At 44.5% G+C, this 72,089-nt stretch overlaps 3 protein-coding genes across 3 annotated transcripts in view; all 3 read right to left on the reverse strand.

Moving 5' to 3' along the window:
- Window positions 1-5,452: 5,452 nt before the first annotated feature.
- On the reverse strand, window positions 5,453-19,554 carry LOC311004111 (protein NLRC3-like; the record flags this gene model as incomplete). The annotated part of the gene is made up of 8 exons (XM_083996058.1): window positions 5,453-5,982; window positions 8,610-8,656; window positions 11,985-12,158; window positions 12,250-12,510; window positions 13,771-15,592; window positions 15,744-15,972; window positions 16,133-16,211; window positions 19,544-19,554. 8 exons carry the CDS (start codon window positions 19,552-19,554, stop codon window positions 5,453-5,455), a joined length of 3,153 nt encoding a protein of 1,050 aa, XP_083852184.1.
- A 1,941-nt stretch (window positions 19,555-21,495) lies between these two features.
- On the reverse strand, window positions 21,496-36,547 carry LOC311004112 (protein NLRC3-like; the record flags this gene model as incomplete). Its single annotated transcript, XM_083996059.1, has 6 exons — window positions 21,496-21,562; window positions 29,636-29,809; window positions 30,073-30,223; window positions 30,799-32,130; window positions 32,281-32,421; window positions 36,517-36,547. The coding sequence occupies 6 exons, from the start codon at window positions 36,545-36,547 to the stop codon at window positions 21,496-21,498; spliced, it is 1,896 nt and encodes a 631-aa protein (XP_083852185.1).
- A 26,662-nt stretch (window positions 36,548-63,209) lies between these two features.
- The window catches only part of LOC311004857 (uncharacterized protein), a 340,983-nt gene continuing 332,103 nt past the window's right edge, over window positions 63,210-72,089 (reverse strand). The window contains exons 9-12 of the mRNA XM_083997040.1: window positions 71,887-72,060; window positions 70,135-70,308; window positions 67,082-67,128; window positions 63,210-63,794 (exon numbers count right to left, since the gene is read on the reverse strand). Coding sequence (XP_083853166.1) covers window positions 63,220-63,794; window positions 67,082-67,128; window positions 70,135-70,308; window positions 71,887-72,060 — 970 coding nt within the window. The 3' untranslated portion in view covers window positions 63,210-63,219. The remainder of the gene's footprint in view (window positions 63,795-67,081; window positions 67,129-70,134; window positions 70,309-71,886; window positions 72,061-72,089) is intronic.

The following is a 72,089-nucleotide window of genomic DNA, read 5'->3' on the forward strand; positions in this document are numbered from 1 at the left end:
TCACCCACTCGTTACACAATTCTAACTCTCCATTCTTACCTGCAAAGAGCAAAAATATGTATTTTATCATCACAGTTCGCCACACACACATACGGAAACTTCAGACTCAAGTGTGTGTTCTCATTCACTGAACATATTCACGCGCGACTTCCTTGTTCCTGAACACACCGTGTAGCGAACGCGCCCTCTGCTGGTCGGAGTTAGACACTGCATACTGCTAGATAACATTACATTTTTCAAACAATAAACCACTCTTTTCTCACCATAAACACACAGACAATTATAACCACATTATTAGATTAATTATGTTCATTTTGTCTTCTCAAATATATTAGTTATATTTTTCTTGTGTTCAGACAATTGAAATCAAGAGTGATGTTACCTGCTTGACAGTTTCGACTGTGACTCCAGTCTTCCTCAGAAGCGTCATCCGACGTGTTACTGACGTGTCATTTATCAGCTGGTCGGTACACACGGACACAAAAAGAAAAAGCAGAACAGGAAAACCTAAAATCAGCAATCACAGACCACTGCAGAAGAAATAATCACATCATGGAATGGGACAAAGGCAAAATCATCACATCAGAAACAAACAAATTCAAACGCTGTAAAAAAGAGGCCATAGAGATCAGGAAGCGGGCGAGGGACACCATCAACCGGGACGAGGGGGCGTACACTCTCTCGCACACCTGGGATTCCGTGCTCCAGAGACCACCCAGGGCGGAGGGGGCGCGGTCGGTACGGCGGACTCTGACAGGTCCGCCGTACCGACCAGCTGATAAATGACACGTCAGTAACACGTCGGATGACGCTTCTGAGGAAGACTGGAGTCACAGTCGAAACTGTCAAGCAGGTAACATCACTCTTGATTTCAATTGTCTGAACACAAGAAAAATATAACTAAATTATAACCACACTCTAAACATGAGATGTACTGAATGTAAATCATATTAAACATGTAAATAATACTAATAATGTAGGTATATTAACCCACTGATGGCTCTGTATGCCACAGAGACAGTCACATCCACCAACACTGATACAGTATTCATCTATTAGTATTAAGTTTATTAAGTTACCAAGATGGTCGGCTACACAGCTGATGGGTTTCTAAGACTGAAATGGTCTGGGTATCATCAGATAATTCATATTTGTTATTTTTATAAAGGAAAAAACCTGTAAATCTGCTGTTTCAAAATGAAAATGGAAAAAACCTTTTGGCATCAGAATAGAAAAAACTAAAACTTTCAAATGGTCCATCTTTGGTGTTTGACAGTTTCTTTTATTTCGATTTTTCCACTCTTGATGTCCTCTACCTGTGTGTGCACTGAGCTACTGTCTCAGTCAAATGAGAATGCAAATGAGACACCATATCTTAATGAGAGTACCTGAATAAATAAAGGTTCAATAAAAAATGAAATGAAATGAAAGGAATAATTATAAAGATTCTTTTTTTTTTTCTTCTTCTTCTTTTTTTGGATTTTCTTTATTTCTGTTAAGAAACAAAAACCAAATTGACCAAATGATTTTGTTTCTAGTCTTTGGTTTAGAATTAAAAATCAGATACACCCATATGAATATCGTTTCTGGTTTCATAATAAATAATTATAAAAAGATTTTAAAAGAAAAACAAAACAAAGAGGCCGCATTTGCAATTGAATTTCATTGCTTGATTGTGGCATCAAAAATATCTTATTCTCTTTTGGTTTGAAAGTAAATCACAGACTTATGTTTATTAGAGATACATTTTTCATTTAGTCAAGAAACAAAAAACAAATTGATACATGATTTCATTTCTAGTCTTTGGTTTATAATTATGTTTTTAAATGATAATAAATGATGGAATTTGTGATGAGACTCAGTCTCAGAAACAGTGAACATTTAACACTCACCTGTTCATATTATTATCAATGTAATGCAGTGCCACCTAACAACCACAAGGGGTCAGGGCATGAACATGAATGAACACTCGTATGAAAGTGGTGTGTTCAGGTAGAAGGTCACATGACCAGGCTGGACTGCAGGCTCACTTCACTGTGTTTCAGAGTTCAGTGGTTTCTGGCTCTAGTCTGAGCAACGTGACTGGGAACACAGTCAGTCCACTGTTGAAGAACCATAATAACTGTAACCTACAGACTACATGAGTATAGTAGTTACAGGAGAAGCTTATGGGTTAAGATAGGAGCCAGCCAATCATCTTCAATCAAACACTATGACTAGTATCATATATTGCCGTGACGACAGGACGTTTGATCTGCCGAGCCGCACGGCTGCAACAAAGGATGTAAGGAGCCAATAGAGCAGCAGAGAGAGGTGAGTTCACTATTCACTACTATTAATGATGCACAGTAGAGTCTGTTGCAGAGCAGCGTCCATGTCAGAGATTAGAAGAGTTTTTATTATAACAACTATCAGAGCTGCTCGCCTGTCACATTCACTGAAAAAGCTTCTGACTTTCGGGGTGACCTCCGTGTTATGTGGCCCACTGAATATGGCAGTAGTGGAACTCCCATCATGCCTCTGGGCTGAGCCAACGGCGTTCTGGATTTGATGCTGCGTGTTCATGAATGCTATGCTAGTGGATTAAATGGATGAGTAATTAGACTTTTACAGGAACCACATGGGGCTTTGAACCATGAATTTACATCAGTGACAACACTGTCAAACAACAAAGATAATGTTCAGTAAAGTCAGACGTGTTAAACCTACAGTCACTGATGTTGTGCTTCATTTGTTTTAATCATAATCAGGAATCAGTGTTTAGTTGAAAGTGTTTCCATTTTTACTAACAGGTGAATATTGTATAACGGACTACAACTCGTCAGATGAAATTAGTACGAGAGCCACGTTCTGACGTCTTTATGTTGACATGTATAAATTCACACAGTTGGTCTGCTAACAGTTCTATCATTGATCATTGTGTAGACTTCAGTCTGTTTTTCACTGTTCTCCGCAGTTATATGCTACTGTCTGGATTAGAGGTAAGTATTATAAACTTTTTTATCTTAGTCTTTCCTTTATTGTCCACAGTGTGGAAATGTGTCTTTGGCTTCACCACATAAAACCACATAAAATCACTAAACCTCCAGTTCGTTATCGTAATGAGTGAATACATTGCATAGTTCAGATAAAGATGTAATGTTGAGTTCTGAGAAATATTGTTTTCAACATACAATTTACAAGTTGAATAACTCCCATGTTATTTGAAGTAAAAAAAAAAAGTTTCATGATTGTGGAGCTAAGTAAAGAAAAAGAAAAAAAGAGCATATCTTATGTTGTAAAATATATTTTGTGTTTATTGACAACATATAGTAGTGGGGAGGAAATGTTATCTATGAGACTATGTTTGCGCTATGTGAATAGTCGCCTGTAGGTGGCGCTTGCGCTATGTAACTGGTTGAGTTGTGTGTAAAAAAAGAAAGACCAGAAGAAGTGGTTAAAACAGCAATAAGTGTGTCAGTGTTGCTCTGTGTTAGCATTATGTAAAAGTGTTTGCATAGACAATTAGCAGGGACATATCAAACGTCACAGTCCAAAAACGGTTCTCTTTGACATCTTCTCTAGTGAACTTGATGTTTTGTCCACTGAGTTGATGTGTTCAGTGAAAGGCTGTACATCTTGGGTTTTGATCTTCACCCATGTGTCATCCACATACCTGAACCAATGGCTTGGAGGCGTTCCTTTGTAAGAGTTTAGGGCCTTGTGTTCTACCATTTCCGTGTATAGAGTGGCCACAATGGGGGATTGGGGGATTCTTATCGATCCAACATGTGATCTGTTTGTTGATGTTTTGATGGAGACACTTCCAACAGAGGTTCTGTCACATGACTGCATTTCAAATGTAGCCACTAGCGACGTTTGACTCCGTTTAAAGGACAGTTCTGGGCAAATTCAACTTGTGGCTGTATTTTCCTAGCATTTTAGGTCTAAAAGAAGGAATGTGAAAATTTTCAGGTTAATTGCTCCTGTTTTGGGGCGGTGCATGGCGCAGTGGTTAAAGCGGCTGCCCCATGTCGAGGCTACAGTCCTCAACGCAGGCGTCCCCGGTTCGAATCCCGCGTTGGGCAGACCTTTCCTGCATGTCATTCCCCCTCTCTCTGCCTCCCCCTTTCCTGTCTATCTATACTGTGTGCTATCAAATAAAGGCAAAAACGCCAAAAAAATATACTTAAAAAAAAAAAATTGCTCCTGTTTTGCGGTAGTTGTGTCTGTCCCCGCATCGCCACGGCAGCGATGAATGGGAGCAGATTGAAATTCTGCTGCTTAGGCTGTTTACATCCCTCAAAGCCACAGACGGCGTCAGATGGCTATAAAACATGCACCCAGAAGTTTATTTACTTCAAGCAAGTCAAGAGGTGATATTCCTGTGTTTATGACACAAATAGGAGCTTCCGACTGCACGTTGTCACATGACCAGTGTAACCATGGTGGGTCAACTCGGCACAAGGAGAAGGACAAGGATTTACAGCTTTATTTTACTCCAACCTGCGGTCGACAGTTCATACACAAAATGTCGTCATCCGTCTTTTTGGCTCTCGCCCTCAGCCATTGTAATCATTTCTGTCTGTTACACATTTTTCTCTAATACTTTCAAAGGAAATTACAAAAACATAAACTGTCTGTAAAACATGGGGTGTGTATTGAATGAATGGGGAGCGCCATCCTGTGGCAAAACAAAGACACACAGCATTTGCTACATTTAAAACTGTAAAAAAATAAAAATAAAACCACAAACCTGCGGGCGACAATTCATACACAAAATGTTGTCATCCTTTTTGGCTCACGCCAAACATACAGAATGACACTCGTTAGTCTCTGTAACGCCGACATCTGCAACACAAAGTAGCCGGCAGAACTTGCTCCGAACTTAAAAACTAGAGAAAAACAACTGATAAACATATTTACATTCTCTGTGCACATTTTTCTTCACACATTCAGTGACTTAAAACCACATTTACATGGAAAACAACAAGAATATGAACTCACCCGTCCCTCAGGCATAGTAAACATTTCTGTGAGGGGAAGAAGGGAGGGGCTACAGAAACCTGGAGGACTGCGGGGGCTCAGGAGGGACAAAAAGAAAGCAAAATGTCCTCTCACAGGTAAAAGGAAAATAAAACTATAAGATAAATGTATATGTTTGTTTATTAATTCATTTATTTACTGATTCTTTTTTAAATCACGTTTTTGTTTATTTCACATCAGATTAACATTCATGGATTAAATCAGTTGATTTTTTAAACTCTTCTCAGTGATTCTCGTAAACTTCTTCTTGTTTTTCAGGTCCCAATGATTTTTCTGTTACCATGACGCTGATGAGTTCATTATTAAACTGTATTAATCTCTGTCCTGTGAAAACGACGTGGATGAGAGACAGAGACAGACGTGTAGAGACTGAACTGTCTGTTCAACAAAGAGAAGGTTTCTGTGACAGGAGGAGACTCTGGTTCACTCAACACAGACTCACTGAGGAATCAGAACTGAGGAAAAACCCAGGATACAGAGGTTGAGTGAAGGTGGTGTTGAAGGTGTAGAGGCAGATCAGTGAGTCAGAGGAGACTCTGTAGAAGGACAGAGAGCCAGCAGGACAGTCCACATACACTGCTACTTTGTTAGAGACAGAGGAGGAGGAGGAGGTGATAGGTGTGTCTCTGTTATTGTGCCTGACGTAGTAACGACCATCACTCAAGCAGATCAGACTCCAGGACTGATCGTTCATTCCAAACACACAGTCATCACTGTTTCCTTTCCTGCTGATTCCTCTGTAACTCACTGATATATCAACGGTTCCTCTCCACTCGACCTCCCAGTAGCAGCGACCAGTCAGACCAGTTGAACACAGCAGCTGAGGAAACGGGTCAAATCTGTCTGGATGATCAGGATATGACTGATCCTCCTCCACCCATGTCGCCTTCCTGTTGTCGTCAGACAGTTTGATCAGTGTGTTCACTGTGTTTGTGTCGATTGTGAGTCGACAGGAATCTGATGGAGAGAACAAGACACAGCTGCAGTTATTGATCATGTGATCAGTTATTGACAGTTTGATGAAGACTCATGAGGTCAGTGATGTGACAGTGTGAAGATGGTTGAATGTGCTGCTTTGTTTCCAGTAGGGATGCACATTTTGAAAAAAATTTCTGACCGATAACCGACGCTCGTTAACCGATTATGTAAGGGATAATGTATAGTTCGGAGGTTGTGAGAAATATAGTTGTGAGGTTGTGAGTTGTGAGGTTGTGAGAAATAAACCCCTTCAGGTTGTATGAAACCCCTCCGCTTCGCGTCGGGGTTCCATACAACCTGTCGGGGTTTATTTCTCCATAACAACCGACCAACATTATCCCGCTTAGAACACGGCCTACAACTAAATCATTCAATAATGTAACACAAAATAATGATAAAAAGAGATGTTATTCATGTAAAATTAGACCGTTGCTCGGGACGCCGCTCTGACCAGCGCAGCACAGAAAAGAGAAAGTATGCAGGATATTTACTTTATGTTTCATTTTTACCGTCATTAAACAGCTTCGGACTAATTGTGATGTTAGATAAACGACTTGTAACCTGTTACAGGAAGAGTGGAGGCTCCTTATTTCCACATCGTGGCTGAAAAGTAAACCTGCATCAGAACCTCTGACCCGGTGTCACAGCTCCTCTCCTCTCTGTAGCTCCGCGACACAAACGCACCCCATAATCTCTTGTTTATGACAGATACGACTACACAAAACACATCGTAACGTGTATGGTAATCCATCGATCCACTGATTGATTATCAAAGGCTTCAAATGCACGAACGGGAGGAGGCTCAGCAAAACAGCGGCCGTGACCGGACATGCAGAGTCGGCCGTTGCTATGGAGTCCCTAGCAACGGTCCGCACAGCGGTGGTCTATCGAGAAATAAACACCGCAGAATATTGGTGACTGACCAATCAGAATCGAGTATTCAAGAGAGCCGTGTTCTAATAACCGTTAACCGATAAGATTACGACGCTCCAATTTTTTTTTTAGCCATTAAATACACACGTGCGCTGTGACAGCTGATCAGTGCCACATCCACTCTGCTCTGTCTCAGCTGATCGCTCATATGGAGGTTAGATCGTCCAATGTAGAACTGTTTTAGTTACAAAGTGCAGCCAAACACCAGACTGAAGGAGCAGCAGAGCTCCTCTGTGGAGCTGCAGGAGAGCTGCATCAGCGTCCTCTTTTATTTCTTTTTTTTCTTTTTTTTTCAGCGCCGTTGTTACAGGTGATGCACATCTATGTCTGTGTAGCTGCATTTATGGTCTGACCTTCCTTCATGGGGGCTGCTGCACATACTGTCAGTCCTCCTGTGGAACTTTTTACCGCAAGATATGACTGAAGGCATGTGGAAATCTGCACGTGTTGACACGCCCCCATGAGTTGACGACAAGGAGCTAATAAAAAAAAAAAAGATAGTATTAATCGGTCAAAGTTCTTGTTATCCGTTAACGGTTATACAACAAGTAGTTCCGACCAAGCAATCTGATTGGTCAATAAGACATTTAGAACGTGCTCAAATCAGCATTACAGCACGGCTGACTCATCACTGAAAATATTACTTCGCCATGTCATGTTGTTTACACATCTCCATGGCAACATGGATTTTTCCCCCTTTTATTTTAAAAAACGTCATTTATTACTCGTGAAAATAAATCACAAACTACATTGACCTCCTGTAGGTTGTTCCTGTCAGCTGCCAAAGTCACATTTATAGAACAATTATGTTATTTTATTTTTTGTATATAAAATATATTGTTATATTGTAAACTTCCCCGTTACAGCCAAGAGGATTGTCTCAGTCCCATGTTACAAAGTCGGAGAGACACGAGTTGTGATTGGATAAAACGGAGGTGATTACCTGTATGTTTCTCTCTCTCCCTCTCTCTCGCTTGCGCCTTTTGGGCTTTTAAATAATCTGGAGTAATCGTTTGGCTTTCTCTATCAGCTGTGTCGGCGACACGGTGCTATAACTTCATTTACATGCAGAGTTTGCGGTTGTAGAAGCTACATCTGTGAAAGGAAAAAAACGGCATCTTTGTTATAACTTGGGTGAGTTTGTGCAGTGTTGATTTAGTTCGGGAAAGTCCGAGACCGCGTTAAAACATGAACGTCAGCTCAGAGTTCACTCATCTGGGACTAGAAAATCATTTCTGTTGCTAGGTCGTTACTAAGGTTCGGACTATTTGCTGTAGAGGTGAACTAGGTTCCACTACACATAGGAGTCTACTGACGTGACTGATTGTGTTTCAGTTATTAGTCAGACCCCATTTATTTCCATGGAAACGGGAAGCACACTCGCAAAAAACTTTAACTTTTGAGAGCAAAACGTCCATCAACATGAATATTTATTTAATTATACGCTTTATTTTGTTGGTAATTGTTGTATAATCGCAATATTACCCTCGAGTGTGTGCTTAAACGTGATTTGAGCACTTCAGTGATGCTTGCGGACCTCGGCGCAAGCGCCTTGGTCCTGACCACATCACCGTCGTGCTCAAATGACGTTAAAGCACACCCTCTCGGGTAATATTGCTTAATTAAACATGTGCATCCCTCGTTTCCATGAATCAAAGTAAAAACAGACTTACACTTCCTCAGACCTGGTGTCAACCATGGGACTCCAGCAGGCTCCACCCTGAAAGGAGGAGGGGGGTCAGAGCAGCACCTTCTCTGTCAGCATGCACACATGGACATTACATGGCTCTCACACACACACTGTTTTATCACTGTGTTCACATGGAGGCTGGTATGTATGGATGAACACTGAGCACAGAGAAGAAGGAGCTGGAGTCTTTATCTAGTGATGATACAGAGCAGGAGGAGACGAGGAGGAAACACTTCATCATGTCTTTTCTCCATGTGATGTCACTGCAGTGTGAGACACACACTTTCACTCTCTGACTCTCAAGCTGCACAAACACACATCACAGCAAAGAAGATGAAGACACAACAGGTGGAGCTGACCAGCCCAGATATCCCACAATGCACCAGGAAAGACGAGTGCAGCTGTGAACAGTGGATGGTTTCAGTGTTTGATGAGGAAGGAAACACACTCAACACGTTTGTTAGAGCTCAGTGAAACACACAGAGGGCCCTAGTTTCCTAGACCGGGCGAAGTCTAAGTTCAGCGCAGCTTCGCCACGCCAACGGGGTGTGTCCAGGTCCATTTCGCAAGTTTGCTGGGCCGCGCAGTCCGACTTACGCCAGCGCAAACCCTCCCCTCGTCCCTCCTACCGCCGCAAACGGCAAAGGGGGAGGAGACAGGGCGGGAGGGAGACAGGAGGAGGAGAAGTGGGATTAACACAGCCGATTCGGATCTTCACCAATCAAATGAGCTCCTCTCCTCACCTTTAACTGCGCCGCGGGCGATGCGCGCTGCAAGTTTGTCATTTTATACTTTGACATGGACGGAGGAGACAGCGACGCCAGAGGCCGAACCTCTCCCAGGAGGAAACAGCTGTTTTGGTCCGGAGGTCCGAGCTCAGAGTGACCAATAATGAGTTTACTAATATCCTTAATCAGGTTTGATCTGATACACTGAGAACAGCTGCCCTGCTAAAAAACAACAACTAATAAACTAATAAAGAAACTCACATTTATTCAAACCCTGTGTGAGAAAGATGAGAGGTGTACACTAATCACAACATAAACAAACACCATGCGGGATGAAATCAGCGTAAAGGACTCTCTCTCTCTCTCTCTCTCTCTCTGTCCGTCCCTTTTTTTTTCTTTTTTCTCTGTGATAGAGATGCTGAGTATACTGTAGTAGGCTATATACTGACTATCTGATACCCAGGCTGTTGTGGTGGGCTAAGAGAGATGATGATTTGTGTTTTGTTTTTCATTACGGCTGCGTGACGACGTGGTCGCTTGCGCTAATGAATTAATAAGTAAATAAATAAATAAAGGGGATCAGGGCACAGTGCGTATCTCAACACGGCAGCGACATGCAGTCATCCACCGTCACAGTCCTGCTTGGGACATCCGCAGCTGCTTTTCAGTGCCAGTTCGTCCCTGCTGTGTTAATTCAGGTGGAGTTTCCATTGCGTGCCGACAGCCTTTGATCTCTGCTTTGATCTGACGTCAGATGTGACGGGACAATCTATATAGATATAAATTCATGTGTTGATTCCATTAGTTGCATTAAATAGTGGTTATTGTGGATATTTATTGCATTGAAATGTGCCTGGAACTGTGGAAATCTGCCTGTGAGGTCTTGGTGACGTGTGTGCACTGCACGTCAGTCAGCCAAACTTCCACTGCACCTGCTGCGCTCCGCCCTGCGCTGAGAGTAGACCTGGTTGGAGGTGGCGAGCTTTCAGCGCAACCTCGGCGGGACATTTTCGCACGAAACTTCCACTGCACCAGGCTGAATCTGTGACGCCTCCCCCTGCTGCGCGGCCACGCTTATCTCAGCGCAGTGCGATCTACCAATCTGCCAATCTGACTTTGCGCTAGGCTGCGCTGGTCGAAACTTGCATTAGACCGGCTGCGTTACCTTGCGCCACCTGCGCTGCGCCAGCAAACTAGGGCCCAGAGAGTTTAGTGAGAAACACTGAGTGTGAACACAACTTGTGTTTGTTTGAAGAAAACTCCACAGGAAGCTGAAGAATGAGGCTGTGAGCAGGTTTCCACAGGAGCCACAGCAGCAGTGAGTGGATGAAGGAGCTCTAATAGAAACCATCTGATCACAGTGACAGGTCGGATCAGGATCTCATGATCAATGACTCTGTTCTTCTCTGCTCTTCACACAGATCAGCTGCAACACACTGACTCACTGAGATCAGTCACATCATGTGGAACAAAGCAGCCGTCCTCAGGAGCAGTCCTGAGCTCCATCAAACCTGTCCACACATTTTGACTGGACTTGAAGTCAGAGTCCAGAGGAAGCAGAGAAACTGTAGAGCAGAGAGAAGCAGGCTCAGCTCAGAGCACATGGACTCAGACAGGAAGTGAAGCTCCAGCTGCTGGAGACTTTCATTAAGGAGCCACTTTGTGGCTTCATCTGATCTGGAGTCAGCACACACACAGTCTGAAAACAGTTGTTTGATCACACACACATTCAGCCACAAACACTGATTATTACACTGTTCACTACACTCACTCTCTTCTGATTGACAGCTCCAGGCCTCTGGACAGTGAGGACACCTGGATGTCACACTGTGATTGACTGTCTCCTCAACACAACAACATCAGTCTCATCTCATCAGGACAAGACCAGGATCTCAGAGAGACTGAGCTGATTATTGATCATCAATATCTGACCAGACAGAGACCTGATGGTGCCGCCTGGTTTCTGTCTCTTATTTCCTCCTTGGTTGGAGACGCTGGGAGACGAATGTCTCTGAGCAGTGGACATGCTTTGATTCTTGTTGCTGTGTTGTTGTTAGTGTGTCCACACTCAACAGGTGTCTAGAGTCTCTGGGACTGTTCAGGTCAGACACTCTGTTGGTTCAGGAGCAGTTCAACCAGCTGCAGCTGAAATGTTTCTTGATACACTCTGAAATAAAGTCTGGTCAAAACATCTGGAGAGACTCAGAGCACAGCTGCCAACAGCTGCTTTCATCACTGACATCTCTTCTCCTGAATATGACACAGTGAGTCATGATGAGACACTGAAGTCATCATGAGGAGAAACTCCTGATCCCAGTAGTTCATCACTGTGACTGATGAAAGCTGCACAGCTCATGTTTGAAACACTCTGAGACTTTGGCTGCAGTATAAACTGTGTTGGGACGAGTCAGACTGTGACAGAGGACGTCAGTGGAGTGGGCGGAGCTTCACTGTGGCCTACACCACCTCTGGATATGGTCTGAGTGATGGGATCTGATGTCATAAATGCATGGATTACCTGAGACAGACGTTAATACCAGGTGTGACCAGGTGTGAACGGGGCCATAAAAATGTTCCAGCTCCTCCTCCTCTATCAGACAGTGTGTGTGGCTGCAGCAGCCTCTCCATACCTGAGAGAGTCCAGTCTCCAGTCTGGATCCTCCCGTCCAGCAGACAGCAGCTTCACTCCTGAGGCTCCTGGATGGTTGTAGCTCAGGTCCAGCTCTCTCAGATGGGAGGGGTTGGAGGTCAGAGCTGAGGCCAGCGAAGCACAGCCTTCCTCTGTGATCAGACATCCTGATAGACTGAACACACACAACAACACACAGGAACCCTCTGTCAACACCTGCTGCTGTGTTCAAGTAGCATCAGATAAACAGCTGGATGGATCCTCACCTGAGAGTCTCCAGTCTACAGTGTGAACTCTCCAGTCCACCAGACAGCAGCTTCACTCCTGAGTCCTGCAGGTCGTTGTTACTCAGGTCCAGAGTCTCCAGTCTACAGTGTGGACTCTCCAGTCCACCAGACAGCAGCTTCACTCCTGAGTCCTGCAGGTTGTTGTTACTCAGGTCCAGGTGTCTCAGACTAGAGGACTGGGAGCTGAGGACTGAGGACAGAGCTTCACAGCTTCTCTCTGAGAGGTTACAGCTGCTCAGTCTGAAGAGATGATAATGAGGAATTAAAGAAGAAAGGGGTTTATTATCTGTTCTGTTGAAAGACCGAAGTGTTTGTATGTATGGATGTCCCGATCCGATATTGATTTATGTCCGATATCAGCCAAAAAAACTAATATCGGATTATATCGGACTGCATCTAAAATCTCCGATATAAACGCTCCGATAAAAGCAGTCCATTATTCCGCTCCAGCACTTCTGTCCCATATGAATAGGTGACTCTCGTTCACACTCCAACACAGTAGGTGGCGGTAATGCACCTTAATGCGCCGCCTGCCAGAGAAGAAGAGCGCCCGGCTCCAGCATGCAGAGATCACATGATCACAACAACAACAGCGTGTGTGCGATTCATCCATCTTAATATAATACATCCATGTGCGATTGTAGCAAGGAGAAGTGATGTCGGCTGTGTGGCACGTAGACTACACACACACACACAGACACGGGTGCATGGACAGGTCGGGCTTGCCCGCTAATAAACGGTAAATGCGCTATATTGCTCTAAATGTACAGTTCAAATTAACTACAGACGGGGTCGGTGGTCAGATTCTTCTGGAGGAAGACCAGCTGGTCCACATGTTGAGCCGTGTTAACAGTGCTAAAGCCAGAATTAAATTAACAATGCTAATTTCTGTTAGCCCGTCTATGGCATTTTACATTATACGTTAGCATTAAGCTAGCGGGCTTTATGCTTAGTTGTGACACTGGCTGTGTGTTTTGAACGTTGTTTCAAACTATGTGGGTTTGATTAAACATCTTTGATGCTTAAATATTGCTGCTTAATATATTGCTTTACTCCTCTTTTTATTTTATGTATGCCATTTTTACTGTAGGGCAGGCTATAATCTTCAATTTGGAGTGACAAATAAAACCTTGAAGCAAGAAGATTTTGCCTTTTGTTTGACATTGATGTACATACAATAATTCAATAACAGTTGTAAATAAGGTTTATTTTTTTTATATTTTACAGTTCAAAAGTAAGCTCAGTACTGTCTGTCCTATAGAAGAACATGACAGCGGCAGCCTGTCAGTCAGCAACAGGAGGACTCTCCTTTGTATTAAAATTTGAAAAATATAAATAATCGTTTTGTTCACCACCCCTAATATCGGATCAATATCGGTATCGGGCCGATATTGAAGGCTGCAATATCGGTATCGTATCGGAAGTGAAAAAGTGGTATCGGGACATCCCTATTTGTATGTAATGATGAATAAATCCAACTATCTCTACACTTACACTTACATAACTTTGTTGGAGGCTTTGCCTTTGACCACTGGCAGCAACCTCAGAAGAGCCTCCTCTGAAGCAGAGTATTTCCTCAGGTCAAACTCATCCAGATCTTCTCCTGATGACAGTAAGATGAAGACCAGAGCCGACCATTGACCAGGAGACAGTTCATCTGTGGAGAGATGTCCTGACCTCAGGGACTGTTGGATCTCCTCCACTAGAGAACGATCATTCAGTTCATTCAGACAGTGGAACAGGTTGATGCTTTTCTCTGCAGAGGGAATCTCTTCAATCTTCTTCTTGATGTACTGGACTGTTTCCTGATTGGACCGTGAATCACTTCCTGTCTGTTTCATCAGACCTCGTAGGAGATTCTGATTGGTCTTTAGTGAAAGACCCAGGAGGAAGCGGAGGAACAAGTCCAGGTGTCCATTTGGACTCTGTAAGGCCTCGTCCACAGCGCTCTGGTAGAAGATTGTCTCTGCAGAATTGACTCCTGTTGTTTCAGTCTTCTTCTTCTTCTTCTTGGAGGTTGTTTGTTGTTGTGACATCAGGTTGAGTCCAGAGTTGATGAAGGTCAGATGGACATGAAGAGCAGCCAGAAACTCCTGAACACTCAGATGGACGAAACAGAACACCTTGTCCTGGTACAGGCCGCTCTCCTCTTTAAAGATCTGTGTGAACACTCCTGAGTACACTGAGGCTGCTCTGATATCGATGCCACACTCTGTCAGGTCTGATTCATAGAAGATCAGGTTGCCTTTCTGCAGCTGCTCAAAAGCCAGTTTTCCCAGAGACTCAATCATCTTCCTGCTCTCTGGACTCCAGTGTGGATCTGTCTCAGCTCCTCCATCATACTTGACCTTCTTCTGTTTGGACTGAACCACCAGGAAGTGGATGTACATCTCAGTCAGGGTCTTGGGCAGCTCTCCTCCCTCTCTAGTCTTCAACAGCTCCTCCAGAACTGTAGCAGTGATCCAGCAGAAGACTGGGATGTGGCACATGATGTGGAGGCTTCGTGATGTCTTGATGTGGGAGATGATCTCTCTGGCCTGCTGCTCATCTCTGAACCTCTTCCTGAAGTACTCCTCCTTCTGGGGGTCAGTGAACCCTCTGACCTCTGTCACCATGTCAACACACTGAGGAGGGATCTGATTGGCTGCTGCAGGTCGTGTGGTTATCCAGAGGCGAGCAGAGGGAAGCAGGTTCCCCCTGATGAGGTTGGTCAGCAGCACGTTGACTGAGGTGGACTCTGTCACATCAGTCAGGATCTCAGTGTTGTGGAAGTCCAGAGGAAGTCGACACTCGTCCAGACCGTCAAAGATGAAGACGACCTGGAACAGATCAAACCTGCAGATTCCTGCTTCTTTGGTTTCAAAGAAGAAGTGATGAACAAGTTCCACCAAGCTGAACTTTTTCTCCTTCAGCCCATTCAGCTCTCTGAAGGTGAAGGGAAATGTGAAGTGTATGACCTGGTTGGATTTGTCTTCAGCCCAGTCCAGAGTGAACTTCTGTGTTAAGACTGTTTTCCCAATGCCAGCCACTCCCTTTGTCATCACTCTTCTGATTGGTCGGTCTCTTCCAGGTGGAGCTTTAAAGATGTCTTCTTGTCTGATGGTTGTTTCTGGTCTGTCTGGTTTCCTGGACGCTGTTTCAATCTGTCTGACCTCATGTTCATCATTGACCCCTCCAGCCCCTCCCTCTGTGATGTAGAGCTCTGTGTAGATCTGGTTCAGAAGGGTTGGGTGTCCTGCTTTAGAGATCCCCTCAAACACACACTCAAACTTCTTCTTCAGGGAAGATTTGAGTCTACGTCCACAAACTGGAGCAAAATATTCTGAATGAAAACACAAGATATAAGATCAATAAGAAAATATAACATTTTAATTCCTCTAAATAACAACTATGAACATGTTTCCCTCCATGTGTTCATGTCAGTGAACATCTCATTTGTCCATCATGTTGAATCTTTAGAGAAATCCTCTTACTGCTCTGCAGACGCTCAGCCAGCTCCTCCTGCTTCATCCTCCTCAGGAAGTTCACTGTGATCTTCACTAATGCCTCTCTGCTGCTCCTCTTCTGCTCTTTATTCTCACCGTCCAACACCTCCTCATCCTCCGTCCGACTCCCTGAGCATTCTGGGTAATCTGGACTCAGAGCCTTGAGGATCTTCTTCAGCTCGTTCTTGACAAAAGTGACCATGTTCTCCTCCAGCAGCTGGAACAGAAACTCTATGAGTGACAGCATCAAACTAAAACCATGGAGCCAAACATCAGATCCATGTTGGACAGACGGACAATCCACTGGTGTCAAAGTGCAGCATGGAGATGATGGTGAACACAACAGATGTAACAGCAGCTGTTGGACATGTCCTCACCATAAATATGGAGTCCAGGTGTGTTTGATGCTGCTGGGCAGACTGACCACTGGGAACCTCTGAGCTCTCCTGGTCCACTCTGTGGAGGAATCAGTGTCAAGTCAACATCAGGACAGAGAGATAATACAAGATGGACTTTATATGTCCCCTGAGGACGTTCACAACAGACAGAGACACTTTGGTTTCAGACCTGGTCCAACAACACGTCGTACAAACTGGTTCTTTTCTACAATAACCTGAGTCTGACTGTCAGTTACAGCTTACATCTGATCAGCTGATCCACGTCCTCCTTTAAAGTTAACGACAATGCCCTTTGAGTGGTCGCTCTTTAAAGACAGACAGCTGGGTACAGGAGAGTCTGGTCTCTGCTGCTGGATCCTGAAACAACAACACAACTCATGTTTAACAGTTTTAGGTTTTCAAAAGAATTCTCTGCCAAGTTATTTCAAGGGTTACAAATGTGAGTGACTTCCTTTTTCTACATTTTGTAACAATGGGCCTCATTCACCAATATCTCTTTAAATTCATTCATCTTCTATCCAGCTCATCCTCACTAGGGTGGAGGGTGAGCTGGAGCCTTTCTCAGCTGACTTTGGGCAGGAGGCGGGGTTCACCCTGGACAGGTCACCAGTCTATCACAGGGCCAACATATACACACACACATTCACACCTATGGGTGATTTAGAGTCACCAGTTCACCTGCATGTCTTTGGTCTGTGGGAGGAAGCTGGAGAGAACCCACACATGCACGGGGAGAACATGCAAACTCTACGTCAGATTCATGAACGTGTTGTTAAATCAAGAATGTCAGAGAAGGTGAGTTGAGAAGGAAAGTTAAAATGTCCAAACAAAAATCTAAAGGGAGCGTCTGACTTCAAACATTAAAAGAACTTTAATGCTGAAGTGGAGCGACTGCTGCAGGAAGTGAACAAAAAGCAGCTGTTATATTTAGTAGCGTCAGCAGTGGATGCAATAACAGAAAATAAGATGCATGGGATGCTGTCAGTCATTCACTGAACGTGTGTCTGAGTTATAACTTAGTTTTTATGGAGAATCATTGAAATGTGACTCCACAGGAAGAACGTTCAACAGAAACTCAAAACCTTTGAAATGTAGTTTTGTCTTACATCTGATCAGCTGATCCTCGTCCTACTTTAAAGTTAACGACAATGTCCTTTGAGTCGTTGCTCTTTAAAGACAGACAGCTGGGTTCAGGAGAGTCTGGTCTCTGCTGCTGGATCCTGAAACAACAACACAACTGATAAATGTGCATGTTGGAGAAAAACCGATGTGAAATATCTTCAATCTTTTAATAAACACAACAACTGACTTTTAGAGAGAAAAGTCTTTCTGACTGTTTTAAACTCTGACCTTTGACCTGTGGTCTGGCTTTTGGTTTTAGAGGGAGGGGCTCCCTCCTCTCTGTCCTCACACTGATCCATGCTGCTGAGCTCACATCCACATCAGCTCACACACACTTTGTAGCTTCACCTGCAGAGGAAACACACATCATTCATCTGCACAGCAGCTCACATGTCCATCATGTCTCCAGCTGCTCCTCCACTGATTGGCTCTTCTCCTCTGCTTCATATCATTGTCAGCTGAATGCAGTCACACAGCAGTGAGGAAGACGAAGCTGCCATCAGCTGCTCTACTTCTACTATCAGTCCACTAGATGGCGTCATGAAGCTGCAGTGAAGTGAAGAGCAGCCCAGCAACATGATCCATGGACCACTGTTTCCATCCACTGACACACACAAGGACTGAGATCCACTGAGTTGATGTGACACAGTCTCTGTGTGGACAGCATCCCTGTAGAAAACCACTGGATCAAACAAGCTACACACACAACAACTGGGCCACGATTTATTTCACCCCACAGCTCCACTATCACAACAACTTCCATCAGGAGTTTTTTAAAAACCCTTTCTTCTTTTTTATGGCAGCAAATAGTAACATCTATTGTCTTCTGGGGTCAAAATGACCTCAACTGGTTTGACTGCTAAAAAGCACAAAACATAACATTATCACACATATTTGTGTTATAAAACATATCAACATTCATTTCCAAACATTTAACAGCATACATTCAATCTTTCTAACTAACTTTTCAGAAGGAATCTTCATTCAGAAACAGTCTCTCTTTCTGTGGCAGCTGCCCCTCACCCAGCTGCCCCTTGCCCAGATCCTGGCCCATCACTCTAAAGCACGGGTTTTCAAAGTGTGAGAGATGTGTGCCACCCCCTCCCCACCCCCCCCAAAAAAAGAGAATTAAACATATAGCGTATTTATCATCAGTTACTATGACCAAAACTATATTTGATTCATTAAACATAAATTGGTCTTTCCTGTAGGATTTGTTTGATTTACAGTCTTGTTTCTCAGCATTTCATGACAACATAAAGCACTGACAAATAAACCTAAACATTGATATAGAACTCTGTAACACACTCATCACACAAGCAGCTTCATGCTCTCCCTGTGTGTCATCTGGGAAGCAGACAGTCTGAGGTTGAAGTTTATATCAATGCACCGATGAGTCTGTGACAGTTCTCCACTGTACGTCTTGACCACATGTCAGCTGTTCAGCTGTAGTAGAGGAGAACCTTTTTTTGTGTTCTGTTCTTTTTTAGGAGCTCTGGTAGATTGCAGCTTTATGCGGGAGGACACGTGGTGCTACTGCTGATCCAATGTATTTGTCTGAGCTTGGTCACTGTGAGAGGCACCGGGTCGCTTTGAGCTGCGTTCATATGAAGTTATAGCTGACGCAGATTATTTTTCTAACCGGAATAGTTCCACATACGTAGTGCTACATTCAGCCGAGCCTGAGGCCGGCTGAGCTCCGCTCTCCCTGACACATCAGTCGAGCATAATCGCAGCCTGTGTGTTACAAGATCGTGTTTTATCATATCGCAGTATAATTGCAAATTATAGGCTACTGCAAAAACATTAATCATTTAGCCCTATGTGCAAGTGACATGTAACTCATCTATTGTTTGAATATTTACAGTTTTTCTTTTTCTCAGGTTGCGCCCCCCCTCAAACTCAAACTCTCTGGCGCGCCCTACAGTTTGAAAACCCCTGCTCTAAAGGGTTAGTGCGCATTCTGCCCTCCACAAATCCATCCACTAACTCTGCTTCTGCTCTTATTCCAGCGCTTCTACCGACAACATCCACACAACATGGCGGACACGGTTCTGTCGGTCCAGACTTTACAGTTACAGCTCTGACTCAGCTACAGTAACATTATAATAACACAACAACAACACAACGACAAGTTGAAGGGCAGAGAACTCAGGTAACAACAGGTGTTAACGAGGAAAACATTCAGACTGTTCACCTTACCTTCACACGACGAAATAGACTGCGACACAACCGCTGGGTAAAAATAAACTATGAAAGTTGCCTCACCTGTTTGACATGAGGGCGAGGTCTTACCTGGACAAACCTGCTCTACTGCTCTTTGCTCCATTTCTCTCTCTCTCTCTCTCTCTCTCTCTCTCTCTCTCTCTCTCTCTCTCTCTCTCAGTTGATAAACTAAACAAGTGTAACCCTGCTCCATGTTGCGGGTTAAAGGTTCATTCTTCATAAAACATTTTTTTTAAAAGACAGGACAGTGAGACCATTAATTCACAGATACAAAAAACCTGTCCCCAGTAACACAAGGGCAGGCAGAACCAAAGTCCAGTAAAGGAACAAAAGTGATAACCAAACATTTCAAACAATGCACCACAAAACATCCATACAAATAACATAGCACAAAAAGTAAGGACATTTGTGTTTGGTAGACTATATTTTTTTTGTAACAATGCTTCTTGGAAATAAATCTTATAGCATTGGAAAGCCTGTTTCTTACCCTTTTAAATGGTGCTATACTTGTGAGGAACATGCATTTGAGGGGTGAGCAGCAGAGCTAAGTATCTGGGTTGTGCCCATGAAAAATGTGCCAAATCTTTTCTGCTAAGTCAAACAGCTTATTCTGCTATTGACTCTTGTTTGGTGTTTGGTGGATTGGATGATTGAAATGTGAAGAAACAAGACATGTCTGCAATTTAACAGTTTATTCATTTAACAAACAGGAGCAGTAGCGTGTGGAAGAACCATACACAGCCACAACAGCCTGGCACCTCCTACTGTTGTCGTATTTTTTTATGAAAAGTGACATAAAAGTTTGAAAACAAGACCAATGAAAAGAAAGTTATGCCACCTTTAAAGATCAAGTCAAGGTAAGTGAACAATAACCATACTACATTTTTATGTTGTTTTGTGTTGACTTAAATAATCAAAGTATAGTCATTTTATGTTCTTATGCTTCAATACAGCATTATCTCTGCCATCTGCCATCATTTGCCTCCAAAAATTACAGCATGCTCTTTAGCACCACTTAATGGATGAGAGTGTGCACTTCAACAGGTTCTGAAGGAGAGCAGGGTGTGAGCGGTGAACGGGAGATGGGAGTGAACTATACATGACGACCCTTATAACAGCTTGGTCGCACTGGACGCGGAACCGAAGCGCAGCGCCCTGGAGCGGAGGCAGTTTCAGATCGGCGCACATGTTAACCGGTCTGCCTGGTCGCACATCTCGCGCTGTGGAGCGCAGTGCGCGCGCCTGCAGCGCTTCAGATCGGTTCATTTCTATTTTTCACGCGAGACACACACACACATGTTTAAAATGACGTGTGTGTGGAAAACCGAGTGAATACGAGTATGAACGACTGCAGTCGATGTCTGACCGGCGCGTAGAGAGGAGGAGAAGTACGCTCCCAGTGCGACCACCCAAGCGCCCGAGAAGCCGCGCGCAGTGCGCACGCCCAGCTTCCGCTTGCAGTGCGACCAAGGGGTAACACTTTCTGCTGAGCTAGGAGTTTTGGGTACAGTGCAGTTACACAGAATGGCCACAAGGCAAGGACCGAAGGAGCCACACTCCATTGCATTGGAGTCTATGGCTCCATCTCAAATAAGACTAGGAGAGTGGCACACATTCGGAGAAGAGTAATGCCACAGAAATAAGGTGCACAGTCAGCAGAGATAAGGCCTCAACAGGAGAGATGGAAAAGTACTGAAACCAGGTTAAATGCCCAACAGTATATAAGCCACACACTAATGATATGAGTCAGTCGCTCTCTTTGCAGTGCACCTCTGTGCACGAAGTTCTGAATTTTATTTTTCTTATCTTTTGCCTATGTATGCGACTCGGGTTGTTTTTCTTTTGCTTTGTTCTTCAGTGAATTAAAGACAACTCTGCTTGAGATCCATCTTTTCCAGCGTCATGTTTTGAGTTTTTGAGTTTATTTTACTTAAATGCAACACAACCGAACATGTGTGTGTTTCCCGTGTGTTGTTGTGATGTTGTCAGGAGCGTCAGCAGGGGGCGATACTGATCCACTGCAGCAGGGACAACACCCACAGGAGAAGAACTGGGAGCTTCCTAGAAAACCAGGAAGAAGAGAAGATGGAGGGACTGTATCTTCCAAAACTTTATGAATGAATAAATAAATAAAACCTTAAATGAATGAATTAAAATCTGCCAGGAAATGAATCTCAAAATAAATCCAGTAATAAATGTTGACATGTATATGTTTGTTTATTAAAGCAACATTGCGGAATTTCAGCTCAGTGCTTCCACCATCCGGTTGAGAAGCGCTATCGTCTGGGGGGAAAAAGCGTTTATTCCCATTAATAAACGACAGTATTTCCCACATACTTGCAAGGAGACTGTGTGGCGGGTGGTCGGGGGAGAGGGGTCGGGGGGCGGTGGTGGCGGCGGCAGCGGTGATGACGACCGGAGGGGAACGTAGGGCAGGGCAGTGTTTCGTACCCGTGCAGGGAAGTTACATAGTGCAGTTTCAGCCGACGCGACCCTGCTCAGGCTGCGGCGGCAGCACCATTCATCCTATTAACCATTTTTCTACCATTGCAATGAGTCTGGAAACATTATTTTAAGGCCGAAAAACTCTGCAATGTTACTTTCAGGGCTTAAAGTAAAAAAAAATCCTGAGCCTGAACTTTTTTCCTAGGAGCGGGGGTGCAGTGGATCCGACGCATAGCCTACACATTATAGGCAATTTAGAAAACAACTTTTTTGGCATTGTGCTTGGTAATGTACACAGGGTTCATACACATTTTAACCAACAAATTTCCATGACTTTCCCATGACTTGGCAACAAGTTTCCATGACATTACAAGACCTCTAAAACATCAATATATGCATGAAATGTATGAAAACTATGTAAAAAAAAAAAATAAAAAGTGGAAAAAATAGATCTAATGACAATGGGCTTTATCCTTTTTCCACTACTTCCTGAGCTCAAGCCAGCTTCATTATTACATACAGACAAACTGATAAATCCAGGTGTGTCTGACCTCACAACAATGGTCATTCCCCCCCAGAAAATAAATGAAATGTGATTTTAACACATTGAAGCATTCTGGTGTACTCTGAGAAGAACATGAAGGGAAAATTTGTTTCAGAAAAAGAAAAAAAAAAGCACATTGAGTATTGACTGAGGGTCCTAATAGCTTTGTTGCCTTACAATTGTAAGGCAACAAGGCATGGCTGAAGTGTATTAACTGAACTCAACTGGTCTAGTGGGGAGCAAAAACAAATCTCATATTTTAAATCTAGGGGTCTGGACCAGCCATTCAAGGGCCCGTTTCCTCTGTTATGGGGCGTGGGGGGGGAGGGGCACGTCCGTGCAGCGTTGCGCTGCGGACATGCACGGAGAAAAAAAAAAAAAAAACGAAATCGAATGCGCGCCGTTACGTCCGCTCGGACCACCAGGTTCGTTTGTGCCGACGTCAACAGCGGCAAGAGACCCAACGCTACTTGGCGTATCACTGCCTCCAGCGAGTGACTGAGTCACGTCACCAGGCTCATACAGTACGCGCAGGCAGGCCAGGGTTGTCTTGCATACGACCCATTTAGCTTTGTCTTTGTCCTCCGTCCTCTCCAGCCATGAACTTCTCTGTGTGCAGCCAAATATTGTGTGTGTTTTTTTTTTTTTTTCTGAAATTTTCAAACGCCGGAGATCCGGCACGGGGCCGGAATACTTTAAGCCCTGTACTTTAATTCATTTATTTACTGATTCTTTTTTAAATCACGTTTTTGTTTATTTCACATCAGATTATTTACATTCATGGATTAAATCAGTTGATTTTTTAAACTCTTCTCAGTGATTCTCGTAAACTTCTTCTTGTTTTTCAGGTCCCAATGATTTTTCTGTTGCCATGACGGTGATGAGTTCATTATTAAACTGTGTTCATCTCTGTCCAGTGAAAACGTGAGTAAGAGACAGAGACAGACGTGTAGAGACTGAACTGTCTGTTCAACAGTGAGAAGGTTTCTGTGACAGGAGGAGACTCTGCTTCACTCAACACAGACTCACTGACGAACCAGGACTGTAGAACCAGAACCCAGGATAGAGAGGTTGAGTGAAGGTGGTGTTGAAGGTGTAGAGGTGGATCAGTGAGTCAGAGGAGACTCTGTAGAAGGACAGAGAGCCAGCAGGACAGTCCACATACACTGCTACTCTGTTAGAGACAGAGGAGGAGGAGGAGGAGGAGGAGGAGGAGGAGGTGATAGGTGTCGATCTGTTATTGTGCCAGACTCTGTAACCAACATCAGAGCAGGTCAGACTCCAGGACTGATCGTTCCATCCAAACCAACAGTCTCTACTGTCTCTTTTCCTGCTGATTCCTCTGTAACTCACTGATATATGAACCCTTCCTCTCCTCTCGACCTCCCAGTAGCAGCGACCAGTCAGACCAGTTGAACACAGCAGCTGAGGAAACGGGTCAAATCTGTCTGGATGATCAGGATATGACTGATGCTCCTTCACACCTGTCGCCTTCCTGTTGTTGTCAGACAGTTTGATGTTTGTGTTCACTGTGTTTGTGTCGATTGTGAGTCGACAGGAATCTGATGGAGAGAACAAGACACAGCTGCAGTTATTGATCATGTGATCAGTTATTGACAGTTTGATGAAGACTCATGAGGTCAGTGATGTGACAGTGTGAAGATGGTTGAATGTGCTGCTCAAAGTAAAAACAGACTTACACTTCCTCAGACCTGGTGTCAACCATGGGACTCCAGCAGGCTCCACCCTGAAAGGAGGAGGGGGGTCAGAGCAGCACCTTCTCTGTCAGCATGCACACATGGACATTACATGGCTCTCACACACACACTGTTTTATCACTGTGTTCACATGGAGGCTGGTATGTATGGATGAACACTGAGCACAGAGAAGAAGGAGCTGGAGTCTTTATCTAGTGATGATACAGAGCAGGAGGAGACGAGGAGGAAACACTTCATCATGTCTTTTCTCCATGTGATGTCACTGCAGTGTGAGACACACACTTTCACTCTCTGACTATCAAGCTGCACAAACACACGTCACAGCAAAGAAGATGAAGACACAACAGGTGGAGATGACCAGCCCAGATATCCCACAATGCACCAGGAAAGAAGAAGAGTGCAGCTGTGAACAGTGGATGGTTTCAGTGTTTGATGAGGAAGGAAACACACTCAACACGTTTGTTAGAGCTCAGTGAAACACACAGTGAGTTTAGTGAGAAACACTGAGTGTGAACACAACTTGTGTTTGTCTGAAGAAAACTCTACAGGAAGCTGAAGAATGAGGCTGTGAGCAGGTTTCCACAGGAGCCACAGCAGCAGTGAGTGGATGAAGGAGCTCTAATAGAAACCATCTGATCACAGTGACAGGACGGATCAGGATCTCATGATCAATGACTCTGTTCTTCTCTGCTCTTCACACAGATCAGCTGCAACACACTGACTCACTGAGATCAGTCACATCATGTGGAATAAAGCAGCCGTCCTCAGGACCAGTCCTGAGCTCCATCAAACCTGTCCACACATTTTGACTGGACTTGAAGTCAGAGTCCAGAGGAAGCAGAGAAACTGTAGAGCAGAGAGAAGCAGGCTCAGCTCAGAGCACATGGACTCAGACAGGAAGTGAAGCTCCAGCTGCTGGAGACTTTCATTAAAGGGATAGTTCGGGTTTTTTGATATGAATCTATATGGCATCCCCATCATCAGTTACGTGCTGTGACGATGACTTTCCCCGGACTGTGTCCCGTGAGCGGAGTTCCGGCCTGGTTTCGGTGCTGACGAATGTAGTCCGGCTAGTTGGCTGGGGTCACGAAAATAAAGCGTTTTTCTTCTCAAAACAATATGCGTTCAAAAGAGTGATACATTTGCATCACAAAACCGTTGTCCACGAAAAAGTCTGACCTCGCAATCGCTTGGCGCTATTTTCTCTCCCTCCGTATCACTGCGCGCTGCCGCCGTAGACGGCTGTGCGCGTTTCTATCAGCTGTTTCACGGAGTTTACTGCTCGGATAGTTCACATAAACATATCTGATTATGACACAATGAAGCCATCCCTTGTTTTAGCAAAGGGAGAGCTTTATGAACCTGATGTGATGCTGAACTTCGTCAGTGGAGTTAGGTAAAGAGGTGGGTGATCGTTGCAGCGCAGTTCATGGTGGAAGATCAGACCTACAAACATACACAGACAGCGTGCATCACCTGCACCGGACGGTGCTGCTGGAAAAAAAAGAAAGAAAAAAAAAGAACGGCACTACTCTCCAGCCAGCTGACGTGCAGCTCACCTGCGGCTCACCTGCAGCTGTCAGAGGAGCCTCAGATCTTCCATAACGGACTGCGCTGCATTACTGATCATCACCCTGTCCGTCACAGCTACAGCTGTGGTCTAACTTCAGCTTGTCACTTCCCTGTCCCTCCTCTCTCTGTCTGCTCGTTTTAACTCCATCTGACGAAGTTCAGCATCACATCAGGTTCATAAAGGTCTCCCTTTGGCTCTGTGCTAAAACAAGGGATGGCTTCATCACTTGTGTCATAATCAGATATGTTTATGTGAACTATCCGAGCAGTAAACTCCGTGAAACAGCCGATAGAAACGCGCACAGCCGTCTACAGGCGGCAGCGCGCAGTGATACGGAGGGAGAGAAAATAGCGCCAAGCGATTGCGAGGTCAGACTTTTTCGTGGACAACGGTTTTGTGATGCAAATGTATCACTCTTTTGAATGCATATTGTTTTGAGAAGAAAAACGCTTTATTTTCGTGACCCCAGCCAACTAGCCGGACTACATTCGTCAGCACCGAAACCAGGCCGGAACTCCGCTCACGGGACACAGTCCGGGGAAAGTCACCGTCACAGCACGTAACTGATGATGGGGATGCCATATAGATTCATATCAAAAAACCCGAACTATCCCTTTAAGGAGCCACTTTGTGGCTTCATCTGATCTGGAGTCAGCACACACACAGTCTGAAAACAGCTGTTTGATCACACACATTCAGCCAAAAACACTGATTATTACACTGTTCACTACACTCACTGGCCCTCATTTATTAAACTTGCGTACACCAAAAAAATGGGTGTACACCAAATTCACCGCAAGGATCGGCATTTATCAATCTGAGCGTGAGCGTACGGTACGCACAAATCTCACGCCAGCTCTGACCAGGTGTACGCACATTTGGAACCAGCGTAGAACATGCAGGAAGGAGTGCTGCTGTGTCAGAATGATTATTAAACCATAGTCTAATAACGCAGCGATGTGGACCACATGTTGTTGTTGTTTATATTGAGATAAAAAGTAGCCAAAAAAAAACGATACCACCGTGTTGAAAATATAACTCGACTTTTATTTTGAGCAACTGAGATTAATTAAAAACCACGACATGACAGATGCTCGTTAATCAGCTGTGTGAACAGAAACAGTCAATGACAGACAGACCTGTTACTGTAGATCACACACACAAACGTCCAACATCTGCAGCACCAGAGCATGACCGGACGGCTCCTCTCTCTGCCGGACACCGGAGCAGGGGTGGAGGGGGGAGCTCCGCTACCTGTCCAGGTGCAGCTGATCTCCGCGGCAGAGTGTTTTTTTTTTCTTTTTTTCCCCCCGTCACCGGGACCTGTCAGCGGGAGATTGGGCCGGTGTTTCACATCGCTCCATCTGCTGAACCATGCCAGCGGTGCTGATGGTTATAAAGTCGCGTTCGCAGCAGTAATATGCCTATGATTTCTCCTCAATCACTTGTGTTTAGTAAACTGCAGGAGCATTTCATGAGATCGCTGGTTTTCCTGACGTGGTCGGTGACACGTGCGTCTGCAGCCTCCATCCACCGGGATGACGCTTATCAATCACAAAATCTATCAATCTATCAATGTCCAGATATTTAATGTTGCTGCCCTCTCCCTGTTCAACGCGGTAATGTAGGTAAAGTCCCTCTTCTTGGCCGTCTTCCGTGTCTCCATGTCGTAAAAGGGGCAGGGCGACGCCTCTAAAGCAGGAATATATCGGGGCGTGACATTTAAATTACGCTCGTTTTCAGCCGCCGGATTTATCACCACCACGCCGGTTCTACGCCGAAATCAGCAGCGTACACACTTTTAGTAAATCACACGTGACACTTGGCGTACACTGATATTTACACCAGAATCTACACCAGATCCTGCGCAAGTTTGATAAATGAGGGCCACTGTCTTCTGATTGACAGCTCCAGGCCTCTGGACAGTGAGGGCATCTGGATGTCCCACTGTGATTTACTGTCTCCTCAACACAACAACACATCTCATCAGGACAAGACCAGGATCTCAGAGAGACTGAGCTGATTATTGATCATCAATATCTGACCAGACAGAGACCTGATGGTGCCGCCTGGTTTCTGTCTCTTATTTCCTCCTTGGTTGGAGACGCTGGGAGACGAATGTCTCTGAGCAGTGGACATGCTTGATGCTTTGATTCTTGTTGCTGTGTTGTTATTAGTGTGTCCACACTCAACAGGTGTCTACAGTCTCTGGGATTGTTTAGGTCAAACACTCTGTTGGTTCAGGAGCAGTTCAACCAGCTGCCAACAGCTGCTTTCATCCCTGACATCTCTTCTCCTGAATATGACACAGTGAGTCATGATGAGACACTGAAGTCATCATGAGGAGAAACTCCTGATCCCAGTAGTTCATCACTAGCCGCGTTTCCATTACAGATTGTCACAAAATAAAAGCGATATTTCTGAAACTTGGAAAAAGTGTAATTGCTATTTGCGGGTGTTTCCATTGAAAGGTGTTTTGCGAATGAGCCGTAATCTAGTCTCGCCATATCCCATAATTCTCGCCCCGCGAGACTTCACTTTGAGGAAGATGGACGTAAGCGTCTTGTGTTCCTATGGTGACAGCACAGCGATCTCAGCTGCTACAGCTGTTGCTGTTATTGTTTTTAACAAAGACGAAGGCAGCGCTTGATTGCTGAAAGGTAAAGCCTGTGTGGCGCTGGCAGCGGCCACAAATAAGAGACACCAGCATTGATGAGGGGGTTGTGTCCACACACCCATACTGGTTTATGTGACTAAAGGGGACATGTCGGCGCAGGAGGGAGTGGAGCGTGGATGCGAGCCAGTCTCCTTCAACCATGCACGGAAAAGGGGAATGATAGGAAAGGTTTTTCAAATTTATTGATAAACAATGCCCAGGTCAGCAATGCATGACAAAAAACATGGTTCATTCGTCCCCCCTAGTCACATAAACCAACACAGCTGGACACACACAACTCCGCTGACGCCGGTGACGTGTAGAAAAGCGAAAAAAGTGTTTCCATTATACTTTTGCGATACACGTTTGTATCGATACGTCTCAAAAACCACCTCATGAGAGGGTAAAAACCTTTTAGCGGTATTTGATAGTTTTTCGAAATGTACGTGTTTCCATTACCAGCTTTTCATTTCGATATTTAGGTTTTTCGCATTTCAAGGGGTAATGGAAATGCACCTACTGTGACTGATGAAAGCTGCACAGCTCATGTTTGAAACACTCTGAGATTTTGGCTTCAGCATAAACTGTATTGGGACTAGAGGGCTGCACGGGCCTGGAAATCAAGCCCGCACCCGGCCCGAGCCTGAGCCTCTCAAACCTGACCCGAACCTAGCCCGAATTAATAAATTAAAAACCAGACCCGACCCGGCCCGTTACCCGAAATGTTACTATGCAAAATGCACGTTATTTTCAATGACGACAAACATTTAACAGACAACAAACATTTAACAGTCAAGCGGCTCGGAAGTGAGACGACTCGGTAGAGAGAGAGAGAGAGAGAGAGAGCGTTTGGTGGACACGGCCGTGTGTGTGTGTATGTGTGCCAGAGCAGCCTCACTTAATTAATTAAAAAACAGGCCCAGCCCGTTACCCGTCGGGCTCGGGTCGGGTAGCCATGCTCTAGTTGGGACGAGTCAGACTGAGACAGAGGACGTCAGTGGAGTGGGCGGAGCTTCACTGTGGCCTACACCACCTCTGGATATGGTCTGTGTGATGGGATCTGATGTCATCAATGCATGGATCACCTGAGACAGATGTTAATACCAGGTGTGACCAGGTGTGAACGGGGCCATAGAAAATGTTCCAGCTCCTCCTCCTCTATCAGACAGTGTGTGTGGCTGCAGCAGCCTCTCCATACCTGAGAGACTCCAGTCTCCAGTCTGGATCCTCCAGTCCAGCAGACAGCAGCTTCACTCCTGAGGCTCCTGGATGGTTGTAGCTCAGGTCCAGCTCTCTCAGATGGGAGGGGTTGGAGCTCAGAGCTGAGGCCAGAGAAGCACAGCCGTCCTCTGTGACCAGACATCCTGACAGACTGAACACACACAACAACACACAGGAACCCTCTGTCAACACCTGCTGCTGTGTTCAAGTGGCATCAGTGAACGCTGCTCAGGTTCATCATTTATAAACTGATTCAGTCAGTTCAACGTTCACTAAAAACATGAACATGTCCAATGAAGCACAGCCTTCCTCTGTGATCAAACATCCTGACAGACTTAACACACACAACAACACCTGTCAACACCTGCTGCTGTGTTTAAGTGTCATCAGATAAACAGCTGGATGGATCCTCACCTGAGAGTCTCCAGTCTACAGTGTGGACTCTCTAGTCCACCAGACAGCAGCTTCACTCCTGAGTCCTGCAGGTTGTTGTTACTCAGGTCCAGGTGTCTCAGACTAGAGGATTGGGAGCTGAGGACTGAGGACAGAGCTTCACAGCTTCTCTCTGAGAGGTTACAGCCACTCAGTCTGAAGAGATGTTCATGAGGAATTAAAGAAAAAAGGAGTTTATTATCTGTCCTGTTGAAAGACAGAAGGGTTTTTATGTAATGATGAATAAATCCAACTATCTCTACACTTACAGAGCTTTGTTAGAGGCTTTGACCACTGGCAGCAGCCTCAGAAGAGCCTCCTCTGAACTTGAAGCAGAGTATTTCCTCAGGTCAAACATGTTCAGATCTTTTTCTGATGACAGTAAGATGAAGACCAGAGCCGACCATTGACCAGGAGACAGTTTATCTGTGGAGAGACCTCCTGAGCTCAGGAACCGTTGGATCAGCCCCACTAAAGAACGATCATTCAGTTCATTCAGACAGTGGAACAGGTTGATGCTTTTCTCTGCAGAGGGAGTCTCTTCAATCTTCTTATTGATATACTGGACTGTTTCCTGGTTGGACCGTGAGTCACTTCCTGTCTGTGTCATCAGACCTCGTAGGAGATTCTGATTGGTCTTCAGTGAAAGACCCAGGAGGAAGCGGAGGAACAAGTCCAGGTGTCCATTTGGACTCTGTAAGGCCTCGCCCACAGCGCTCTGGTAGAAGATTGTCTTTGCAGATTTGACTCCTGTTGTTTCAGTCTTCTTGGAGGTTGTTTGTTGTTGTGACATCAGGTTGACTCCAGAGTTGATGAAGGTCAGATGGACATGAAGAGCAGCCAGAAACTCCTGAACACTCAGATGGACGAAGCAGAACACCTTGTCCTGGTACAGGCCGCTCTCCTCTTTAAAGATCTGTGTGAACACTCCTGAGTACACTGAGGCTGCTCTGATATCGATGCCACCCTCTGTCAGGTCTGATTCATAGAAGATCAGGTTGCCTTTCTGCAGCTGCTCAAAAGCCAGTTTTCCCAGAGTCTCAATCATCTTCCTGTTCTCTGGACTCCAGTGTGGATCTGTCTCAGCTCCTCCATCGTACTTGACCTTCTTCAGTTTAAGATGAACCACCAGGAAGTGGATGTACATCTCAATCAGGGTCTTGGGCAGCTCTCCTCCCTCTCTGGTCTCCAACAGCTCCTCCAGAACTGTAGCAGTGATCCAGCAGAAGACTGGGATGTGGCACATGATGTGGAGGCTTCGTGATCTCTTGATGTGGGAGTACTCCTCCTTCATTGGGTCAGTGAACCCTCTGACCTCTGTCACCATGTCAACACACTGAGGAGGGATCTGATTGGCTGCTGCAGGTCGTGTGGTTATCCAGAGGCGAGCAGAGGGAAGCAGGTTCCCCCTGATGAGGTTGGTCAGCAGCACGTTGACTGAGGTGGACTCTGTCACATCAGTCAGGATCTCAGTGTTGTGGAAGTCCAGAGGAAGTCGACACTCGTCCAGACCGTCAAAGATGAAGACCACCTGGAACTGATCAAAGCTGCCGATTCCTGCTTCTTTGGTTTCAGAGAAGAAGTGATGAACAAGTTCCACCAAGCTGATCTTTTTCTCTTTCATCACATTCAGCTCTCTGAAGGTGAAGGGAAATGTGAAGTGTATGTCCTGGTTGGTTTTGTCTTCAGCCCAGTCCAGAGTGAACTTCTGTGTTAAGACTGTTTTCCCAATGCCAGCCACTCCCTTTGTCATCACTGTTCTGATTGGTCGGTCTCTTCCAGGTGGGGCTTTAAAGATGTCTTCTTGTCTGATGGTTGTTTCTGGTCTGTCTGGTTTCCTGGACGCTGTTTCAATCTGTCTGACCTCATGTTCATCATTGACCCCTCCAGCCCCTCCCTCTGTGATGTAGAGCTCTGTGTAGATCTGCTTCAGAAGGGTTTGGTGTCCTGCTTTAGCGATCCCCTCAAACACACACTGGAACTTCTTCCTCAGGACAGATTTGAGTTTACGTCCACAAACTGCACCAGGAGCAAAATATTCTGAATGAAAACACAAGAAATTAGATCAATAAGAAAATATAACATTTTAATTCCTCTAAATAACAACTATGAACATGTTTCCTCCATGTGTTGATGTCAGTGAACGTCTCATTTGTCCATCATGTTGAATCTTTAGAGAAATCCTCTTACCGCTCTGCAGACGCTCAGCCAGCTCCTCCTGCTTCATACTCCTCAGGAAGTTCACTGTGATCTTCACTAATGCCTCTCTGCTGCTCCACCTCTGCTCTTCATCCTCACCGTCCAACACCTCCTCATCCTCCCCCTGACTCCCTGAGCATGCTGGGTAATCAGGACTCAGAGCCTTGTGGATCTTCTTCAGCTCGTTCTTGACAAAAGTGACCATGTTCTCCTCCAGCAGCTGGAACAGAAACTCTATGAGTGACAGCATCAAACTAAAACCATGGAGCCAAACATCAGACCCATGTTGGACAGACTGACAATCCACTGGTGTCAAAGTGCAGCATGGAGATGATGGTGAACACAACAGATGTAACAGCAGCTGTTGGACATGTCCTCACCATAAATATGGAGTCCAGGTGTGTTTGATGCTGCTGGGCAGACTGACCACTGGGAACCTCTGAGCTCTCCTGGTCCACTCTGTGGAGGAATCAGTGTCAAGTCAACATCAGGACAGAGAGATAATACAAGATGGACTTTATATGTCCCCTGAGGACGTTCACAACAGACAGAGACACTTTGGTTTCAGACCTGGTCCAACAACACGTCGTACAAACTGGTTCTTTTCTACAATAACCTGAGTCTGACTGTCAGTTACAGCTTACATCTGATCAGCTGATCCACGTCCTCCTTTAAAGTCAATGCCTAAGTCCTTTGACCAGTCGCTCTTTAAAGACAGACAGCTGGGTCCAGGAGAGTCTGGTCTCTGCTGCTGGATCCTGAAACAACAACACAACTCATAAGCCGGTGCATATTCTCATTTGCCCAGGTCATAGTATTTCAAAGGAGGTTAAATCGAAAGCAACTGGACTTAGTTATTTGTCTAGGAAGACGTTTCGCCTCTCATCCAAGAGAATGAGAGGCGAAACGTCTTCATCCAAGAGGATGAGAGGCGAAACGTCTTCCTAGACAAATAACTAAGTCCAGTTGCTTTCGATTTAACCTCCTTTGAAACACAACTCATGTTAGATAGTTTTAGGTTTTCAAAAGAATTCCCTGCAAAGTTATTTTAAGGGTTACAAATGTGAATGACTTCCTTTTCCTACATTTTGTAACAATGGGCCTCATTCACCAATTTCTCTTTAAGTTCATTCATCGTCTATACAGCTCATCCTCACTAGGGTGGAGGGTGAGCTGGAGCCTTTCTCAGCTGACTTTGGGCAGGAGGCGGGGTTCACCCTGGACAGGTCACCAGTCTATCACAGGGCCAACATATACACACACATTCACACCTATGGGCAATTTAGAGTCACCAGTTCACCTGCATGTCTTTGGTCTGTGGGAGGAAGCTGGAGAGAACCCACACATGCACCGAGAGAACATGCAAACTCTACGACAGATTCATGAACGTGTTGTTAAATCAAGAATGCCAGAGAAGGTGAGTTGAGAAAGAAAGTTGAGAGTGGTCTCTGGCGCAACTTCACCAATCCACAAGGTGCATGGAGAGTTGCTGGAGCTCCTTTGAATGCTCTCCACTTTGAGAAAGAAAGTTAAAATGCCCAAATAAAAATCTAAAGGGAGTGTTGGACTCCAAACATAAAAAGAACTTTAGTGCTGAAGTGGAGCGACTGCTGCAGGAAGTGAGCAAAAAGCAGCTGTTATATTTAGTAGCGTCAGCAGTGGATGCAATAACAGAAAGAACGATGCATGTACGGTAACTCAGTTTTTAATGAGAATCATTGAAATGTGACTCCACAGGAAGAACGTTCAACAGAAACTCAAAACCTTTGAAATGTAGTTTTGTCTCTTACATCTGATCAGCTGATCCACGTCCTCCTTTAAAGTTAACGAGTCCTCCCTTTGAGTTGTCGCTCTTTAAAGACAGACAGCTGGGTTCAGGAGAGTCTGGTCTCTGCTGCTGGATCCTGAAACAACAACACAACTGATAAATGTGCATGTTGGAGAAAAAACAATGAGAAATATCTTCAATCTTTTAATAAACACAACAACTGACTTTTAGAGAGAAAGTCTTTCTGACTGTTTTACATTCTTACCTTCTCTTGTTAAACTGATGACGCCCAATGGACTCATCGCTGGATCCAGGTCCAGGTCCAGACAGTGGCTTGTGCTGCTGCTTTGGCCTTGAACACAACACACACACAGATCTTTGAGTGTGAATAATGATGGAGCAGTGATCTGAGTCATGGACAGTTAGAGATGCTCATCTGACCTTTGACCTGTGGTCTGGCTTTTGGTTTTAGAGGGAGGGGCTCCCTCCTCTCTGTCCTCACACTGATCCATGCTGCTGAGCTCACATCCACATCAGCTCACACACACTTTGTAGCTTCACCTGCAGAGGAAACACACATCATTCATGTGCACACCAGCCAGTGGCGGCCGGTCAATAGGGGGCGCTAGGGCGCCGCCCCCATCAAAATTTCAGGAAAAAAGTGTAGACACAGTAAACATAAATAACATAATAAAAAGTAATTACCATATCTGTTCAGTGTTCACTCATACAATGGGTTTTACTTTGAAATTTGTAAGCCTTTCCATTCCATATTGGGTTTATTCAGGGTTGTTTCGTACATTTCAATAGCGAGGGGCGCCGGCCAAATGAGTGTGTATGTGGGCTCTTAAACTTTTGGCTTCCATGTGACTTCATGCTGGTCTCTAATTGGTTACTTAAAGATTCTCCTCCGGGCGCAGCTCTCTGCGCCCGTGGCCAATCAGCACGTTTGGGTCATTTTTTTCATCCAATCGGATGATACCTGACCTGTCAATCAAAGTCACTCCCCTGGCAGCGGAGCCGCCTGTCACTCAAACAGTTACAGACGCACCCGTGTGCACACGGAGCAGACAGACAACAACAACAACAACAACAAGACAGGAGACAATGGCGGCCGCAGCAAAAGAAAAATCAGTTGTTTCTTTACGAAATAATCCTTTCAGGAGGCGTTCGCTGGAGTAAAAAAAAAAAAAAAAGGATAAAGGAGCTTGAACCGGAGCAACCTGACTTAAAAATACAGCAGCAGGCAAGTGACCGTGGACGGAGTTACACAACGCTTCTCCCGTCTGTGTCATGCCAAACACAGTTGGCTGGATGTGAAGTCAGCAATGCTCATTATTTATCTTATTTATCTGACCCCCCCCCCCCCCCCCCAAATTTATTTTTAGCACCAGCCGCCACTGACAGCAGCTCACATGTCCATCATGTCTCCAGCTGCTCCTCCACTGATTGGCTCTTCTCCTCTGCTTCATATCAGTGTCAGCTGAATGCAGTCACACAGCAGTGAGGAAGAGGAAGCTGCCATCAGCTGCTGTACTTCTACTATCAGTCCACTAGATGGCGTCATGAAGCTGCAGCCCAGCAACATGATCCATGGACGACTGTTTCCATCCACTGACACACACAAGGACTGAGATCCACTGAGTTGATGTGACACAGTCTCTGTGTGGACAGCGTCCCTGTAGAAAACCACTGGACCAAACAAGCTACACACACAACAACTGGGCCTCCACTTATTTCACCTCACAGCTCCACTATCACAACAACTTCCATCAGGAGTTTTTTTTAAACCCTTTCTTCTTTTTTTAATGGCGGCAAATATTAACATCTATTGTCTTCTGGGGTCAAAATGACTCAAACTGGTTTGATGGCTAAAAAGTACAAAACATAACATTATCACACAAATGTATGTTTCATCTTCTTATTCAACTTCAGACCAACCTATTAATACTAATTTCACACTTTTTTTGTAATTAATACCTCATTTATACAGTATTAAATTATACCTATTTTTTGAGTTTCACAAAACAGAAAATCTGAATAATTTCAAATATAGTAAAGATCAAAAGGGAAATGAATGAATGGATTAACAGACACTGGCATACGACAAACTTCCATCAGGATTTTTTTGTTAACCCTTTCATTTTTTTATGGCAGCAAATAGTAACATCAAAATGACCCCAACTGGGTGATGTGGGTTAGGGTTAAAAAGCACAAAACAAAACATTATCACACATATTTGTGTTATAAAACAAATCAGCATTAATTTCCAAAACATTTAACAGCAGACATTCAATCTTTCTAAACGAACTTTTCAGAGTCAATCTTCATTCAGAAACAGTCTCTCTTTCTGTGGCAGCTGCCCCTCACCTAGCTGCCCCTCACCTAGCTGCCCCTCACCCAGCTGCCCCTCACCCAGCTGCCCTCACCCAGCTGCCCCTCACCCAGCTGCCCCTCACCCAGCTGCCCCTTGCCCAGATCCTGGCCCATCACTCTAATAATAAAGGGTTATTCTGCATTCTGCCCTCGCCAGACTGATGTCAAAACAGGCAAAATGGGCCAAACATGCAATGCACACATCTGCACACAACACACTATTACTAAACTAAAACACCCATAATTCAACCAAATTGCTTCAAATTTATTTGAACTATTAACACCATAGTATTAAACAAACCCACTAATCCATCCACTGACTCTGCTTCTGCTCTTATTCCAGCGCTTCTACCCACAACATCCACACAACATGGAGGACACGGTTCTGTCGGTCCAGACTTTACAGTTACAGCTCTGACTCAGCTACAGTCACATTATAATAACACAACAACAACACAACGACAACACAACGACAAGTTGAAGGGCAGACAACTCAGGTAACGACAGGTGTTAACGAGGAAAACATTCAGACTGTTCACCTTACCTTCACACGGGGAAATAAACTGCCACACAACCGCTGCGTCAAAATGAAAGGAAAAACTAAAAACAAGAGGAGGAGGAGGAGGAGGAGGAGGAGGAGGAGGAGGAGGAGGAGGAGGAGGAGGAGGAGGAGACATCTGTAATCTGAGTAGAGAGACTGGTGTTTTTACTGCATAAAGAGTTAAAACATTAATGATAATATCGATCTCCAGTCCGCCGCTTGTCAGAAGAACATGTGTGTGTTTCCCCTGTGTGTGTTGTGTTGTTGTGGTGTCGTCAGGAGCGTCAGCAGGGGGCGACACTGATCCACTGCAGCAGGGACAACACCCACAGGAGAAGAACTGGGAGCTTCCTAGAAAACATCCATGGAAAAGCAGGAGGAAGAGAAGATGGAGGGACTGTATCTTCCAATCAGCTGTAAAAGCCTCTGGCAGTGATTCTGTGTGTTTGAACTCATCTCCAGTTTCCTCCAGGACGCTGCAGGACTCCATGCACGGCTCCACTCACACTTTTACCACTAAATAAAATATTCAAGGGCACAAAAAGACATTTGAGAGCCAAATTAAAAATGTTAATGCAACACATTGCATTACCACAGGAGATTACAGGCAGACGTTGATAAAAAATAACAATTCTTTAATGAAGTAATGCAGATGTTTATTAACAATCATTTAACTCTTGCGTGAAAACTGTAACCAAATGAACCTGCACCGTCCAACTAACTCTTAGGCTACTCTTACTTTTCAGCCTTCCTACAAATTAAAGCAGATATCAGTGGAATGTTTTTGTTAATATAAGTCCTAAATAGTCCTATTTTCCGTCAGCAATCACTTACATGAAGTATTTCAGCCTAAACACGAGTCTCTCCGTCACTCTGCTCTGCTGTAACCCGAGGAGAAAATTTTCCTTGTGGGATACAAGTGTTATCCAATGAGGAGAGAGAACGGCATGAAGGGCTGTGTGTGCAGCCAAGGGATGCGCGTGAATGTGGTGACGTAGCACGAGGACCAATTGATGCCTGACAAGGGCGGGGGCTGCTAACTCATGGTGCGTTCAAAGAAACTCGTACTTTGTGTTTTTCCTTCCTGTGAAGTCATACCAGTTCGATCTGGTACGAGTTCACGGGTCGGAAGTTACGAGTGGCCGTTATAGGGAACTTTCACAGACAACAGGATGGTAAAAACACGAGCTACGGGTTACCTGGAACGCTACCAAGTCGTAGTTGTGACTTGAAGCTGTAACTTACGGTTTCAAAAGCCTGCCTTGAACGCAGCATTAGCCGAAACGGCCGTGAAGCTGATATCTGCTTTAACTCGAGTAAAAGTAAAAATATTTGCCTTGGAAATGTATTCAAGTAAGAGTAATAAGTACCAAAGAAATCTAATACTCAAGTAAAGTACAAATCCTCTAGATATGTATAAGTACAGTACTCAAGTAAATTTACTCTGTTACTGTCCACCACTGGTTTTTACTGTTTCACAGTTGATAACTTAAAGGATTTGTTTAATGGTTAAAAGGAAATTAAACAAAATGAATCATATTTCATGGTTAAAAGTAAAACAAAAAGTATTGTAATTCATGGAAAACAGCTAAAATCATCACATTTCATGGCAGAAAAAAAAAGCTAAAATAATTTATGGTTTTAAAATGTGTAAAAATAAATATTCCATTTGATAGGCTATAGAACTAAAACCTTCCTTTAGTCACTATTGTATTACAGTACTGGTGTGTTTAATTGTGTGATTATGTGATTTGAGTATGGCCATAAAGAGAATAGCGTTATGACTATGACAGTCCTGTCTCTGTTCCCCAAAGACTTTCAAACAACATTAATTAAAACTCATTTTTGTTATTATTTTTTTCTCTCATGTGGACATTTCCCATATGTGATAGAGAACAATTTGATTTGTCATTTGTGAAGAACAAAAAGAAAGAAACTGTGGAACATGAAGTCAGTTATTGTGCTGAATTTTCGTTTTATCTTTATTTTTCATAAAGCATATGTTAACTAACTAGTAGCTTGTGACTTCATTTCCTCATTGTGTTTATCACTCACCTAACCCTCCTATTACGAGCCCAGTCTTTCCTGCTCCATATAGCTTCACATCCTGTGACACTTAACGGGACACATTCTGAATGAAATAGTGAGGGGAACTTCATTGTGTTGAGACATTTTTGATAATAACATTTTATATATCCCACATTCCTTTAGTGTTGTTTTTGGTGTTATTAAATATTGTCCTATAGTTTTCTTTTCTACAGAGCTTTATAGTATTGGTTCACTTATTCTGATACTTACATTTATTTTCTGCCTCTTTAGTTCTTTGTTTAATAAATTCTCTGTAGAGTATTTGTCTTTTGACAGGCGTTTCCTAATCCCTTCATGATCCATGGTCCATCTATATAGGCTACTTTAGTTTGCTGCTTTGTTGTTTCACTGGACAGTTTTTGTTTAATAATGATGTGAATATTTTTAAAATGTTCCATATACATTGTCAATATCGTTTTCATTATGAACTGTTTTCAAGTCATTCCTAAACACATTGATGCTTTCCTCTGTCCTCACTCTGCTGTAATGTGTTTTATTTATTTATCTGGCTGCTTTGTCTTGTACTTGCTGCTGTAACAGAGTTAAGGAGTTAGTAATTCCACTAACTGTAATTCTGTTATTATGGAAGCTGCACTACACTTAGTTTATTATTATTATCTATCTGCCTGTTACAATATGAAGTCGTTCACTATTTATTTATTTATTTATTATGATCTATGAGTTAGAAGCTCTTATTTTGAAACGCCGCACTAACGAGCCCCTGCAGACTTGGCGGGTTGACCCGTTTCTAGGCAACAGTCTGCTGTCGGAGTGTCGTGGTAGGTTGACTTGTACTGAGCTCCGTTAATCTAACTTTCTATTTGAGGGTTAAAGGTGACTTTATTGATCATACATGTGAAGATCTGCTCCAGACAACAACTGCTGATGTTCTGTGATGATGCTGAGTGAGATACATGACAAGTTCATTGATACGGAAAAGCTTTTCACTCACTTTGATAGCTTCATGTTAGCTTGTGGCTAATCCTAGCAGCGTGACTGTTGAACAGGCAGAGAGGGTTGTGAAGTTTATTTTGTTCCAGTTAAAGTGTGTGTGTGTGTGTGTTATCCTGAGCTGTGTGAAGCCTGATGCAGAGATTATTTCTCCTCTTTTCATTAGCAGATGTAAATAAAGTCTGATGGGAGTCTGACAGTGACGGTCCTTGTCCTCTGTGAAACTACACGACGACGCATGAGAAAGCACTGAACCGCTACGCTGCCATCAACTGTAACAACTGGTAGGTGCTCACTGAGCTCAGAGATTCATAGTCCACTCACCGGCTTGTTTTCTGTCTCATTGGTCAATATGTGGTCCGTTAAAGGGATAGTTCACCCAAAATTCAAATTTCACTCATTATCTACTCACCCTCATGTCGACTAAGGGCTGGGAGAATTGTCAGAGTAGCAGTATTTGTCCATATACAGTGGGTACTAGTTTCATTTGGACGTTTCCCTCACGGAAAGCGTGATTCACGCGTTGCGTGAAATTGTAGGTCACACTGTAGCCACTAGGTGGAAGCATCGTACTGAGATGCAGCTCAAAAGATTTTGGGGTAATTCCACGTTTGACCACAACGTAGCTGCAATGGAGAGTGGCGCTGTTCATATGCCATAGGTACTTAATTTGCAGCTGTGGTCGAGAGAGCTAGAGAGTGGATGGAGAGAGGGACCGCTACGCCGGTCAATCAGATTAATGTTGTTTTTTTATTGTTTCACAGTGGTTACAGTAGCCTACGTTCAACAGGATCAGTGGTTCTCAGCCTTTTGGGGGTCCCCTGCATATTTTTGATCTCTCCTGTAGCCTGGCTGGGTGGCTCCAAGTTTGAGTAGTTTGAGTTCTGCAAGTTCTGGTGAATGTAACAATCCACTCACAGCCCACGACCGCTACGTCTGTGCCAGCAGCCTGGACCCGATGCTGCTGGACTCACGAGCGGAGCAATAATGCACATCTGTCAGCTGCTGCTCTTGAAGGGACAGATTAGATGCTGATTTTGTTAACAGTGACTTTGTTGCATCCAAACATTTAGCATATCTGTCGGGTGCTGTCTCTTATCCGGTACAAAGTGGGAGATGACAGAACTACTTTAATCGAGGGAAAGCTACATTGTTGCGAGTGACTCCGGCCGGCGTGTGCACATGCACTAAGCCTGTGAATATTCTCATTTGTCCCGGACTCCCGGTCATAGTTATCTCAAGGAAATTTAAATCGAATGCAACTGGACTTGGTTATTTGTCTAGGTTTCACCTCTCATCCAAGAGGCTGAAGCATCTTGGATTACAAGTTACAGTTGCATTCGATTTAAATTTCCTTGAGATAAGTGCACTGAAGAGTTCTAAAACTTGAACTCGCGTGTTCGTTTGATGAAGTATGCAGGAGACGTTCAGTTACAAAATTTTAGATATTTATTTATAAAAGAATCAACTAGGAAAAGAGATCGTGTACAGAGCTCCGGACCAGACTAAGTTTCCCTGACCAACATGCCGCAGCAGCATCAGTTCACGAAGTCTGATGCTGTCTCCTGTCCCTGTCCGGTTTTATAGTTACTGATTACACAAATGCAAGATATGATGTAATTGATGTAATGTGCATCCTCATTGGCTGGAGTCCGTACGCCATGACCTTGTGTCTGACCCCAATCTCATGCTTGGTGCTGATCAGCTGTTGATAGCTCCTATTAAACAAGGGACAAGAGAAAGAGAAAAGGACAAGACATACAACCCCCTGCATTCGTCAGCTTTCCCCTGCGTCAGCTGACTATCACAGTTACACTAGGTACGAAGACCAGATATCCCAATTGTTTATCAAACAACCAGTACACTGTGTAACTGCTACTTCCCCTGTCTTGTGTATGTCATTCTCTGGGCTGTAAGAGCAAAACACAGTAATTACACCAATTATAGAAAAGTTGATTACATGCTTCATTATTAAACTGATTGTCACAAGCTTATCATATGTCTAAGGCAAATGTCAATATCCCAAACATTATAGCAACAATACGATTTTGAGGTAAATATCACAACAATCCCCCTTTTGATCTCAGACTTTTCTGAGATCAACCAACACCCCCTGTCACTCTGTAAACACCGTCACCATCTCATCCTCCTCCTCTCATTCCCCCTCCCCCAGAAGTGGCATCTGGTAGGGAGCAGGAGGGACGTGTTTCCCCTCCATGGTGGCAGTGATGAGGTGGACACAGAGAAAACGAATACCGGGGACACAACAATACCCACCCAAAATCAACATACCTGTGACGGCAATCAGGGAGGGGATAACGGAGATCACCAAGTTTCGCCATTTACCAAACCCGTTATCAAATATGTCAGTGAATGGATTGTTAATGCCTGGCTGTGGCTGTTAGCCAATCCAACCACATGTTTTTTTCAGTATAACCAGTAACCAATATTCTTACCTGTTAATTTGGCCAAGTCAATTTCAATAACCTTGTGTGTTTCTATTTCTGCCCCCGGTGACTGAGGTGCGGGTGTGGTCGTGATTTCAATTGGTTCTGGTGTCAGCATATTAACTTTGATCAGTCCCATTGTGTCGGTGCCGGATTGATCCACCCCCAGTGCTAAATACACCCAATTTTGTCCGCGTGCCCACAGTGAGTCAGTAGTTTAGTTCGATGCCCCCCATACTAGTGTAATGGTGCTTTCACACCTAATAGTCCGGACCAAGGTCCGGACTTAATTTTTTTTTTTGTTACATTGTTTCCATATAGTCCAGTAAAGTTCGCTTTCACACTGCTATTATGCCAGCGGACTAAAGGATCTACCGACGTCATGACGGGTGAGCGTGCGTCTGACGTTAGCGCATAGAAAGTGCTCTGAAAAAAATAAAATAGAAATATGTGTAAAAAAAAAAAAAAAAAAAAAAAAAGTATATAGCCTACTGCTGGAAAGCACGCTGTGGTTTGTAATCGCGGTGCAGAAGAGTGAGTTTAGAGCTGATGTAAGGAGAGAAAAAAAGAGGGTTGTGCCGCGCTCTCATCGATCAGAGTGGCAGCGATCAGCGATCAGCTGTTTTGTGTAGTGGAGGGGAACACACACACACACGCTATGCGCACACACGCATCCTCCTGTCAGATGCGGCTGCATCTCTCCAGGTCACTTGTGTGTGTGTGAGAGAAATAAAAGCTCTGACTTGCTGGGGCAGATGTTGTTTGGTGTCACCCACTGATAAATATCCGTCTTTTTCAGACTTTTTTCGGCGGAAAAAAATATATATTTGGGTCAATATATAAAAAAAATAGGCTATATAAAAAAATGCATGTATCGTTTGGGGATTTATATTACTAAACACTCTACTGTTTAATTCCGTGTAAACGTTTACAAGTGTAGCCTACACTGACACACCCATCCCTCTGACCAAATCTATACGTAATATGATCTCCTCTCCCCAAGTGTTGCCGCCGGTTGCCGCAGCTCCTCTTTCCTTTTTTTCTGTTTATTTACTTTTTCGGCACGAGCGAATCTGACGTTATTTCCTGTGTTTGGTCTGATAATTCGAACCTTCCAAAAAAATGCTTTCACACTACGCAGCAGCGGACCTTGGTCCAGGATAGTCCGGACCGAGACCACCTCCTGAGGCTGGACCAAAGACTCGGTCTTTAGTCCGGACCGCGGTCCGGGGGAGCTTTCACACCTGTCAATTTGATCCGAACTATCTGGAAAGTCCGAAAGTCCGGACCAAACGAGGTAGGTGTGAAAGCCCCCTAAGTCGGTGTCCTGTAGATTCTTACCCTTCTGATTGGTGTATTCTCGTTTTGGTCGAACCTGTACCTGGTCTCCGTGACCACCCCCTTTTCGTCAAGCCGTCTCTCATAAAAAAGGTAAAACAATTAAATAGCAATGCATGTAAAACCCAAAACATATCCCACTTCTCTGTCCCCATCTTGTAATGATATATTTAACCCTATGAAACCCAAATATAGTAAAACCTAGAGAAAAAAGGAAGAAAACAAAACAAAACTTTTTCAACCACTCAGATGTTGTAGGAGGCCTTTGAGGGTGAAAATGAAGTGTTAGGAACATTCTGTAATATTGCAACAATTATAAAACACAAGCTCTATATAAAATCTAGGGAAAATCCTCCACACTAATAATAATGTTCTTGGCAATTTAGTAAACACAAAAAATTATGTGAGGCATTCTACTAGCTTAAATTGACAGATTTAGTCCACTAATGCTGGATCTAAACTTTGACTTCTTGCCATCAGGGCGGGCGTGATATGCAAACTTATGGTTCAAAAACATTGTGAGTGGCTGCTGTGGAACAAATCACACATCTTTTGCAAAACTCAGTGGCCTAATTTGTGAAACCTCTTGTGAATTCCAAATGTTGACAGATTTGCCTTCAGCCAGTTTACACACCTCTGTACAAAGCACCCACTCAGGTGCCTGAGATGAGTGTAAAGATGAGAGAGGTCGTGCAGTGACTGTCTCGTGCAGTGTTGTGGTGGCAAAACCTGCAATATTTTACCCATCTCTGGATCCCTAGAAGCTGAACCATTAATGAAAGATTAAAATCAGTATTTTCAACAGGCACATCTCTCAAATTCGGCCTGGGGGAACAAACAGAAGTTATAACCGCCACACAGTCGCGTGGCTCTCCGTCCTCAGCTGTTGGCAAAAGAGTAGCATGGTTTAAAACAGTACATCACTTTACCTTCATGATAAGCAATTCCAACAGAACAGCATTATAATGAAGCCACCTCGCAACAGACAGATGTGTAAGCTTTCTGCTCGAGTGGATCAGGGATACTGCATGTGGGACTAGCAAGGTCAAATCGATGTACGGTATCCCACAATATCACATGATGCCATAACTGCTTTCTCTGCAGCAGCTACTACCCTGAGACAATGAGGCAGACCTGCATCCACAGCATCAAGTCCAGATGAAGAATAAGCCACAGGTTGTTGTTTTCCCCGTGATCTTGTAGTGGTCCAAGTGACAGAGTCCTAGTTTTTTTAGGCCTTCTCCATGAGCAATTGCTGCTGATGGTGCCTCTATTTCAGCATGACGAGCAACCCATTGTCTGCAATAGCTTGCCATGCCCAAACAAACTGCAACAATCAAAAATGCAAACCAAAATTGATTGTTTGAATGTGTGTGGATTCGGTACCGTCGGCGCCCTGGCCTGCACAGCAGTATTTACAGCTTGCAGGTCTTGCACAAATCTCCACTCCGCAGGCTCGCCCTCAGGTCAAATCTTTTGCACTGGAAAAAATAGGGGTTCTCCATGGAGAACCAGCACATGGTACAATTACGCCGGCTTTTCAGCAAAGTATCAAACACCGGCCTATTGCTTCAATAGCTTCTTGTCTGAGAGGATCTTGGTTACGGCAAAGCCTGTAGTCAGATTTTGGTGTTATGACAACGGGCTCCCCGTTTTTTTTTTTTTTTTTTTGAAGTGCTTCAGCAGGCACTGTCAGTGAGGCAGCACATTTAACATCATTCCAATATAGCCAATCTAAATGTAAACCATTCCTGTTCTGTATTATTTTGTTCGCAGTACTCTCATGGCGTTGATCTGATTTTTGTTGGAAATTCATGGTACCACATATATTAATTGATCAGAAACTTTACCCCAAACTTTGCATCCTCATTTTTTCTTATGGGTACGGCTTCAGGCCAGCCTGTGTATGCATCTACAGTGACCCACAGATACCTATATCCTTTCCCTCTTTCTACCATGTCAGTGTAATCAATCACCATTTTCTGACCTGTGATAAGCCCCATGTGTGTTTGTGTGTATTGGTCAGGCGTGTATCTAATGCAACAGACCTAAGTGACAAATTAAAGGACTCTGCAGTTACATCTTGTTCTTGTTTATCAGGCTAGAGTCACACTATCTTATCTGACTTTGTGTGTACACACATTAGGTTATGTACGTTCAAGTACAGAACACATGATATCTTAAACCATACAGCAAACTATACAAACACAGTACATAATATCTCAGAACACAGCCAATTCTATCAATTCCCCCTTTTGACAGGATTTCATCCTGTCAATCAAAATAAGGTAGGAATGATTTCCCTGTATTGTATCACATCAGCTGGTGGTAGCCATCCCAGCAGGCCCCCAAACTGCAGGTGACCACCTTCCTTAAGATGTAACACAACCAGGCAGGAGATTTTAGGTATCCCCCTTTTGATATAAATCAGTCATATCAACAATCAACTAAATCAAATATTGTGCGTAAGCAGGTCTTCATTGCAAATAGCAGCCTATATGTGAGCGACTATGTGTCAGCTGTTCTTCTTTGCAATAACCCGCAGCAAGCATTTCATCATTGCACACGCATGTGGAAATATTTAAACAGTATCATGATTGGTTAAAAATAAAAAAAACATTCTTTTAGAACCTTCCTTTACCAAAAAAAAAACTAAGTATCACGCCTCTATGTGTTATGCAATAATTATATGTAAGGATGTATTAGACCTTTAGCAGTTCTCATTATTCTTTTAAAGTATGTTCGGGCGTCTCTTCTCGTGTTTATCTAACTTCTGCTTTGCTGCTGCCTTGAACTGAGCAAACAGACCAAGTAAACCACCTGTCTTCCCTTCACAATTGCCTTCCAGTAATTCGGTCCACAATACGTCGCACTGTTCGCTTATTTTTGTCTTTTTGTTTGTTTGTTTTTTTTTTGTTTTTGTTTTTGTTTTTTGTATGTCCACTGACTACCTGTTGTTTAACTAACCTCCACTGTTCTTTTAAGGACAGGGTCGTCCTTTCCATCTTGGTTTTTCTGTGTGGCACCCTGTTCTGTCACTATGTGTGTGTGTGTGTCACTGTGTTTTGTTTCTCTGTGTATGCGCGTGTGTTTCTCACTGTTGTGGCTTCAGTGAATCTATGTGTGTGTGTGTATGTGTGTGTGTCCTTGCTTTGTCTCTCTGTGTGTGTGTGTCACTGTTTTGTCTTCAGTGAATCTATGTGTGTGTGTGTGTCTCTCTCAGCGCTGTCTGTGTGTGTGTATGTGACTGCTCTGGCTTCTTATATCGCAGGTGTAATGTTGTAATTATTGTCAAAGTACAGAATTACAATATTCTCCCCAGCACCTTGTTTGTTTGTTTGTTTCTCTTTCACCACCTTCACTCGTACTATGGAATTACTAAACTACCGTTACAGACACACATTCATACATGAAAGCTGGGATATGACAGCTCAGCAGCCGTACTCTACCTGCTCCAACACTTGGTCCACTCTCACTCACACACGGTTACATTTAACACATTCAGGCACATTGTGCTATCTTACCCAACATCCGTGCTCTTAACAATTCAGACACTTGATGTATTTGCACCAACACCCAATTGCAATCAAACATTAATGCATTAAACTTTACACTATTTTACTCAACAGCCATACTTAAACCATTCAGACTCTCAATACACTCCGACACACAATAATACTAACACATCCATACATTCACTTTGCACTATTTTACACTTAACACACTCTCACTGACACACAATAATACTAACACATTCAAACATTCACTTTTTACTAATTTGCACTCAACACACTCTTAAACAACTCAGACGCTTAGTGCATTCTGACACACAGTAATACTAACATACAATACTATGGCCACATACACACATTACCGAGGTGTACCTCCCTCGGGGATTTTTGGCCTCGAACCAGGGCCACCAACCCACTTCAGTCTCTCGGATCCTCACTGGATATCTCCAATATGGAATTTCTTACAGTGAGTTGAGAATCACAAGCTTAGCTTCCATTACGGAGAAAACAAATTAACACACTCTGCAGCAGTCGCCCTAGACTACCGCCTCTCGCTTGCTCCTCTGATCCTTTAAGTGACCTACTGTGCTCCACTACTCTCTGTCAATAGCGAACACCCAAAATATTTAGGGCTCAAAAACCCCGGGCCTCGCACCCTTGTGGGGGATTCTCAATCCCCCTCCCGGACGACCCAGTCAGACTCCCCGAACCCCGGACTTCCTCACGCACGGGTCTGCGATCACCAGTTACAGTGTCACGTCGCGTGAGCGTCCTTGTCAGGCCTAGAGTCCCGGATCCAGTCCAGGGTATAAACCAAAAAAAAAGAAGAAAAAAAATATATCAAACTTACCCAGAGGGATCCCAAAACCTTCCCAGAGACTGGTTACAGCCTCCACCGCGGTTCACCACGATCTCTTTTCCCAGATTCTCCTTTACTCTACAGACAATGATCCAGATACAAAAGCCAACTGTCAATTTTGTTTTAAACCCAATGTGCAGATGTTTGGTCAAACAGGGATCTGCTTCCCCTTTGTTTAGTCGAGGCCTCGCAGTTGTCCTTGTGCCTGGGTTGTCTGAGTCAAAGAACTCAAAGCTGAGATAAATCCAATTGTCCTATTTTTTTTTTTTTTTTTTTTTCCCAAAATCCTGCCTTCATCACGTCAGGGTCACCATTTGAAGAGTTCTAAAACTTGAACTCGCGTGTTCGTTTGATGAAGTATGCAGGAGACGTTCAGTTACAAAATTTTAGATATTTATTTATAAAAGAATCAACTAGGAAAAGAGATCGTGTACAGAGCTCCGGACCAGACTAAGTTTCCCTGACCAACATGCCGCAGCAGCATCAGTTCACGAAGTCTGATGCTGTCTCCTGTCCCTGTCCGGTTTTATAGTTACTGATTACACAAATGCAAGATATGATGTAATTGATGTAATGTGCATCCTCATTGGCTGGAGTCCGTACGCCATGACCTCGTGTCTGACCCCAATCTCATGCTTGGTGCTGATCAGCTGTTGATAGCTCCTATTAAACAAGGGACAAGAGAAAGAGAAAAGGACAAGACATACAACCCCCTGCATTCGTCAGCTTTCCCCTGCGTCAGCTGACTATCACAGTTACACTAGGTACGAAGACCAGATATCCCAATTGTTTATCAAACAACCAGTACACTGTGTAACTGCTACTTCCCCTGTCTTGTGTATGTCATTCTCTGGGCTGTAAGAGCAAAACACAGTAATTACACCAATTATAGAAAAGTTGATTACATGCTTCATTATTAAACTGATTGTCACAAGCTTATCATATGTCTAAGGCAAATGTCAATATCCCAAACATTATAGCAACAATACGATTTTGAGGTAAATATCACAACAGCACACTGTTTCTGCTGTCAATTCGGTCATTGTTCATTTGTAACGTGTTTTCTTCATTCTTCATTAGGCTAATGTTAACACTAGAACCACCCAGATGGTCTCACACAGACGTTTGTGTTTTTCTTACGTAAATGACTTTGTTTATACATTAAAACTACAGGTCTCTCAGTCCGTGACTTTTCCATGTGTGATGGTTTCTGAAGCTTACAACTTACACAAATGAAACATTCGATTTCTGGGCATTTATACCTCGGGCCGACAATAGCTTATTTTTTTCTTCAATTATTGTTTTCATCTACAGTTATATTTATCATAATATGCCCAATTCGGGAGGGAGAGAGGGGGGGGGGTGCCGCGGTCACGTTACATAATGTAACAGTTTCCAGAAAAATACAAAACAGGATATTTATTCATGTTACCCTCTGTTTAGGTAGATAAAGGTCTCAGTCACATTTGAATAAAAATAATGCAATTAGGCTAAATATCATAGGATCTTTTTTTTAAAGATAGGCCTATTTTATTTTTAGTTCCATAATTCAGAGATGATTTTCACTTAACGAAATGAAACGAAACAATGAAGCCTACAGTTTTGTCCTCCGGCTTATGAAAAGTGTGAGGAGAGGTAGCTATTGTAAGAACCGGTTTTTCTAAGCTGACTGAACAGCTGTGTGAAGTTCTGTGGGGGGAAGGGCTGTAGCCTACTTGAGTGAAGTATCCACAAGCACACCTATTGATCAGAGATAAATGAAGGTGCTAATGTGTCGCTGATGTGTCTATGGTCCTACAGACCGCTGCATATAAACCCCATGTAGCGATTTTCACCTATAGCCTCACTTTCAATAAAACACACAGCATTCTATAGCCTAATTGCAATCAGTGAAATATATGAAATCAATATAAAACACAATTTAAATATGAGAGTTGCTGTTGCTCTAGTTTAGTAGCGCTGCAGCTGCATTTGCCGTGCGCCCCTGTCTGTGAACCTGTGTCTGTCTATGTGCAGGCAGAGATCAGAGATGGTGTTTTTTTTTGCATGCACCATCTCTCATCTCCGCCAGTCAGCCTCTCAACCTGCCGCCTCTCTCGCGTGCGGTGCCCGCACGTAAACACACGTGCCGTGGACACATTTATTTATTTATTTATTTATTTTTTCTGTGGGAAACACTGATCAAGCTGTGCGTACGCACAACTCTCCGCAATATTCCATTGATACATCACACCGGACCCAAGAATGGTGCGGACATGAACACACCTCATATTCCATCCCCAGAATGCCTCACAACCATATATGGTCAGCACGTGCATAATTAAGTAGCCATGTGCTCTCTGTGGAGCGACAACAAAGTGACAACAAAGACAACGGGCGGAATGATGCTTCGGCGGACCTGCCCTCGCTTTTGAGGTTGGTTGTAAGAAAAATGCCTGCTGTCCAGACAACTGTGTTTTTTTTTAAAGCACCCCTGCATTACACAAACACACACATACGGTATATATAGCCGCACATTTAGGCTATATCAGTGATCGCCTCTGGGCTGGTTGCTCCTGCCCGGTCTGTACACTCCTCTCATCCTCACTTCAGCACCTGTCCTGGGCTGCACAGTGTCGGCTCGGCTCGCTCCTCGTTTTAAATGACTTTTAAAAGTAGCGTAAACAGCCTACTGTTCTCTGATTACTCATACGCATATTTAGTTAGGCTATACGTTGCATTATTATTAGTTATAGGCCTACTTCATTCAATCAAAAAAAAAAAGGACGGTGGAGCGAGCCAACACAGCTGCTGAAGTGGGGAGAGGAGTGGAGAGACTGGGCGTCCGCAGGGTTTTTGCAACTTGCGGATCAGTAAGGGCGGAGGACCGACATGACGGGGGGTCTCAGTCTCCTGATACCTGTGCGGGCCAGGACCGCGGAGGTCAGCGAGACAGAGAACAAGTCCGCCCCGGCTGTAGTGCCTTGAGGAACGCACGTAGGCACCGCCGCATGCCGCCACAGAGTGAAGCCTCTTTCCCCAGAAGGAGGTCCAGGTTGAACACAATTAATAAACGCAGGTCCCAAATAAACGCAGGTCCCTAATAAACGCCTGTTGATTTGAGCGATTTAAGCAAATAAACGCCCGGGCCTTTATTTGGTGTTTTACGGTAGGCTATTGCCCGTTCATTCATGAGAAATCATCCAGCTACACTCTCAGTCAAACAAGGTGGGGAATGAACACTACTGTAGCCTACAGTAGTTGGCTCATTTTAAAAACACACCGGCAGCATCACCCACTGAGTTAATTAACTGCTGTGTAGAAAACCACGCTGTGGTCCGTAATCGCGGTGCAGATGGGTGTGTTTGGAGCTGACAAGAGGATCGATAAAAGAGAGTGAGACGTATAGCTGCCGTCGTTACATTTTTCTCATGGAAAAACTATAGGCTACTGTATTATTATTGTAATATAAATGGGTTTTACCTTTGGCAACGAATGCCAGGAATGTCAGAACCTTGAACAAACACACCGTGGAGAGAGTGGCGTACAAAAAGGACAATCTTTATTATTATTAATATTAACAGCAAGAGTAATTCATAAAAAGGAGTGGAGAGTTACGGCAAGGTAAGGATGACAGTCGGGGGGAAACACATAGGCTCCCTTTAAGTTGGATCTCAGCACACAAATTGAAGAACCACTACACACAGGGCTATCACTGCTTTAAGGCACACCTGGGAACACGGCACGCTAAGTTGAAGAATCACTACACACGGCTAAACTTTTAGCATAAGGCAAAAGGCATGCTACACCCTCTTAAGGCACTGCAAACACACACCAAGGAGAACCATAAACTGTCCCACCCACGGCTTGTCACTACCCCCCAAGAACTTCTCCCTCACACTATTAAAATCATACAATAATAAGACAACACATTACACAATATAAAATGGACATGTGTGGTGTAAGTGTAATGTTACTTAACTCGCCCTCTAGGCGAGACCCTCCCCCGGGGTCTGAGTTTATGTCGCCGTCCAACTCCCCGGGGCAACGGCTTCGCTGGACGGCGAAGACAGGAACTGGATGCAGCGTTGCAGCAAGCACAGCGAGCAGCAGAGTCAGTGCTGCAGCAGAAGCAGCAAGCAGCAGCAAGCACAGCAGGCAGCAGAGTCAGTGTTGCAGCCGAAGCAGCAAGCAGCAGAGTCAGTATTACACAGGGAGCTGTGGCAGCCCAGCACTCTCTAATGTGGACCCTAAGTCTGGCTACAGGAGGCACTCAGCCTCCCCTCCTAGTCTATGGGGCTAACTCCCCTGGCTACCTGTCTTCATCGCCGGCAGCTCTAAATCACTGCGAACGACACCCTCCCGGCCCAGACCCTCCTGACAGAGTGCCGTGCTGCCGTGACTGTTGCTCCAACCCCCACCTGCTGCATCTGTGAGTCTCTTCACTGCTCCTCTCTCTGTCCCCTCCCCGCCACACCTGCATGAGATCAGTAATTAAGGAGTCCTTGCTCCGCCTCCCACCAAGTCTCACCACACTCCCCCCCCCCTTGACGTAAAAGACTCGTCCTCGAGTCCCTATGATGACATCCGATAATCTCGAGACCAAACTGGTGGTCTCCGCTGGCGTGCTGGACGTCCCTCCTCAACTAATGATGAGCCTCCCGGAGGTCCTCGCTCCTGTTGACCCGGACAGGGTGCAGTCACGCTGGAGGATGGCGCTGGTCCAGAGGCCGATGAGCCCCCTGATGGCCCCTCCTGTGTGCCTCCAGCATCCCTCGAAGCGCGGCTCCCATCCGCCTGTCCTCCTGATGGTCCCACTGCTGTCCGGCCGTCCTGGCTTGGATGGCAATGGTGGACCCAACTGGCACCAAGCTGCACCTCTGGGCGCCGTTGCCTCTGGAGTCTGGCTGGCTGGGGGATGGATCGGTCAGCCCTCTGGGACACTGGATCACCTGTTACTAAAGGAGAAGTATAGGGCTTAAGTCTGTTGAAATGCACCACACACTCTGGGCCTCCCTCCACCAGCATTAGCCTATAGAGCACATCTGTCACTCTCTCTATCACCCTAAAAGGGCCTTTATACCTCCTCTGTAATTTGGGGCAAAGTCCTCGCTTTCTAGCCTTGTTATGTACCCAGACTAACTCTCCCTCAGAGTAGTACTGAAAACTGACCCTGAAGTCATAAGACTTTTTCTGTCTCTCTGAGGCCCTGGCCTGATGTCTTTTAACTGCAGCTACAACCGTAGATAATGTCTCACTGAGCCTGGTAACATAATCATGAACAGAAGAAAATGGTTCCTCAGACTCCAGGTTCAGCATGATGTCAATAGGAAGCACAATCTCCCGCCCAAACAAAACTTTGTAAGGGGTAAACTCAGTGCTAGCATGAACACTACTCCGGTATGCCAGCATCACATAAGGTAGCAAAGTGTCCCAGTTTAACTGATTATCCTCTACAAATAATGAAAGCATGGACAACAGTGTGCGGTTAAAGCGCTCTATGAGACCATCAGACTGAGCATGGTAAGGGGATGTACGCGTCTTGTGAATTTTCAAAAGCCTGCACAATTCCCTAAATAAGGTGGATTCAAAATTACGACCTTGATCTGAATGAATGCTGCGGGGAACTCCAAAACGGCACACCCACTCCTCTGTTAGCACTTTAGCAATGCTGCTAGCTTCCTGGTTAGGGAGGGGAAAGGCTTCAGTCCATTTTGAGAAATAGTCTCCTACCACCAGGATATACTTATGCTTACTGGGGGTTTCTGGGAGGGGGCCCAATATATCCAATGCCACCCGTTCAAAGGGTCTGGATGTAACAGAAGGTTGCAAAGGGGCACAGGGGGGTTTACCATGGGTCTTACGAGAGGAGCAATCTACACAGTCTTTCACCCACTGCTTTACATCTCCAAACCACCCTGGCCAGTAAAAACGGTCTTTAATTTTCCCCTGTAACTTCTGCACTCCTAAATGACCTCCTGTAGTGTCACCGTGTAGCTGTGTCAAAACTTTTGATACCAGGGAGTAAGGGAGAACTACCTGTACCTGAGACGCAGCGTCAGAATGTGCTGGGGGAACCCTCACTAACCTAGAGCCCCTCACATGTAGCTGATCCCAAACAGGGGCGTACTTCTGTAAGTTGGGGTCATCTGGTACGTGACAGCGCTCTCCCTGTGTTTTACAGTCAATTATTTGTCGCAAATCACTGTCATCCATTTGTGCTTGGGCTAGCTCATCTATTTCAATGCTTTCACCAGGGGGAACATGGGGGATTTCCTGCACAGCACACACTCTTGAAATACCCTTTAACACTGTGTTATCTAGGGTCTCGGGACCCAGCCCCTCCCCATTACTTAAGGTTGGCAACCTCGAAAGAGCATCAGCATTTTTATGAAGCTTTCCTGGCCGATGCACAATTTTGTATTGAAAATTAGCGAGCTGTTCAATCCAGCGAGCCAACTGCCCTTCGAGCCCCTGAAAATTGTGGAGCCACCGTAAGGAGTTGTGGTCGGTGCGCAGAACGAATTCCTTACCTAGCAGATAATGTTTGAAATGTTTAGTAAATGCGACCATACTCAAAAGTTCCTTCTTTGTGGTAGCATATTTACGCTCCTGTTTGGTAAGTGCCCTGCTGGCATATGCAACCACTCGTTCATAACCCCCCTCTTCCTGCGACAGGACCGCCCCAATCCCCACGTCACTGGCGTCAGTATCTAAAATGAATGTTTTGCTGGGGTCTGGATACGACAACACAGGGGCAGTAATAAGACTGGTTTTAAGTTGTTCAAATGCCCGCTGACAATCTTCAGTCCACTGAAAGCGTTTCCCCTTTTCCCCGAGCTGGTGTAAAGGCCGGGCAATATCTGCAAAACCCTTCACAAAACGCCTGTAATAGGAGGCCAACCCTACAAAACTCTGAACTTCAGTTTGGTTCCTTGGGACAGGCCACTCCCTTACTGCAGCAACCTTGGCAGGATCTGCCATCACCCCCTCAGCAGAAATGACGTGTCCCAAGTAGTGAACCTGAGTGGAAAACAGATTGCATTTAGAAGGTTTAATTTTCAGATTAGCCTGTTTAAGTTTCACCAGCACCTCATCCAAACGAGCTAGATGTTCCTGAAATGTGCGCCCAAACACAATAATGTCGTCCAAATACACCAAACACGTCGTCCACTGTAGGTCTGCTAGGATTAAATCCATAAGCCTTTGAAATGTGCTGGGTGCATTGCAGAGGCCAAAACTCAAAACATTAAACTCAAACAGCCCCTGCCGTGTTATGAAGGCGGTTTTGTGACGATCCTTGGGGTCAACCTCTACCTGCCAGTATCCACTAGCTAAATCGAGGGTGGAGAACCAGCAGGCATGGCTTAAACTGTCTAGGGCATCATCTATTCTTGGGAGGGGATATGCATCCTTACAAGTAACATCATTAAGCTTCCTATAGTCGACACAAAATCGGAGCCCACCCCCCTTCTTTCGCACCAAGACTACAGGTGCTGCCCAAGGGCTGCATGAAGGTCTAATGATGCCACTGTCAAGCATTTGTTTCAGGTTATCAGTTACCTCCTGTTGCAAATGGAGAGGGATTCTTCGTGGGGGTAATTTAAGGGGCCTAGCATCACCTGTCTCAATTTCATGCATTGTCAAATGAGTCCTGCCCAGGTCGGTCTCACCCTGGCTAAAGACAGGAAGATGCCTGTGCAACAACTGTTTTGCTGCCTGGATTTGTTCGGGTGAGAGACCCTTACTTTCCACCCCAAACTGACTCATGAGACTATCCACTGTCCATGGCTGCACAATGTCTTCCCCCTCCCCCATACACCCTCCCACACCATCTATTTCTATGTCAGTGAAAAGCGTACCCACTTTCATGCCCTTTTTTAATGTCAAAGCATCATTAGTCACATTAATAACCCGGATCGGTAATGTTCCCTTCTCTATTTTACAGACCACCCGGGCTACAAGTAAATCACAGTGTTTCGACAGAGCTGACGAGGGCTCCAACATCCCCTCTGCGTAATCCCCCCAAGCACTTCGAACCATACCTGAAATTATAACTTCACTGCGTGGTGGTACAACTGTATCTGAATGGACAACAACAGTCTGGGGTTCTGATGTTGGATTGGGATCTACAAGGGAAAATGTTTTTCCCATTATCCGGCAAGTCTTATTACCAAGATCAACCACCGCACCATACCTGGACAAGAAATCAAAACCTAGCAGAATTTCTTCTGATGGTATGTCTGACACCAAAAATTCAGTAACCAAGGCCAAAGAATCGAATTGACACACTGCCTGCCAACTCCCAAGGATCTGCATTGCCCCCCCATTTGCTGCTCTTGCATCCCCAGCATACTCCTGTAAATCAGACCCTCCCTTTGTGAAAGACAGCCATGTTTGTTTAGGTATAATAGAGCGTGTGGCTCCGGTGTCAACCAACACATGGCAACTTGACCCACCTATCTTGGCTGCAAGGTAGCCAGAGCCGGTCTTAGCCTTCTCGGGGGCCCAGGTGGACATTGACGAAAGGGGGGCGGGCATTGGGCCCTCTGTGCGCGCCCCCTCTAGTTTCCCTGTAGGTATGGGCAGTTGCGTCGTATGTGCCGGTTACAGCCACACTCCCAACATCCTCCCCCCCGCTGCATAACCTCCTGTTTAGCTACTGTACTGCTGTGTGCATTAGCTGGCTGGGGGAAAAGATCTGACGCAGCCAGCGGGGTAGAAGCAGGGTGTGTTGGATTTATTTTGAACACCTGTACAGCAGCCTGCAGGGATTTAACCTCCTGTCTCAACCCTTCCACCACCCCAAGCAAAGTTTCTACCTGTTCATTGTCTTTAGTTTTCTGTTCTGAGACCCCCCGGACTTTAGCATCTTGGGCTAAGTGGCTATTTTCCAGCCCCCTAATGAGCTCAAGTTCTGAAGCCAAATTAATTGCAGCCTCTAAGGTTGCAGGTTTAGCACTGCGAAGGCTAATGCGCAGATCGCCACTGCCCACGTGACTGATAAAATGGTCTTTTGCCAGTAAATCCTGTGTGTTAGGGTCTGCAAATGGGTAAGCCCTAGCAACCAATCGGCGCAGGGCAATACCAAAATCACGGACACTTTCATTGTGGAGCCTCTTTCGTGAGGAAAAGTTAACTCGGTTCCAATCATCACTATCACTGGGGTCCAGACACCTCCCCATAGCATTTTTCAGTGAAGTGTAACTAGTTTTATCTGCTGCTGATAACCCACTGTAAACCTCGCGGGCTCGACCTGATAGTAAAAGACCCATGAATTTTAGTCTCAATGGTTCATCCCAGTTATTTACATCAGCAGCCATTTCAAATTGCTCAGCCCAATCTTCCCAATCCCGCCCAATACCAGTAAACGTCTCAGGCATAAAGATTGGGCGAGACATTGCCCTATTAGTAGCTGATGGTGTGGGGGCATTTTGATTCCTGACTAGTTCAGGGTGGGCTGCGTCGTTCTCAGGTTCTGACATTTTTATATCCCACCGCTGCCACCAGTGTAATATAAATGGGTTTTACCTTTGGCAACGAATGCCAGGAATGTCAGAACCTTGAACAAACACACCGTGGAGAGAGTGGCGTACAAAAAGGACAATCTTTATTATTATTAATATTAACAGCAAGAGTAATTCATAAAAAGGAGTGGAGAGTTACGGCAAGGTAAGGATGACAGTCGGGGGGAAACACATAGGCTCCCTTTAAGTTGGATCTCAGCACACAAATTGAAGAACCACTACACACAGGGCTATCACTGCTTTAAGGCACACCTGGGAACACGGCACGCTAAGTTGAAGAATCACTACACACGGCTAAACTTTTAGCATAAGGCAAAAGGCATGCTACACCCTCTTAAGGCACTGCAAACACACACCAAGGAGAACCATAAACTGTCCCACCCACGGCTTGTCACTACCCCCCAAGAACTTCTCCCTCACACTATTAAAATCATACAATAATAAGACAACACATTACACAATATAAAATGGACATGTGTGGTGTAAGTGTAATGTTACTTAACTCGCCCTCTAGGCGAGACCCTCCCCCGGGGTCTGAGTTTATGTCGCCGTCCAACTCCCCGGGGCAACGGCTTCGCTGGACGGCGAAGACAGGAACTGGATGCAGCGTTGCAGCAAGCACAGCGAGCAGCAGAGTCAGTGCTGCAGCAGAAGCAGCAAGCAGCAGCAAGCACAGCAGGCAGCAGAGTCAGTGTTGCAGCCGAAGCAGCAAGCAGCAGAGTCAGTATTACACAGGGAGCTGTGGCAGCCCAGCACTCTCTAATGTGGACCCTAAGTCTGGCTACAGGAGGCACTCAGCCTCCCCTCCTAGTCTATGGGGCTAACTCCCCTGGCTACCTGTCTTCATCGCCGGCAGCTCTAAATCACTGCGAACGACACCCTCCCGGCCCAGACCCTCCTGACAGAGTGCCGTGCTGCCGTGACTGTTGCTCCAACCCCCACCTGCTGCATCTGTGAGTCTCTTCACTGCTCCTCTCTCTGTCCCCTCCCCGCCACACCTGCATGAGATCAGTAATTAAGGAGTCCTTGCTCCGCCTCCCACCAAGTCTCACCACATTATTATATTGCATTCCCCATTCGTGTTCACTTCTCCGTGCTGCTCTCTTATAGAGGCGCTCTGCTGCTCACAGATGCCACCTGGCGGTTGTTTGGGCACATTGCAGCTTCTGGTGAAAACACAATTACTCCTCCACAAAAAATCCGCGTGAGCCTCCCGTGACTCACGCGTGAATCTCGCGTGAAACCGTCCAAATGAAACTAGTACCCACTGTAATGGTTATTATGAATGGACACCACTTTTCTTTGTCCAAAAAGACACACCAAAAAACATCCAAATACCTCCACACTGCTCGTCTGTAATGTCCCTCTTGTATTGAAGCCCCGACATGAGAAATTGTTCCGAAAAAAAAATTAAATAAGTATATGTTTTAAGCTTGTTTGTAGCGGAAGCTCCCAGCACTGTTCTTCCTGGTCCGTCCAAATCTCGCGTGATTTGCATTGACACCCAGTTCACAGCTCCGCAAATTGCGCGAGATTCCAGCAGAGCAACACTGGGAGCTTCAGCTACAAACAAGCTTAAAATAGACTTATTTAATTTTTTTTTGGAACAATTTCTCATAGTGGGGCTTCAATACAAGAGGGACGTTACAGACGAGCAGTATGGAGGTATTTGGATGTTTTTTGGTGTGTCTTTTTGGACAAAGAAAAGTGGTGTCCATTCATAACCATTATATGGACAAATACTGCTGCACGGAGACTCCCTGTAACTCAGAGAAGCCACGGAGGACTCTGAAACTTCTCCCAGCCCTTAGTCCACATGATGGGGAGGAGATAATGAGTGAAATTTCAATTTTGGGTGAACTATCCCATTAAGGCGGCACAATGGGCTGTGATTCTGCTGGGTCCAGTGGTTTTTGGATATAGGCTCATGCTGAACATTGTATTGATAAACTCATCAGTCATTCTGTGCTTATTGGGATTTAGCAGATCAGTGTTTAATAAATAACGTTTTGCTTCATTGTTGAAAACCACTTTGCTGTGGAGCCGTGGTTCTGCTGGAGTTCTTCCTGTCTCTGCCAAATCAGAAATGAGAGGTTTAATCAGCAAAACTTCAAACTCTTTTAGAACAAAAAACTAATTGATCACATAGTTTTGTCTCTAGTCTTTGGTTTAGAATTAAAAACCAGATACATCTACATGAATTTGGTTTCTGGTTTCAAAATAAAATAACAATAACAGGAATTTCCAAAAACCAAAACGGCACCATTTTTAATAGTTTATTAATTTCTTGATTGTGACATCAATGATGTCATATTTTCTTGTAGTTTTAAAATAAATCACCGCTTGTGTTTTTAAATGATAATAAATGATGGATTATGTGATGAGATTCAGACCTGAAACAGTGAACATTTAACACTCACCTGTTCATATTATTATCAATGTAACGTAGTACTACCTAACAACCACAAGGGGTCAGGGCATGAACATGAGTGAACACTCATATGAAAGTGGTGTGTTCAGGTAGAAGGTCACATGAGCAGGCTGGACTGCAGGCTCACTTCACTGTGTTTCAGAGTTGACTGGTTTCTGGCTCTAGTCTGAGCAACGTGACTGGGAACACAATCAGTCCACTGTTGAAGAACCATAATAACTGTAACCTACAGACTAGGGATGTGCACGGTTACGCGAGTACTCGAGTACCTGAGTAGGCAATCTGCTACTCGGTTATGAATTATTACCCGGTTAATTTAGGATTAAAAAAATGGCATGTTAGAGCGCAGTCTAGCGTCGGATCAAACTACATAATCAGCCATGGTTCGGCTTTTTGTAGTGTTAAACAGTTTCGGATCAAGCAACGTGATATTTTGCTGGGTAAAAGCGTTTTTGGATCGAGCCTCGGACTTTCAAACCTTTTACAACAATCTGTGGTGGTTCCCTCGGCGTAAACCATCGGGAGGGAGACGACAGGTGTCATCAAGTCTGTTAGAAAATATGTTTTCAGTTTACAGATATTCTGAAACCTTCCCAGTTATTTCCTGAGACAATGCGAGGCAGAGAGGAGCGTAGGCACCAAACTGTAGTGTGGACTAATAAATAAGCACCGCTAATGATAATAAGATAAACAGACCTATAGGACTGAATAAGTCCATGTTTCTATAATGTTCACTTTTTGTTGACAGTTTAATTATTAATTCTGATGAACTGAAGTACATTTTAGATTTTTTCCACCACTTTAAAACCATAGAAAACTAAAATAATACACTGATATTGATTAAAATATTGAAAAAGAGTGTTTCATGTTTAACTTTATGTCTTCTGGAGATCGTTGATGATGATGATGCCACTGTAGCTACAGGCTCAGACTTTGCTGCAGCAGCCGTGGGTTTGAATCCAACCTGCATGAAATTTCCTCTATTTATCTTTAATAGTTTATACATATACAAATAATCAACAAATAACAAATAAACACCCTCAGAGTTGCAAAGATCAAAGATACATCTCAATAAAGTAGAATATGATGGAGGTCATGAACCAGACTGAGAGACGAGGCTCAGGAAACTTCTGCAGGTGTTTGGAGTTCATTAGGTTACAGTAGTCAACTTTCCCACTCTATTATAGTTTCTTGATTTACTGAATTTTAGGTTTTAATTACAATTAAAAGAAATAAAGACATGAAACATTTCAGTCTGTGTGTTTTGAATCTGTATAATACATGATGTGTTTCACTGTTTGAATTGAACTAAACTGACTGACATACATTAACTTTTCCACGATATTCTGATTTATTGATTAAAGCAGAAGTGAGTGATCCGGTCGTTTTCGCTAATGCTGCGTTCCAGGCAGGCTTTTGAAATCGTAAATTACAGCTTCAAGTCACAACTTACGACTTTGTAGCGTTCCAGGCAACCCACTCGTGTTTTTCCGACCTGTTTTACCGGTGAAAGTCACTATAACGGCCACTCGTAACTTCCGACCGGTGAACTCGTACCAGATCGAACTGGTACCACTTCACGGTCGGAAAAATACGAGTTTCCTTGAATGCACCATAACAGTCCTCGTCGCTACGTCACCACATTCACGGCGTCCCTTGGCTGCACACACAGCCCTGCATGCCGTTCTCTCTCCTCATTGGATAAAAACTGTAGGATACGATAAATGTTTTCTCTTCGGCTCAGAGCAGAGCAGAGGGACTGAGAGACCCGTGTTTCAGTCCAAACACTCTATGTAAGTGATTGCTGTCGGAAGATATAACTATTTAAGACTTATATTAACACAAATATATCACTCACTTCTGCTTTAATGCCCCTGAACATGACATGAGAGTCTACTAAAGAAGAAAAGGAAAAACAAAAATGTAATAAAAGCAAAGAGGAAAAAAGACAAAACAGAAACCAAGTTTATTCTCTCTCTTCACTGTCTGAATAAAAGCAGAAATCATTAGAGTTCATTTAGCAGCAGTTTGTTACGTTAAAGTCTGAACATCTTGGGGAGAGTCCACCACAACACCTGCACTAGCTATATAAATTAGGGCTGTCAGAGTTAACGCGTTAATCGCGATGCGATTAATTAAAAAAATTAACGCGATTAAATTTTTTAATCGCGGTTAATCGCGGCCCATTTTGTCCTCTGTCTGCTGGACTGGAGGACTGGAGTGTGGGACCTCCAGTCCAGTAGGTGGCGGTAAGTTGGTTGCTACACAAATATACACAGTCTAACATATATCCACAGCTCCATCCATTGATTTTTTGACGGCTTTTGTTGTTGTACACAAATGCACATGGCCAGGCAGAGGTGTAGCAAAGTAACGGGCAATTTCCACTGGATGCAATTCGTTTCAATTCTGTGTGAGTTTCATGCATCATGTGTTATGATTAGGTACTAGGCCTACTAGGTCTGGTCTAAAAGTTGTTTGTCTAGAGATTATAACACTTTGGAGTGTTGGAAGTCCAAAGCGCCATATACAATATTTTTAATAGAGATTAATCGCGAGTTAACTATGGAAAAAATGCGATTAATCGCGATTAGAAAAATTAATCGTTTGACAGCCCTAATATAAATATAATATATAATACACTTATGATGTAACTAACACCTTCATGACAGAGTCCACAGTGAGTTTCAGTGTTATTCTGGTTCATGTTGCCGTGACAACATGTAAATAATGACACAGGCGTGAACTTTGTTTCAGTTGAAACCTTTATTTATTTATTTATTTTAACAGTCAGAACGACACGGTGCTCTTCATGTAGCTCAGGCCGACTTTTCAAAATAAGAGTCTGCAGTGAAACCACCTTCGTCCTGAAAGTAGCCTGTACCTTTTATCATAACATCGAAATCATTCAGAGAAACAATAACAGTCAGCAGCAGCAGAACAATAATAAGTGATTTTTCTGTTACCATGACGCTGATGAGTTCATTATTAAACTGTGTTCATCTCTGTCCTGTGAAGACGACGTGAGTGAGAGACAGAGACAGACGTGTAGAGACTGAACTGTCTGTTCAACAGAGAGAAGGTTTCTGTGACAGGAGGAGACTCTGCTTCACTCAACACAGACTCACTGAGGAACCAGGACTGTAGAGTGTAAACCCAGGATACAGAGGTTGAGTGAAGGTGGTGTTGAAGGTGTAGAGGTGGATCAGTGAGTCAGAGGAGACTCTGTAGAAGGACAGAGAGCCAGCAGGACAGTCCACATACACTGCTACTCTGTTAGAGACAGAGGAGGAGGAGGAGGAGGAGGAGGAGGAGGAGGAGGAGGAGGAGGAGGAGGAGGTGGTGGTGATCTCTGTCGGTCTGTTATTGTGCCAGACTCTGTAACCATCATCAGAGCAGTACAGACTCCAGGACTGATCGTTCCCTCCAAACCAACAGTCTCCACTGTTTCCTTTCCTTCTGATTCCTCTGTAACTCACTGATATATGAACGTCTCCTCTCCACTCGACCTCCCAGTAGCAGCGACCAGTCAGACCAGTTGAACACAGCAGCTGAGGACACCAGTCAAATCTGTCTGGATGATCAGGATATGACTGATGCTCCTCCACACGTGTCGCCTTCCTGTTGTTGTCAGACAGTTTGATGTTTGTGTTCACTGTGTTTGTGTCGATTGTGAGTGGACAGGAATCTGATGGAGAGAACAAGACACAGCTGCAGTTATTGATCATTGATCAGTTATTGACAGTTTGATGAAGACTCATGAGGTCAGTGATGTGACAGTGTGAAGATGGTTGAATGTGCTGCTTTGTTTCCAGTAGGGATGCACATTTTGAAAAAAATTTCTGACCGATAACCGACACTCGTTAACCGATTATTAACCGTTAACCAATAAGATTATGACGCTCCAGTTTTTTTTTTAGCCGTTAAATACACACGTGCGCTGTGACAGCTGATCAGTGCCAAGTCCACTCTGCTCTGTCTCAGCTGATCTCTCATATGGAGGTTAGATCGTCCAGTGTAGAACTGTTTTAGTTACAAAGTGCAGCCAAACACCAGACTGAAGGAGCAGCAGAGCTCCTCTGTGGAGCTGCAGGAGAGCTGCATCAGCCTCCTCTTTTATTTAGTTTTTTCAGCGCCGTTGTTACAGGTGATTCACATCTATGTCTGTGTAGCTACATTTATGGTCTGACCTTCCTTCATGGGGGCTTGTAACGCCGTATTATGTAATAATGACGCATTATGTAATAATGTAATAAATCTTCACGTCATTATGTAATAACGCCGCATTTTGTAATAATCTGCCGCATTTTGTAATAAAAATCTTGAACGCAATATGTAATAAACTTTGCCGCATTTTGTAATAAGTTGTTACATTTTGCATCACTTATTACATATTGCGGGTGTTACACTTTTTTATGAAAAAAATGTAATAATTTGGTGCATTATGTAATAAACCACCAAAATGGATGTCTTAATTAGAAAAAAACATTAACAATAATACACGCTGCTCCTCCTCCCCGCTGAGCAGAGCGGTCGGGGTCCGCCCGCTATTCAGACATCCCGCTATTCCGACATCTCACTATTTAGACATCCCGCTATTACGACATCCCTCTATCTAGACATGCCGGTAGTCCGACACTTTTTGATACTGCTATTCCGACACGTCTTTTTTTTTTTTTTTTTTTACATCTGCGATACCCAGGCGCGTCTCTCTCTCTCTTTTCTTTTCAGCATGTCTATCACCGGTTTGATGAGGGAGTGATGTTCTTAATCTCAACAACTCAACTATCAAGTCGCAAACAAAACTGACACACATGATAAACAAACAGAACTATGTTGCAGTTTGTTTGTCAAGTTAACCTGTCACCTTCAGCACCACGGACAGCGCTGTGGATGAGCCGCGGAGCTGCAGCTGTGAGCGTCTGGGCTCTGGGCTTATGGCCTGGGGCCTCATTTATCAAAACTGTAAGTTAGCAGTGTAAAACTGCTGCTACTAAATGTTTTGCTTAGGCCTACGGCGAAAAGACACCCAACATATTTACACCTTTTTCAGATCTATCAAACTGTGCGTGCACAACTCTGCACCTCAACTTTGATAACTGGATCCAAGAATGGTGCGCAGTTGCGCACGTGAACACACCTCCGTCCCCGGAATGCCTACACAACCATATATGGTCAGCACGTGCATATTAATTAGCCATGTGCGCTCTGTGGAGCGACAACAAAGTGACAACGAAGACAACGGGCGGAGGGAGGGGGAAAGAAAGCGAGATACATGGCATCGGGCAATAAATCAGGCAAAAACCTCCCAAATCTCAACAAAAGGGAGCAGAAAAAAGAATACTCTTATGTAATCTGCCCCTTTATTCCAGACAATCTTTTTTTTCTTCTTTTACCTATGTTAAAACAATGTAAAGCAGCAGGATAAACTCAGGTGACTGAATAATAACAGTCTCAGTAGCTGCAGATCAGTGTGCGCTGCCGCCGGTGTGTTTTTAAACTTGGAGGGTTTGTTTTTTCTTCTCTAATAGGCCAATGTATTTGTGTATGAGAAACAGTGTCTCAGATGAAAAAATAAAAATAAATCAGAAGGACACGTCTGACTATAACGTAATCAATCAATGTCGGAAAAGCGGAATGTTTGAAAAATAGTAAAGTGCCGCTACTCCGACAATGAAAAAAAAAATGTCGGAATAGTGGGACGCTTAAAAAATAATGTTAATGCCGCTATTCCGACAATTAGAAGTCAATGTCGAAATAGCGGCATGTCTGAATAGCAGCATGTAACCAGAGCGGTCTCCTCCGACAGCGGGTCCCACGCGGATGGTAACCGCTCCGCGTCTCTCCCTCCCCCCTTGTCCACCGACAATAATACGCCCGGGTCATGTTCGTCTGTGGAGGGATGACATGGACCACGGTCCGACTGGAGCTCCAGGCCGGGTCCAGCTCTGCTCCAGCAGCGGCAGGGGCGGCTGGGATCACCGCCCCCGGAGCCGCAGCTGGGGCGAGCTGGGGGGGGTCGAGCTGTGGGATTTCATCGGGCTGATGATGCTGGAAGTGATTTTGCCTCTGATTTTCACCAGATTTAACATTTTATCAAAATTTGCCCAGCTGATCCAGGCTGTGCCAGGCTCGTGCTCTGCAGCGATTTGTTTATTCATCTTAACAGAGCGCGAGCGAGATTTAACACACACATTCACACAGGCGACACACACATACGGGCTACACATGATACACATACCCACACACACACACATCTGAGGGGCCGAGGCGCCTGCCGAGCGGCACGGAGAAAAGCGCATCTGGTGGCGTGCCCCTCAGGGAGCACCCAGAGCGGAGCGGTGGGATAGATAGATAGATAGTTAGATTTGACCGTCCTACTGGTTTTAGAAATTAATTCATATTTATGATTCATGCATGCTGGTATGCTTAAAGTCAGTGTTATTCTGATGGTCCTAATGTCTTTTTTTTCTAATTAAGACATCCATTTTGGTGGTTTATTACATAATGCACCAAATTATTAAATTTTTTTCATAAAAAAGTGTAACACCCGCAATATGTAATAAGTGATGCAAAATGTAACAACTTATTACAAAATGCGGCAAAGTTTATTACATATTGCGTTCAAGATTTTTATTACAAAATGCGGCAGATTATTACAAAATGCGGCGTTATTACATAATGACGTAAAGATTTATTACATTATTACATAATGCGTCATTATTACATAATGCGGCGTTACAGGGCTGCTGCACATACTGTCAGTCCTCCTGTGAAACTTTTTACCGCGAAATATGAGTGAAGGCACGTGGAAATCTGCACGTGTCGACATGCCCCCATGAGTTGACGACAAGGAGCTAATAAAATAAATAACTGATAGTATTAATCGGTCAAAGTTCTTGTTATCGGTTAACGGTTAAACGGTTCAACATGTGAATCCCTCGTTTCCATGAATCAAAGTAAAAACAGACTTACACTTCCTCAGACCTGGTGTCAACCATGGGACTCCAGCAGGCTCCACCCTGAAAGGAGGAGGGGGGTCAGAGCAGCACCTTCTCTGTCAGCATGCACACATGGACATTACATGGCTCTCACACACACACTGTTTTATCACTGTGTTCACATGGAGGCTTGTATGTATGGATGAACACTGAGCACAGAGAAGAAGGAGCTGGAGTCTTTATCTAGTGATGATACAGAGCAGGAGGAGACGAGGAGGAAACACTTCATCATGTCTTTTCTCCATGTGATGTCACTGCAGTGTGAGACACACACTTTCACTCTCTGACTCTCAAGCTGCACAAACACACGTCACAGCAAAGAAGATGAAGACACAACAGGTGGAGCTGACCAGCCCAGATATCCCACAATGCACCAGGAAAGAAGAAGAGTGCAGCTGTGAGCAGTGGATGGTTTCAGTGTTTGATGAGGAAGGAAACACACTCAACACGTTTGTTAGAGCTCAGTGAAACACACAGTGGGTCTCATTCATGAAACGCGAGTAAATCTGTGTGCAGATTTGCACATAAAAACTCACTCTACTAAAACTCTACTCCGGATTCATGAACGGTGCGGGAAACTCAGATTTGATCGTAAACACGTGTGTAAGGTGATGAATGCCAACCCATCGTAAACTAACAACACGCCCCCGGTGATCAGCAATTAGCATAGATCTCCATACATGAATAGCCATATAAGGAGATCCCGACCACCATATTAGGAGGTAGGTGCATCCTGCTCACCTGCGGCCATGACGCAAACGAGGAAAGAGGGAGAGAGAGAAAAAAAAGAGAGATCACAGATCAAAGTCATTTTGGGTGAAGTGGAGTCCAGAAAAAATATTTAATTCTCTTCTGTCAGTAGTGGTGTGACTGGGACAGGTAAATCAAAGGTTGGAGGGAAGTAACAGAATATAGTGAATTAAGTAGGCCTATCCTTGGTTGATTAAAGAACTGTTTAAGAAGTAAAACCAGAATAGTTTGATATGAAAAATGAAAAAAAAAATAAATAAATACACACAACTACAGAGCTACAGCAGCGACGGGAGGAGGAGGCTCTTCACAGCCTCAGCTGTAGAGGAGCATGGTTGTATCAACACATGAAGTTATATAGGCAGGTTATATTGTTACAGAAGCACCAGCCGTCTGTCACAGCTCCATCCAAACCGGTGCCGACTGCGCTGCTGCGCAGGGTGAAGTGTGCGTCCACCGAGCGTATACTGTAGCAACACAAAAAAGTTTTTTCCGGTTTTATATCAGATTATTATCATCATTAGATGGAGCCTTGACATGTTTGTGCGTGTCCGATCCCTAAAACGTCTCTCTCTCCAAATATTTCTAATTGTTTGTCATGTTTAAATTAGGTGTTTCAAAGGCGTCGGCGTATTTTGAACATGAGAGAGAGTAATACGGATTAAAATTGTAATTGTCAACAGTGACAAGCAGTATTTATTTGCATTCCTACATTTACACAAGCGCTACACACAGTCCGGAGCAGGTGTAGATTTTGTGAGTAGCTACGAAAAAATCAGCACTACTAAAAGATTGATGAATGCGGAAATCCACGTAAATTTGCGCTGCTCAGGGTTTACACACAAATCCATGCTGCTCACGTTTCATGAATGAGACCCAGTGAGTTTAGTGAGAAACACTGAGTGTGAACACAACTTGTGTTTGTTTGAAGAAAACTCCCCAGGAAGCTGAAGAATGAGGCTGTGAGCAGGTTTCCACAGGAGCCACAGCAGCAGTGAGTGGATGAAGGAGCTCTAATAGAAACCATCTGATCACAGTGACAGGACGGATCAGGATCTCATGATCAATCACTCTGTTCTTCTCTGCTCTTCACACAGATCAGCTGCAACACACTGACTCACTGAGATCAGTCACATCATGTGGAATAAAGCAGCCGTCCTCAGGACCAGTCCTGAGCTCCATCAAACCTGTCCACACATTTTGACTGGACTTGAAGTCAGAGTCCAGAGGAAGCAGAGAAACTGTAGAGCAGAGAGAAGCAGGCTCAGCTCAGAGCACATGGACTCAGACAGGAAGTGAAGCTCCAGCTGCTGGAGACTTTCATTAAGGAGCCACTTTGTGGCTTCATCTGATCTGGAGTCAGCACACACACAGTCTGAAAACAGCTGTTTGATCACACACACCTTCAGCCACAAACACTGATTATTACACTGTTCACTACACTCACTGTCTTCTGATTGACAGCTCCAGGCCTCTGGACGGTGAGGACATCTGGATGTCACACTGTGATTGACTGTCTCCTCAACACAACAACACATCTCATCAGGACAAGACCAGGATCTCAGAGAGACTGAGCTGATTATTGATCATCAATATCTGACCAGACAGAGACCTGATGGTGCCGCCTGGTTTCTGTCTCTTATTTCCTCCTTGGTTGGAGACGCTGGGAGACGAATGTCTCTGAGCAGTGGACATGCTTTGATTCTTGTTGCTGTGTTGTTGTTAGTGTGTCCACACTCAACAGGTGTCTACAGTCTCTGGGACTGTTCAGGTCAAACACTCTGTTGGTTCAGGAGCAGTTCAACCAGCTGCAGCTGAAATGTTTCCTGATACACTCTGAAATAAAGTCTGATCCAAACATCTGGAGAGACTCAGAGCTGCCAACAGCTGCTTTCATCACTGACATCTCTTCTCCTGAATATGACACAGTGAGTCATGATGAGACACTGAAGTCATCATGAGGAGAAACTCCGGATCCCAGTAGTTCATCACTGTGACTGATGAAAGCTGCACAGCTCATGTTTGAAACACTCTGAGACTGTGTTGGGACGAGTCAGACTGTGACAGAGGACGTCAGTGGAGTGGGCGGAGCTTCACTGTGGCCTACACCACCTCTGGATATGGTCTGAGTGATGGGATCTGATGTCATCAATGCATGGATCACCTGAGACAGATGTTAATACCAGGTGTGACCAGGTGTGAACGGGGCCATAGAAAATGTTCCAGCTCCTCCTCCTCTATCAGACAGTGTGTGTGGCTGCAGCAGCCTCTCCATACCTGAGAGAGTCCAGTCTCCAGTCTGGATCCTCCAGTCCAGCAGACAGCAGCTCCACTCCTGAGGCTCCTGGATGGTTGTAGCTCAGGTCCAGCTCTCTCAGATGGGAGGGGTTGGAGCTCAGAGCTGAGGCCAGAGAAGCACAGCCTTCCTCTGTGACCAGACATCCTGACAGACTGAACACACACAACAACACACATGAACCCTCTGTCAACACCTGCTGCTGTGTTCAAGTGGCATCAGATAAACAGCTGGATGGATCCTCACCTGAGGGTCACCAGTCTACAGTGTGGACTCTCCAGTCCACCAGACAGCAGCCTCACTCCCGAGTCCTGCAGGTCGTTGTTACTCAGGTCCAGGTGTCTCAGACTAGAGGACTGGGAGCTGAGGACTGAGGACAGAGCTTCACAGCTTCTCTCTGAGAGGTTACAGCCGCTCAGTCTGAAGAGGAATTCAGGGAAAAACACTCACATACTCAATATGAAAGAAATAACAGGTTAGAATCATAAATACACAACATTTCAACACAAACCTGAGAGTTTATAGTGTTTCTTACTCAACATGTTCCAGTTTGTATAAATAGATTTATAGATATATTTGATTATATACTGTGATCTCCCACTCATCTTTGTATAATCATATATATATTTGTTTTGTTGTTTGTATACAGTCAGTGTTAAAATCACAGACACCCCCTAAGGTGATATAACCCCGCCCTCTGACCTTTGACCCTCTCTTTCCCTCCAAACATTTGCCTGAAGACAATGTGACTGTACTGACCTCACTTCCTTTGTTTGTTGATTCAAGTTGCTCATGTTGTATCAATGTTATCATATTTATTTTTTATCTCATACTAGAGACCTGAGTTTGACCTTAAAGGGACAACGAGGAGTTTCTATTTGGTTATAAAAAAAAGTCTCACGTTAATGTGGATGAATCTACACTTGTTAATGGCTCCATTTTTGATAAATATAGCGTTTTGTCTCTATCGTTATTTTGTTATTTTAATTAATGTTGGAAATGTTGGGCGAGCCGACCAGCGTTTCCTTACTTTAGGTTTCCCGGACGCTGCCCGGCGGGTCATGAGAATCGTCGTTTATGGTTGGAACTACGACGGTATCTGATCGTCTTCGAACCTCTGACTTTCATTGTTGATGAATGAAAACATTCTGGGCAAGACGTCCATCTTGCGCCGGTCAAAGAATTTCATCGTGCGCACGGAGGCTCATGGTAAATGTAGTAGAAAACACTTTGCTTTCCAAAACTCCTCGTTGTCCCTTTAAAGTGAATCAAAACTGTTGATGTGTTAATTAAGTTAAAGCAGAAGTAAGCGGGATGTTTGTGTTTATATATAGGGGCGGCAGTGGCTCAGGTGGTAGAGCGGCTCGTCCAATGATCAGAGGGTTGGCGGTTCGAATCCCGCTCTGTCCCGGTTGCTGCCGTAGTGTCCTTGGGCAAGACACCTTACCCACCTTGCTCCTGATGGGTCGTGGTTCGCGCCTTGCATGGCAGCTTCCGCCATCAGTGTGTGAATGTGTGTGTGAATGGGTGAATGTGATGTACTGTAAAGCGCTTTGGGTATCGTTGAGATGGAAAAGCGCTATATAAATACAAGACCATTGACCATTGACCATATAAGGCTTAAATAGTTATACATCCTGACAGACTGAACACACACAACACACAGGAACCCTCTGTCAACACCTGCTGCTGTGTTCAAGTGTCATCAGATAAACAGCTAGATGGATCCTCACCTGAGAGTCTCCAGTCTACAGTGTGGACTCTCCAGTCCACCAGACAGCAGCTTCACTCCTGAGTCCTGCAGGTTGTTGTTACTCAGGTCCAGGTGTCTCAGACTAGAGGACTGGGAGCTGAGGACTGAGGACAGAGCTTCACAGCTTCTCTCTGAGAGGTTACAGCCACTCAGTCTGAAGAGATGATCATGAGGAATTAAAGA

The sequence above is a fragment of the Trachurus trachurus genome (assembly GCF_905171665.1).
Source record: "Trachurus trachurus genome assembly, chromosome: 21".
NCBI lineage: Eukaryota > Metazoa > Chordata > Actinopteri > Carangiformes > Carangidae > Trachurus > Trachurus trachurus.